We start from the raw sequence: 72,089 nt of genomic DNA, 5'->3' as shown, positions 1-72,089 counted from the left end.
GTTATTACAACTCCACTGTTTTCTCTGATAAATTACATGAATAACATTTGAGACAATGCATTGTTAAATATTTATGTCTAGTACTATGGAACCAAGAAAAGCACAAGAACCCCTAGAAGAATAAATATATTTACCTAAATAAATTACTAAGACAAATATACTCCTATGTGCTCTGTACCAATAAACAGTAGGTATTCACTAAATTGTAGAATATAAATGGTTCATTTCCTCTAAATGTACACTGAAAGATCTATAACATGTTACACATTTCCTGTGCTTTGCATATATATTTCAATATTCATCATGAAAAGCCTTGCTTATGTGTCAATATACATTACTTTGCATACATTAAGAAGGGCTTTTTTTTTTAATTTTAACATTACGGATGCTTTTTATATGGGGGAAAGCTTAGGTCTTATTTCATGATTAACCCTTTCACGGCTCATCCTTTCTTCTCTACATGACATTTGCACAAAATGAATTGCTTGCTTAGACACAGCTAACTAAATAAAAGCAGGCCAGAGCTGATAGTATGAAAAATGGATTTTCATTACTGTTTCATTGATTCTTGTAAATAAGGGCCTGAGGCCTGCTCCGAAAAGGCTGCAAACAGTAATAATTTAATCTGAGGTGACATAGACCAAAATGTATGTGGACAAAAATCATCCTTGAATATTAAACAACAGCCTCAAGACAGAGAAAAGTGTTGCAGGCGAATTTAAATGTATGCAGATCGGTGGGTAACATATTTAAAAACAGAAATTAAAGATTCCTGTCATAAATCACATTTGCTGCCATGGATATGCCTTGTTATGCTGGCGTTTAAGAAAACCTGAAAGGTTAAGGCAGTTGGTGCATTAAATCGTACAAGGATAATTAATACTTTTCTTGTGGCTATTTATAAGAAATGGAAAATATAGTCAGATCAGCTGTGGCACTGTAGTAATTTGAGGGGGAAGCAATGAAAGCATGAGTCAATAGTTTTAACTGGACAAATGTCAAATGCTTAATGATGCAGGATCCCAATTTGGAAGCTGTTTGAAAGTTGTATATTTTTAAAAATGAGATAAAATAGTTCATTCTCATACTACAAATATAATTTGTTTGCCTCTCATCCTCCTCATATTGCCCAAGAAAAAAAAATAAAGCAATTTTTCAAATGGAATTCCTTTTGGTAGCTATTATACTTTAGTCACCTATGCCGTAGATGCTATACGAAAATAAATGCCATTTCTGGCATCAAGTATCATAAATTCAGCCTTTCACCATGTCTCAAAAAATAGCAATGACACCATTTTTTGAATGACTAATTTACTTGTCTCATCAGGAATTAGATTAGTAATAGCAGAAGACCTTCCCACTGCTTTCCCGGAGAAAAATGTACCTTTGTCACTCAATGAACTTGGGTTTATGATCACTCTATTATTTAAAAATCGTCCTATCATTATCTTGTAGGTTCTCTCTACTCTGAACTGAAATCAGTGCTTTCTATTACTATCATGCATTATGGAAAGTCCCCTCACAAAAAGAAGGCACGTAGCACCAAATTCTCAGGATGTGAAAGGGCCATTGATCTTTCAGTGTACTACTACCTGTATAATAGTCCTTGGAGCTAAGAGAAAGTATGGTCTAGCCTTTGGAAACCAAACGATTCTTGTTACGGATAACATAGTCTTACAATTCTACGTGCATTATTTGTACATACGATAATCTAACTTATAGGGTGTTTTGGTTTTTAGTTGGTTTTAAAATAATAGTGGGGTTTGAAATTAGCACAAGGGTAGGCCCACCATATTTTAGTACAAAATTAGTATGAGATAAATAAGGATAATTTATTTAAAAAATACTGATATTAATTGTATTCAGATTCTTTCCTCTCTACAAAATCTATTAGTTTTTTATGATTGAATTCAGTCCAGGCACCTTTAACTGAAAGAGCTCAAATGGGCATTTAATACAGTGGTCTTTTAAATATCTTTTACATAAACAAGTAGCATGAAGTTAGCTCTGGGGTTTTGCCAGACTGTACCTTCATTGAATGTTCTCTGTTGGCCTGAGAAACCAAACAATCTGTCAGGACCTTTATTATTCTTTAAATAGGAGGAGTTAGGAAATCTTGCTCACCCACCATTGATAGTTGACACTGAAGCAAGGTGATAAGACCATTTTCACATTAGCACTTTCACTCAGTTTTGAGGTCACTGGGTAGGCCATCAGTTATGTATGCCATCTTTCAATACACTTAAAAGAGTCAGAACTCACCCATACCTTTATTCTTACTGGTATTCAGCCTCATAACAAAACACTATGATGATTTTGAGTGAATGAGACCTCCTTTGCTAACATCTGAAGGTCAGTAATTCCTTAAGTCTTTCACCCCTCCCGGTGACTCAGTATCCAGAGACATTGCCTCATAGGTAGCGGGTGAACATCAATACATCTGGCCGGACAAATATTCTGTGAGTAATGCCCCCATTGACCAATAGTCTTGATTTGAGCAAAAATGGTGTGGCTCCTGGGGAATGAGACTGGTTTAATATCACGACAGCCTTCCTGACTAAGCATGTGAATTCAGAGCACGTGATCTGGCAAAGTTGAAGGCCTTCCAGCAGAGTGAAACTGACAAAGCCATAAGAAGAAGGGAACTCCTGTCTTCACACACTGGCCTCAGAAATCATGGGTTAAGTACAATTTCTACTTAAAGCATATTGGTCCTGGACCAGAAGCTCGCTGATACAAAGAATGCTATGGATTAAGTTATGATTGAAATAAAAATGATTACCTTTGACTATCTTTTCTGTCTTTCTGGAGACTGGGCCTTAGTCATTAATAATCTTTGTTAATAATTAAAGTCATGATCACCGCTTTGGTGATCAATTTAAAAATTATTTGGCAGATTGCTTTAAACCTAAATGTAAGGCTATTTTCAGTTTTCAAAGTTCTTTTTAGCTATTGGTATTAAACATACATAACACATTTCCCTGGAAGCAGATATATCCCAGCTGTTAGGGATAAGATAGGAAAAACAGACTAAACATGAATTGAAAGTGAGAATTTTTCTTGAAGAGAAAGCTTCTGTAAGTTATGTTGCAAGGTGTTGGATCTAGGGAATAACATTTTATGCCTTGCTATCACTTACTATTGCAGAACAACCAAAACCTTTGCAAGATGTGAAATATTTCCTATGCAAGAGTCAATTATTGTCTAGGCCATTATCAAGAGTGGATTGACAACAATAGGGACACAACTTCAAAGTCAAAGAGCAAGTACTTGCAATTCTAGAAATAGGTTTGATTTGTATGCCAATAAAGTATTTTCTAAAGTCTACAGGTATAATACTAACTTACCATTGCAATCTACCAAAAGAGTTTCAATATGAGGAATTACAAAACAAAAACAAAAAAACCCCAAAAAACAAAAAACAAAGAAAAAAAACTCATCACGGCAACAACAAAAAACAAGCTCACCAGCTAAATAAAGTAAGAAGATAGAATAAAATGGGCGTGATCATAGACACTAATCTCTTAAGAGCTGTAATGGCTCCTGTGGGTCTGTTATTGCCTGCGTAATAAATATATCTACCGTGCATGAGCATTAACCTCTGCAAAAATATCATGAAGATATGTAGCACATGGACTTGTAAACATTAGTGGCAGCTGCCTTGATATATAAGCGTACAATGAAATGACTCCAAAGTAGATATAATGTCCTATCATGGCAGGCTTGGTGAACGCCAATGCATTTACATGATCAAGGAGACAAATGAATTGGCTTTAAATGTATCATTAGTTGTGAGCTTCACAATTCGTCATAATTGACACTGCCTTTCAATGTCATGCAGAATAAAGCACATTAAAGCTATGGAGAAAGCTATGGCTTTAAGGTTTCCACGTCGATCTGAGCTCTGGGTAGGAATAAATACTGCCAGTTTAGAAAATTGCAAACATGCTTTAGATCTGCACTCAAAGCAAACTTTAGGGAAAATGTACCATTTAACCAGCATAAAAATCTCCATCATATCTATCTTAAACAATCATTGGTTATAAGGCACACTTAATAAACAGAAAATGACACTACGAGAGAGGAAGGCAGTAAAAATGTTCCATTTAGCTTAGGTCCTGGAATGTGATTTCCCCACAGTAACCCTAATAAATAACCAAGTGATCTTAAACATCCTTTAAGCATACTTTTTAATCAAGTAATTCCACTTCTAAGAACACATGATTTTTGTATCATGTATAAAGATCATCTGAGTTACATGTAATGAAGATTAGAACCCATATTATCCGTTTAAATACTTTAATATTTAAAGTATTATCAGGGGCGCCTGGGTGGCACAGCGGTTAAGCATCTGCCTTCGGCTCAGGGCGTGATCCTGGCGTTCTGGGATCGAGTCCCACATCAGGCTCTTCCGCTATGAGCCTGCTTCTTCCTCTCCCACTCCCCCTGCTTGTGTTCCCTCTCTCGCTGGCTGTCTCTATCTCTGTCGAATAAATAAATAAAATCTTAAAAAAAAAAAATAAAGTATTATCAGCTCTAATGCTTTGAATTTTCAAAGAATATTTAATGACTTAGGGATTTACTTTAAAATAAATAAATAATAACAATATATAAAACTGTATTGCTAATTTTGTAGAAAAATATGTATCCATATTAAAAGTATTAGATGGAAATATAAAAATACATTAACAATGCCTTCATGTAAGTATAGATTTTTTCCATTAAATTTTCTCTATTTTTCAGTTTTTGTCAAAAGAATTACTTGCATAATCAGAACAAAATTTTAATTTATCATATTTTCTAAATAAAAAAAATTGAAGGATCCATTCAATAAAGTAGTGATAAAAAGCCATTTCAAGGCAACTAGGATCTCTTTTCAATCTATCTTCCAATCAGTTACATTGATTTTCTTTCTTTTAAAGCAGGGTTTCATTAAGGAGTCTTCATGGAGCTTCCTGTTTCTATGCAGTGAAAATGAGAGCTAGGGAGAGATTTTCCAATATAGAATGACCACTAAAATACATTTTAGAATGCAGGAATATTTGCTTTATTAAATCATCCCAGTAAATATTCATTCAAATCCCGGTTATTCCGCATCACTCTGTCAGCTAGATAAACATATAAACATTACATTAGTCACATTTCTTGGCTTTAAATTTGCCTCAAGTCAACTCAGGACTATTGAGTAGACCAAGAACAGGCCCCTTTCTTGCTTTTTATACCACTCTTCCGGGCAAACAGATTCGTAACAAACACAGACTTGACTTCTGAACATCAGTACCTAAGTGCCTATTCATTCTCCACATTTTGAAATCTGCTACATGCTGCAAACTCAAAATCAACAAAACTGTCTTTGGGAGTGCCCTCAAATGCTGCCAGCCACTCAGTAGCCTAATTACAATGCTGAATATTACTTGTGACTCCTCTTTATCCTCATAAATGACAATTTCCCTGTCTTGTAGATTTACCACCTAATATGTCTTTCATACATTCACTGTTCCCCATCATTTCTACTGTTGTCTTAGCTCTGACTACCATTATCTACCACCTAGACTAGTCTACTTAGACTAGTCTACTAGCCTTGTAATAGTTTTCTCACACTCAGGGTGAACAGACTTACTTCTGCCAATTCATTTTCCCAGTGTAGAAAGAGTCACATTTCTAAAACTGTAATCTTTGTCATGTCATCCCCCTACATTAAGCCCACAGCCTTTAAGATAAACCCAACAGTCTTAGCACAGCATTCAAGTGCCATTGTGACCTTTCCCCTGCTCTCTCATCTCATCTCATCTCATCTCATCTCATCTCATCTCATCTCATCTCATCATCTCATCTCACTTTCCCTGAACGCTTGTGTTCCTTCATGCACTCATATTGCTTCTTAATGTATGGAGAAGTTGAGTCACTATGTTGTACACCTGGAACTAATGTAACATAGTGGGTCAACTATCATCAAATAAAAGTGTTTTTTTTAATCTGAAGAAGAAAAGGAAGAAGAAGTAGGAGAAAAAGAAAGAGAAGGAGAAGAGGAAGAAAGAGGAGGAACAAGGGAAAGAGAGGGGAGCAATAGGGGGAGGAGGAAGAGGAGAAAGAGAAAGAAAAGAAGAAGGGTAAGAAGAAGAAGATACTGTCACACTTCCTCTTACCTCCTGGCCTTGGCATATGCTTTTCCTTTTCCAGGAACTCTCTTCTCCCTGTCCAGCCTCCAAATTCATTCCTTCAACTAGATAAGCCCCAGGTAATTCCCACTTGTCACTAAGGCCTTGTCTTAGAGTCATTGATTTCTCCAGATTTTGTTAGGTGTTCTACTTACTTGCTTCTATGTCATCTTTTTCTACCTTAAATATGAGACTTATCCCACATATTGCAATTGTAGAATAATCACTTGTTTTCTCCATTAAACAATATGGTCTGTATAAGGGCTAGAAAAGCATCTTTCATATTCAATGGTATATCTGCAGTTCTTAGTGACACTTCATAAAGAGTAGGTATTTAATATTTTAATGCATGAATAAAAGAAAGAAGTATTAACATTTTTATTTCATAGTTCAAACATAAGAAGTAATTCTTGGTGTTCATTTATGTGATATAAACTTAGTCTTACCAATTAGACATTCTATGTACTGAATCATTGTAACAATGATGATGATGATAATGGCTGAGAAGACCTCATAGTGTTTGTCAATCATAATTTGTTCTAAGAACTCAATATATACTACTTTAGTTCATCCTTCAACAACTCCATAGGGAGGTGTTAATATGGCCATTTCACACATGAGGATGCTGAGGCACTGAAAGTTTAGTTTTTCTCAAGGTCATATAGCTAGTAAGTGCTTATATTAGGGTTCAGTGGCTATGGTAATATGCAAACACAACATTTTGAAAGGATTTTTATAGAAGATATGTATTTCTTTTTTTTTAAAGATTTTATTTTATTTATTCGACAGAGAGAGAGACAGCCAGCAAGAGAGGAAACACAAGCAGGGGGAGTGAGAGAGGAAGAAGCAGGCTCCCAGTGGAGGAACCTGATGTGGGGCTCGATCCCAGAACACCAGGATCACGCCCTGAGCCGAAGGCAGACACTTAACAACTGAGCCACCCAGGCACCCTAGAAGATATGTATTTCTAATTTTGAAATACCCCACTGCAGTCCCAAATCAGTGGTGAGTTGGGGATGGGAAAACTCTTTTTCACATAGTCCTTCATAAAACCAAGTTGATCAAAGTTCTGCTGAGCTTAAATACATGTTTTCCAAGAAGATGTTAAAAGATGACATCCAGACAATGAAAGGATAAGGCTCTTTGGGACAGACCTAGATGTTACATATCACTTCCACTCACATTAGATTGTCTAGAACTCAGGTACATGGTCATCCTAATATCAAAGGATGCTGAGAAATATGCTGAGGAAAACAGCAAAATAGATGTTTTTGGTGAATGGTTTGCAGACTCTATAATAGGCCCTGAAGCCAGATTTGAACCCAGACATCATGACTCCAGAGTCCAATTCTTAACTCTATAAAACCTTTTCTAACAGCAATGTGCCATACACATTTAATTCATATCCTAATTAGATGCATTTATATGTCTTAATGCTATATGTTTCCTGCTAAAATAAATATACAGCGTATTTTTGTTTATGTTTGGACTTTCTTCCTCATATGTTTATACAGAAAGTAGCTAGCGTAATTTGTTCTGAATAGCTAATGGAGAGAGTTGGTAATATCTTTGCCAAAACTTTATCTGCACCCTGGATAACTATTTGTGAGTATATAATAATAATTATATATTGAACTACAGACAAGGCATTTTCCAGTCCTCTGAGGATATTTGACTAAATCCATGAAGAAAACCAGTTGGCCAAATTTAATAACATTATTTAATATCCACAAATGATGGTTTAAGGAACAAATCCATGAGAAAAGTTTGTTAGCTATATAAAAGTTAATCAGTACTAGTTAAATAAAATCTGAGGAAAGTTTTTCCTGGGATACCACAAATGGCAAAGATTGTCAGAAAGAAAGGGGAGGGAAAGCAAAACAACTGACAGATGTTTGACATATAAAGTAGAATATCCTAACAGACACCTGAAAAAATGCTCAACATCACTCATCATTAGGGAGATACAAATCAAAACCACAATGACATACCTACCACCTCACACCAGTCAGAATGGCTAGAAGTAACTACTCAGAAAACAACCGATGTTGGTAAGGATGCAGAGAAAGGGTAACCCTCCTACACTGTTGGTGGGAATGGAAGCTGGTGCAGCCACTCTGGAAAACAGTATGGAGGCTCCTCAAAAAGTTAAAAATAGAACTACCCTACAACCCAGTGATTGCAGTACTAGGTATTTATCCTAAGGATACAAAAATAGTGATTCGAAGGGGCACATGCATCCCAAAGTTTATAGCATAATAATAGCCAAAATATGGAAGAAGTGCAGATGTTTGTCCATTGACTGATGAATGGATTAAGAAAATGTGGTATATATACGCAGTAGAATATTACTCAGCCACTAAAAAATAATGAAATCTTGCCATTTGCAGTGATCTGGATGGAACTAGAGTGTATTATGCTAAGTGAAATAAACCAGAGAAAGACAAATACCATATGATTTCTCTCATTTGTGGAATTTAAGAAACAAAACTTATGAACATAGGGGGAGAGAAGGAAAAAATAAAATGAGATTAAAACAGAGAGGGGGAAACCGTAAGAGACTCTTAACGATAGGGAACAAACCGAGGATTGCTGAGGTAGGTGGGGGGGTATTTGGGCGATGGGCATTAAGAAGGGCACTTGACGTAATGAGCACTGGGTGTTACAACGATTTTAATTTGGGTCATAATTTTGTAGGTGAGGGTCAGACATTTTCGAGGTACTCACTAGGCATTTCTTGCTTGGGTCATTTGTGTAATTGCTGGGAGTGCAATCATCTGAAGCCTCAGCTGAGTTGAACATCCAAGCTGGCTGGCAGTGGTGCTGACTGTTGGCTCAGCTGAGCTATTATTTGGAGCACTTATACATGGGCTCTTTAGTATAGTAGTGTTAGAGTAGTCAGCTTCCTTAAATAGAGGCTGCCTTTCCCTAGATGAAACATCTCAAGATGGAGTCACATAGGATCTATCTGTTGTGTTTTGTCACAAGTAAGTCACTAAGGTGGGTCCTGATTAAAGGGAAGGAGAAACAAAACCTCCCTCTCAATGGGAGGACAGTCAAACAAGTTGTGGACATTGTTTGTAACTACCACAAATTTGGGGGCACCGGGGTGGCTCAGTCAGTTAAGCGTCCGACTCTTGATTTCAACTCAGGTCATGATCTCAGGGTCATGAGATCAAGCCCTGTGTCAGGCTCAGCACTGGGCATGGAGCCTTCCTGAGATTCTCTCTCTTCCTCTCCCCCTGTCCCTCCTCACATCCTCCCCTCTCTAGCTCTCTCTCTTAAAAAAACAAAACAAAACAAAACAAAAATGCCCACAAATTTTTATTCTAATACTAAATTTATTACTACTACTACTACTATAATTTTAGGAGAGTATGGTAGAAGGCTAAGTAGATCGGGATAGATCTTTTGAGAACAGCTTTATAGGCAGGATTTCCTAAATTCTGAGATCCATATGCTTTCAATCTCATGGCAATATTTTTTGATCAAAAATGTTTTCTTTCATATTATATAAATTATAGGTAAGGAAGACACATTGACCAAGTTGTTTAAAGTTTTATTTTTTTCCTTAATGGTAAGCCCCCTTCTTTGTCAAGTTAACTTAAACTCTTTCCACAGAGGCGATTCCCTCTGTATAGATTCAAAGCAAAACTTACACAATTTTCTTTTCTTTTTTTCTTTTCTTTCTTTTCTTTCTTTTTACTGCTTCAAATTTTCCCATAACTTCTTGGTCTTTTGATTTAAACAAAAAGTGTAAGCTGTGACTAGTCATTTGTTCTTGACAAGTTGCAGATTTGGGTCTTTAGGTTCAATATTTTATAGAAGAAACAAGTAAATCTCAGGTTTTACTATTGAATATTATTCATGACATTTACATAAAATGGGCACTTGCAGCTTACCATGGAAAACAGAGATGATTTATTATACACTGGATAACTGATCACATCATTTAATATCAAGAACTTTGAGTAGTTTTGAGATAGTGGCCCTGATGACTTGTAACCAATAAAAAGAAGCAGAGCTTATTATAAACCACAGCAATAACATCCTTTGTCCCTCAAAGTATATTTTGTATGACTGACAGGTTATTTTCAACAGTTATTTGAATGATATAAAATTATTTCATTCAGTTTCTTCATTTTAAAATAGCTTTTATAAATATTAGCTATAAAAGTATACATGAAGATTCTTATAAATGTAGCTAAATCAACGGAAGGTTTGGGTGGGTGCCTGTTAACAGATGGAAGTCTACTAGGAGAAGATGCTGAAACATTAAACAGAAATGTTCTTTAAGAATATTATTGATGGGGCGCCTGGGTGGCACAGCGGTTAAGCGTCTGCCTTTGGCTCAGGGCGTGATCCCGGCATTACGGGATCGAGTCCCACATCAGGCTCTTCTGCTATGAGGCTATGAGCCTGCTTCTTCCTCTCCCACTCCCCCTGCTTGTGTTCCCTCTCTCGCTGGCTGTCTCTATCTCTGTCGAATAAATAAATAAAATCTTTAAAAAAAAAAGAATATTATTGATGGTCTAATCACTTATTAACACCTTCTTGAATAATAGCGTTTAGGTTAAGTGCTATGAAGATCTTCTATAATACTAGGAAGTAGTCTTTCAATAGAAAAATTGATCAGCTCTTGGAGTAGATTTGAAATTCCTTATGAGAACTCCAGCCTTGCGATATTGTCAATGTGTGTACTATAAACCAGAAACTCTTCTAGAATGGAGCTACATCAGTGCACACACATAAACAATTAAGTACGTAATAATTCAGGTGGTCCTATGAAGACACATAAATCAACACAAAGTACAGAGAAGTATACAGAAGGGGTGAGGTATATAGATAGAATGATCAGGGAGTGTGTCTCTGATAGGAGAGCCTTTTAGTAAAGATCAAAAACAGTAAGAGAGACATATGGGTCATCTTGGAGAAGAGAATTCAAGGCCAAGTGTCTTGCCCTGCTGAGGTAGAATTTTTCAGTTTCCCCAAATGCTTGCTAGTTTCAGAGTCCTGCCTGTTCTTGCTCCCTTCTCCCAGAGTCAATGCTCCACACTTCACATGAAGTGTCTATTCTTATCTGCTGTAGGAAAAGATGCTTGGTCATGTGATTGGTATGACCACACAGAATATTCTCAAGACAGCTGCCGTCTTTGGCACAAAAGACCTATTTTAAGGAGTCAGTTTATTTTGTAAAATATCTTAATATTTCAGGCATTTATTTTTTATTGGCAGGTGTCGCCCCCTCTCTCCACCCCAATAACAAATGAACTAGGTGTTTGTTACTGTAGTCAACTTCTCACCAACACTCATGGCTTGATGTCCAAAAAATTAACTCAATTCCATAGTTTTGTACCTGATCAGCTTTTAAAATGTTGATAGACAGGCCTTATTTCAACCATTTATATTAGAATCTGGGGATAAGAGACAGGCATCAGTGTTAAAATGCAATAGAACAAAACAAAACACAACAAAATAAAAATCTGCCACACTGTGCTAGTATTACTCAAGCTTGAGGGTCATGGCTGTAATCCCTAAACCACCTGCAAATTACAAATATAAAGAATATTATCATACCTTGTCCAGTTCCAACTACTGCTTGGGGGAGAAAATTGAAGCCCAAGGATACAGGGACAACAACTACAGCAGACTTTTTTTTTTTTTTTTTTTTTAAGATTTCATTCATTTATTTGACAGAGATAGAGACAGCCAGCAAGAGAGGGAACACAAGCAGGGGGAGTGAGAGAGGAAGAAGCAGTTTCACAGCAGAGGAGCCTGATGTGGGGCTTGATCCCACAATGCCGGGATCACGCCCTGAGCCGAAGGCAGATGCTGTGCCACCCAGGCGCCCCTACAGCAGACTTTTCTGAGAAGAAAAAAGAGCTAAGGAGTACCCATGAGCTCCTTAGAATGGTGGTTGTCTGAAAGAAGGGTACAGAGCAGAGAGTGACTATGTGAGGAGGTTTCAAAGGTTTTGACTGACATCATTGCTGTGAGCCCTTTTCCCTGGCTTCAGACACCCTGCCCTTGAGAGATGGCTGGTGAAGGTGTGAAAGCCTTGCCTTTGGGAATTAGTATGATCTCCATGCAAAAAGGAGCAGTCTATCCTTTTGAATGAGAATATTAAGTTCTTAAATTGCCTCATTTGTCTTATCTCTCCTTCTTGCCCTTAAATTTCTTTGGCATTTTCTTTTCACTTTTCTTTTCTTCTTATAACTTTTTTAATTTGAAGGTTTTTGAAGTATTGTAAAATTTCTAAGAAGCAAATTACCAATAAATCCATTTCAGTACATAATGTCAGTCATGTACATTCAACATTCAATATATAATTGTTGAATGAAAAAATATTGAAATCATCTTGAGTAACAAGAGAAATTCACCATAAATTTTACCTCCCACTCTTGGCTCAAATAATGCCAGTATTTGCTGATAAAATCTGTTTTTTTAATCCAGGTGATAATTATTAAATTATTATCTACAATATTTGTCTCATTTCCTATAACTAAATTGTTGCCTTGTAGTTTATTTATCATCCTGGCTGCTAGGATATTTTTTTTATCATTAGAACGAAGCATTTTCTTCAAAATAAAGTTTCTTCAATTTTCTTGATCTTGATATTTGTTGAGGTATATCAATCTGTAACTCTGGATTTTTTTATCATTTCAATAGAATTTTTTTCTTAAAAAATAATTTGATTATTGCTCCTAATTTTTGTTCTTGTTTAGGCTTTTGTTTCATATTCTATTTCTTCTATCTTTGATTTTTTTCTCATTTTTTCTTTTTTTTTTTTACAGTTTTCATCTGAGTCTTAAATTCCTTGAATTTGACTTCTATAAAACAGTTTTCTGTCATATCTGTGGTTTTTGAAACCCTTTATAGTTTCATTAAAGCTATTGTATTTTTCTTTCTCATGCAGTGTTTTCTGATTTCAAATTGTTCCTATTTCACACTTCCTTCTTCCGTGTAAATAAATAAAATATTCTCTCAAATCTTAATGAGATCATAAATCAGAAAGCTCCTAATGTAGTGTTTTTTAAAAATTCTGTTGTGTGGTTTTTAGGTTGCTTTATTGTGTTTTTACAGTATATCTATTTCATTGAATCAATTCCTCCAAGTATTCAGGAATGTCCTCTTGTTTTGACATAATGCGTCTTTTTATAGAACTGGTAGTATTTTTTTCTCTGATACTCAGTTAGAAACTTTCTGTTTGTTCTGGCTGCTAGAGAAGGAAGAAATCCTGCCATATTGGGTTTCTAAAATGTTCATTGAGACCACATCCTGTCTTTTTCCCTCACAGAGACTGTGATCGGAGTTCTCTCAGCATTTTCTCCACTCAGATCCTGGCCGCATTGCTCCTTCGGGAAAACTTTGTTGGTGGGAGAGGGTCAGGATCTGACCCCAATTCCCTCTTGTGTAACGATGGTGCGGAAGATGGGGCAGATGAGTCCCGCTAAGTAACACTTGTTGATAGCTTGCCATAGATGAAGCACCAGGCTGAGCATTTGCTTGTCATTTAAATCTCACAACTCTATGAGGTAGATATAAATATAACTCCTTCCCAATTTGTCTATGAGAAAAGCAAGGGATAGGGATTTTTAGCATTTCCTCCTAAGATCACGCAGCTATTGAGTGAAGAGTCTGAACTAAGCCGACATTCTTATTCAAGTCATAATTTCTCCCTGTTTATTATTTAATTAAAATCCTTTGAAGTTGAAGGTGTGAGACTATCATCCTTTCTATTTCATCGCCAGTGAAAATTTCCCCCATTTTATTTATATTCTGCTAGCCATTCTCATCGATCTCTTTGAAGTGGAGAAGTAGAGGACCAAGTACACAAAAATCATCTTTCCCAATGTGTGCAAAAGAATGGCCACTCAATTCCCAGCTTATCTGACTTCTAAGTCATAGATCTCTGCCCTTTTTAACAATGTGGGAAACTCGAAATCAAGACATTCTAAAAGGCATGACCTTAAATGGTTTGACATTCAAGTCCTTTCAAAAACCTTGATGAGAAACTAATATTTAAGATATACAACTTAGGGACTGATTATATAAAATCTCAAGGCTTCTTAGGTCTTTATTTCAATGGCTTCAAAAACTTGGCTATGAAGCATTATTTCTGGGATTAACTGTCATTAGGTGACACTAATACCATTTCAAAGGATTTTGAGACTTGCCTATTGACCGCCATGTAACTAATATGGCCTCAATCCATCTCAGGAGAATTGGATCATTGTAAAATTCACAAAGCAGCAGATCATAAAAGCATTTGTTACTCAGCACACTAACATACAGTGGCTTCATCAAGGTTTTTGAAATTATCTTAAAAAATTCTTAGCAAAGTGGAACATACCACCAATATTTAAGAAGCTGGAAATTGCAATAATAGAGAATGTAGTAGGCAAGTATAGAGTGGCTTATTTGAGAAAAGAATGTTTCTTGTATGTTTGAGCCAGAATACGTGTTTTATATGGCCATCAACACCTACCTGAGTGCTTTGCCCATAGGAAATGCTCAGTAAACACTTCCCCAACAGGTGATGAAGTAGTACTATAATCAGTGTCTGGAGGAAGATAATTAAAACAGAATGCTGCATTGATTTTTCAGTACCCATCTGGGGAGATGCAAGTCAGAATGTCACTAAAATTGCATGTTGACATTTGAACTCCCCATGACACGTAAAGTTTTTGCTTAAATAAAACTTAAGCACCCTTTTCACATGTGTTAAAATCATGTCCTTCAAAAAATTAGATTTGAAAGTGTTTCGGGAATAAAAATGGTAAACAAGTATAATGGATTATTATTATTCACAGACATACCCAAATTTGGGGACTAGAGTGGGAATTTTTAGGTGTTTATTTAAAATTCTGCACTTAATGCTTTTAATTTAGCATTGTATTTACAACATTTTACTTTTTATTTTGATTTTTTAAAGATTAATTTATTTATTTTAGAGAAAGAGAGAGAGAGAGTGAGTACACATGGGGGGAAGGAGAGAGAGGGAGACATAGAATCTCAAGCAGATTCCCCACCGAGTGATAAGCCTGACATGGGGCTCGTTCTCATGACTGACCCTGAGATCATGACCTGAATCGAAATCGAGTTGGATGCTTGACTGACTGAGCCACCCAGGGGCCCCAACATTTTACTTTTTAAAGAGTTTCTATCTCTTTCATCCTATAAAGACATGCACATTTCACTCAAGTCACATATTTTCAGCAGTTCATATATAAGAAACACTATCATGGAGCTGAAATCAGGGCTTTTTGATACAAGTCTACTGGAGTATTTCTCATGAAATTAGAAGTATGCATTATAGGAACATAAATCCTTGGACAGAGAGAGGAAATTTTGCACATATGGGTGAGTGGACATAGGTGTGCATGTATTGGTGAGATAACATATTTCCAGTTGACAAATTTTAAATATTTCTGTTTAAACTCCTCGTTTATCTTCACTGCATCTAGCCAACGAGTAACAGTCATTTGTTGTATCAGTCTCACTGTGGCCATGTCTCTGTCATCAGTCATTTCTTTTCGATTTCCATTGCTGATGATCTTGGTAAGCCTTTCTTTCTTTTTTGTGTATGTACACACACACACACACACACACACACACACACACACACACACACATTTACTTAATAATAACCTTCTGGGGATTTTATACTATTAGACTTTCTCCAGCTCACAATAATATCAAAAATATTTTAATAAGACAGAAGTACCAATTTCATTTTTTTACTTTATTCTGTCTACCAATAATTTCTGAACTTCTTTTCCAAAATTCACAGCTTCTTCAAATATGACCTCAGCTCTATTCAATTTCAGCACCATCAAAATGCAAATATAAAGGAATAGGACTCCATCTTTATTTACATCATCACATTATAGAACACAATTCTTCTCCTATGCTTGATCCGACATAGGAAACACTCAATAAATGTTTGTGGGATTGAACCAATCCTTATTTAGAGAACGATTTAATACCCATCTTGTATTATGGTTTCTGGACACTATAGTTGAAAGTCCACTTCAAACAAAGATATAAGGAAAACATATAAAAATGAAAATGTATAGTTTTGAGCTTTAAACTCTTTATTTTCCCTAAAAAATTTATACCTGAAAGTATATAGAAAACCCAATTTGATAATTATATTGAAGCTCCCCATTGAATTTTCCAATTTTTTTAAAGATTTTATTTATTTGACAGAGAGAGAGACAGCCAGCGAGAGAGGGAACACAGACAGGGGGAGTGGGAGAGGAAGAAGCAGGCTCCCAGCAGAAAAGCCTGATGTAGGGCTCGATCCCAGGACTCCAGGATCACGTCCTGCCAAAGGCAGACACTTAACAACTGAGCCACCCAGGCGCCCCTCCCCATTGAATTTTTCATATGCTGTATATCAGTATAGGTTCCATAGATTAAAAGATAGAAGTGAAATTAGTGAATATAATCATTTATTGAACATATACTTCTTGTTACAAAATAATTTCATAGATACAGCACCCCCCCCCCCCGTAACTGTGGGTGATATGTCCCAAGAGCCCCAGTGGATTCCTGAAAGCACAGATAGTACTGAACCCTAAATACACTATGTTTTCCCTACATGTACGTATCTATGATAGAATTTAATTTATAAACTAGGTATAGTTAGAAATTAACAATAATGACTAATAATAAAATAGAAAATTATAACAATAATAAATACAAGTTATGTTAATGTGGTATCTTTTTCTCTCTCAAGATGTTTTACTGTACAGTACTCACCTTCTTCTTGTAATGATGTGAGATGATAAAATGCCTATGTGAGGAGATGAAGTGAGGTGCTGTGATGTAGCCTTAGGCTACATGACCTTCTGACCACATGTTAGAAGGAGGGTCATCTGCTTCTGGACCCCATTGACTGTGGGTAACTGAAACCACAGAGAGCAAAACTGTGGATAAGGGGGACTATTATATATTAATTCCAAAATTGGGCTTTTATCTATTCCAGGGAACAAACATATATTGTATCACCCCCCCCCCCCCCGCCCACGGAATATTCACTTACCACCAGTGGAGTGTCACTGATGCACTAGGAGTGTTCAGTGAGTACATTTTTTTAAAACTATTTTTTAATAACCTTAATGCTTAGTATTGGACAAAGGGTTTTAGAGTTTGATGGCCTGGTTTCAATTCTCTGGCTGCCATCTGGCAGTGTGATCTTAGGGAAGTCATCCAAGTTCTCTAACTCTGAATTTCCTCTTCTCTAATCTGGGAATAATAGTAGTGTCTACCTCACACTTTCATTGTGAGGATCAAATGAAATCATGTATAGAGGAGGCAAACCAGGAAGAGCTACTCAATGTTGATGAGTGTATCTTGTGTATCTTGTGTACACAAGATCATGTGTATCTTGACCAGTTACTTTCAGAACTGTTAGATTTTAATAATCGCTCATCTTCTGTTTGCTCTGACAAAGTACACAAAATTGAATGCGACTGTGGGCCTCTTGTCCATCTCTGTCTCCTCCTGCACCCAAAAGTTCATCTCAGTTCAACATATTCAGTTGTTGAATGCATTTCATATACCAAGCAATGTGATGGATGTTGGAGACAAAAAATGAGCAGTGTTTGTTCCTAATGTATATAGTCTAGTAGAAGAGGGGCACATGAGGAGTTAATCTAAATAAAATAAGTGCTAAAATAGTTTTATGCACAGTGCGATAGATGTGTAGAGCAGGGCAGCATGGCATTTCACTTACCTTATGATTAGAGAAGTTTCCGAAAAATGACAACTGTATTGAATTGCTGACTGATAATTAGAGTTATGGTGGAGATTAGTAGGAAGGGTTTCCCAGGCAGCAGGTGAACAAGAAGACAGGCATAGAAGTGTGGCTAAGTATGGCGTGTAAGTGAATCTACAAACAATTCTTTATTGTGTGACAACAAATGAGAAACAGACACTAGCCAACAGTGGGTCTGCAAAAGAAGAGGGGTACTAAGTCATGGAGGTCCTTTGAGCTTATCTTTTGTCATCTGCAACTAAGAGCATAACCTACTGGGACCAGTGGCAGCTAGATCCCAGAGGTAGCTGGTGAGAAATACATCAAAATGAATAGAGCTTAAAATGAAGCATTGGATTGTCATGACTAAAAGTGTGGTGTCTGTGTTGATCACCTGGGTTCAACTTAACTCTCACTCTTTCTAGCCAGGAAATTTAAGAGGCAATTTACTTAATTCCTAAGAGCATTAGTTTTATTATTCAAAAACTACAAATAATAGTTAATATTATCTATCTCTGATTGGGTTCCTGTGAAGAGTAAATAAGCTAATATACTAAATCATCCCAGAGTAATCACTCAGTAAATGCTATTATTGTTGATATTGTCTGTAAGCCAAAAGAGTTCACTTAGGAGATGATCTTACAGGTTCAGATGAGAGATGAAGCCTTAAATTAGTGCAAGGATGGAAAGAAATTGGCATTTGGGTTCTGGCAAACTGTAGGATTTCAGAGTATATTAAATAATACAAAATAGATATAATATTAGATAAGTGGTAATCATATAACATAATTACAAACATATAATTAAAGTGTTTCTTTTTCATTAAAAGTAGCTACACAATTGTCCCATAGCTAGACAAAAAGGAAGAAAAAAGATCAATTTGAGTTTTGTTTTCTTCACTGGATTAACTGTAATGTTAGCATCTGAAAGCTTTGACCCAACTATGTTTATTGCAATTAGTCCAAGAGGTGCAGAAAATCAAGATTAAGAAAAACATTTAAACTTTACCCAATACATTTAAGGTATGCAGCGAATTAATAGGAGTAGAGAATTTATAATTACTTGGTCAAATCCTTTCATCTTAGCTCTAAGCAACAAAGTAACTCTGGATAGGAAGGTGCTATAAGAACTATTGCTGAAACACTGACAATGTGAGGGAGAAGTTCCTCAAAGACACCAGCCGGGCATTTTCCTCTGTAAACTTACCATACTTTTCGTTGTGAAGCAGATAATCGTGCATTTATTTATTTATTTATTTATTTATTTATTTATTTATTTAAAAAGATTCATTCATTTATTTGACAGAGAGAGAGAGAGCACAAGCAGGAGGAGCAACAGGCAGAGGGAGAGGGAGAAGCAGACACCCTGTTGAGCAGGGAGTCAGATGTGGGGCTCCATCCCAGGACCCTGGGATCATGACTTGAGCCGAAGGCAGATGCTTAACTGACTGAGCCACCCAAGCACCCCGATAATTGTGCTTTTAAAAACTACATTGATATGAATAATTCTCATATTCTGGGTTCTTTATGCCATAAATCAAATTTGAAACAAATTGGCTCTGTGTATTCCTCCTACAGTGAAGCGTTGTAGTTTATTGTAAGAACTTGCCATTTTAAAGTGATACTAATTGATAAAGAGATAGTCTGCCCCTCAAGTTGCCTATATAGCTGGACTGGGACAATGTGCCTCATGGTGAACTCTTAAAAGTCAAGAACTATGTTTAATAACCTTTGTATTTATTAGATGTTGTCAATAATAGGGACTCAATAAAAATTTGACAAATGAATGATTATGATTTAATGGGAAAAGAAGTATCACTGAGGTAGAGATACAGAGATAGAAAAGAGTTCCAAATAGGGAAATTGTGAAAGTTTAAAAAAAAAAAAAAAACATATTAACTGCCTTGACTGATGAGGAATTCAGCAGGGAAACTGCATGAGGAGAGAATATGCCAGACAAGCACAAGTACAGACATCCAAGTGGGATTAAACATGTTATAATGTTCAGGAATTGGTACCACAAAAGATAGATGAAAGAAAGATAGGAAAGAGGGACTTGATAATGTAGTCAGAGATTAAATTGTGCTTGGTATTTATTTATTTATTTATTTATTTATTTATTTATTCGTTGTTCTGTTACTTTATTTATTTTTAATAATTTTTTATTATGTTATGTTAATCACCATACAATACACCCCTAGTTTTTGATGTACTGTTCCATGATTCATTACTTGCGTGTAACACCCAGTGCACCATGCAATACGTGCCCTCCTTAATACCCATCACCGGCCTACCCCAATCCCCCACCCCCCTCCCCTCTGAAGCCCTCAGTGCTTGGTCTTTAAAAAACAAGCAGAGAGATAGGAACTTTTTTTTTTTCTGTGAAAGAAAAGCTATGTTTTGAAGAAAAGCAGGACCTGATCTGTTCTGTACTTTCAGATGACTTCCCTCAGAATAACTTATAGATCCTATACAGAAACCAGGAGTAAATCAGACGGATATACAACGGAAAGTTCTCTATCATGCAACACACACGCACGCGCGCGCGCGCACACACACACACACACACACACACACACCCCCAACACATAACTGCCTTACTGGATAAAATAAAATGATTCATAATAAATCAACTGAATAACATAGAATAGGATTTGTAAGTTTGAAAACTCAAACCAGCATTGATTAAATGACCTGCCTTCTCCCCATCACATACAGGCAGTGCTCAATATTTCTTTTGTTTTGGTTTGCTTTTGTTTTGTTTTAACCACAGGACAAAAAGCTGTGAATGAAGTTATAAGAAAAATTCTCTCGTGAGTGGGTTATGCACAATTTTCAATGTACTTATTGTAATAATGCTCCCACCGTCATTCCCATTCCATAAAATATATTAGAAGGCAAGTAAATTAGAGGAGATTAGTATAGGGATAGCCTTTCACCGTCTCTATTTTTTGCTGTTGTTTGTTTTTAATGTAAACAAATGTTTATATAAGTATTATTAAAAAAATATTCTCTGTGCTTCATAGCTGATTGGAAAACACCATTGTCCCTTGCCTTATAGTACTAAATGAAAAAAAAATCTTTTAGGGGAAACCCAACTTCTGTTTTTATTTGATTACTGAGAAAATATTTTATTTCCTGAAAGCACTAGACAACATTTTAGGAACAATTCCTCTGATCAGAATGGAATTGGGAATTCCATTAACATTAACTGGTCACAATAACAATTAAGTTTCATTTTCAGGGTTCCTGCACAAACTCATGGATCTTGAATCAAGTATAGTCATGTTGAACTAATATTTTTCATTTAGGTAGGTATCAAAATTAAATACCTAGAATAATCATGATATTATTAGAAATTTTGCCTCATGCATTTTTCTGGTTTTCTGAAAATAAGGAGAGTGATTTTTTCCAACTGGGGGGGGGGGAGACAAAAAATGTGTTTTGGAGCCAAAAGCCTTATTTGCTGTGAAAATTGCAAATGTTTGCCTGGAGCAAATATGTGAAAATTTGCAATTTGTTGTAGGTGTGGAATTTTGCTATTTTTCACAGTGGAAGAACTGTTCTGTGTAGTTTGCTTTTTTCTTCCTAGATGTGTGAATTCTTGGAGAAATTCTGAGATCTATGCATTTTGATGCCAAGGATGGCAAGGTGAACAATTCCTCTCAACAATAACTCAAAATTCTGATATGTAATTCAATGAAATAATTTTTTTTCAAAGTTGAATGGTAGCACTTGTTAGGAGAATGAGCAGTCTCAATTATGTATTGAGTTTCCATCTAGCACAAAAATTCTCTACTAATGCATTATAATACTTTTACATAGGAGTATATTAATATGTAAAATAAGAGATGGAGTGTAGGTGGATTAAAACTCAGCCAATCTTTTATGACTTATAAATAAGGGACCTAAAATTCTAATGTCAATCTTATGTACACAAAATTAGATTCAGACACCATGTAGATTTGAATCAATTTACTAAACATAGATATTTAACAATTCCAAATTTATGTAATAATAAAATTCCTAGTTATGTAAATATATAATGTATGTTTCACTTAGAATTATATATATATATATATATATATATATATGCAGATACATATATATATTCTTGCACCTAGATAAGATTTATTAATTATTAAAAAGGAAATAGGGAATACTATATTTCTTTCCAGCTAATGTGATACTATGACTTCTATGTTCCTTCAGTCTATGACTTAGAAAAAGTGGTGAAATAATTACATTGTCTTTGCAGCCAGTTCCTAGATGTTGCCTGCCCAGACTAGCCACTGGGAACAAAGGTGGAAGTCCCCATTCTTCCCTTCCTTCATACATGAAATGTTCTGTCCCATTTCTCACGCCATCAGGGATAACTTCCTTTTAAATTCTAAAATTATAATCAGCTTCTTTCATTATGTAACCTGTGTTTTAACAGATTTCCCAGAGCTCTCTTTTCCTTCCTAGGTAACACATGCCTTTTAGAGTTCTTCCAAAGGAAATGTAGGACATTATATTTCTCTGGGTTAATGGAATTCTCTAATATGCAGAAAGCAAGACTAGATGGTTTGTTTTACAGTTACTTGATTAATCTACTCAATCAAAGTATTTTTAATTAACAAAATTGTATGTGTATGTATTGTAAGTCTAGCTTACCATTTGAATTAGTACTTCGGTTGCTTTTCACTTTTCAAGTATCAAAATCACCAGGAGCTAAGAAACCTTTGCAGACTATTTTTGCCTCTCCCTAATCTTCCTTGGAATGCTGCATGAAGTTATTTTTGCTTTGTTTGTTTGCTTTAGTTTGAGTAAGATTCAGTACCTTCAAAGCTTTCCTTAATATCATATAACCTTAACACAGGCACCTTATTTTCTTCATGAATTTCTGAAAACTGCAATATGTATTTCTATTTCCATGGGACTAAAGAGAAAACTCGCCACAAAATAATTCTCAGCATATGTGCATAGGGTAAAAATGGTGGAGAAGTAGACAGGAGGAATCATCTATTTAGAGATATGCTATAGTTTTCTTTCCTTTAAAATAGTAGCCTAATTGAACATAATACTTAAAAATAAATTCAGTCAAGCTGAATTTATAAAAAGAAACATCAATTACAATGTAAGTTAATGCTAATAAAAATAAAAGAATTTAAAATTGACATATACTAAAAATAATCTTCCCATTAAAATGAAACAAAAATAAAATTGCGATCAATTTATTGCCATGTATTTCACTGTGGAGAATGCTTCTTGAAGCTTAATTCTTTAGTGAATTTCATTTATAGATCAGCCTTCCAGCGAAGTTTTCTACTTGCCAATAAACACCAAGGAATGTCTCCTTTCTATGTCCAGACCAGATTGCTACCCCCTTTCTTATCTGCCCAATTAGCTTTATAGGCCTCAGCTATCACCAGCCTAACTACCTTGGAGCTCCTAGATGAAAGTTTCTTATCCTAGGCTGTTCTATTCATCAGGAATCTAGCAAAATGTAGGTTTGAATAGTTTCCTATGAAACACCTCCCACTCAACTGATTTGTGGTCCCTAATGAACCATAAGCTGATGGACAATTATTCATTTGGCTGAGGCCCATGGAACATTTAAAGGGTACTCGGGATCTCATAAGGCTGCATATGTGACTTCCATTTAAGTTTAGATACAAGATTTCTGACACGAGCAAGAAATATAACAAGACTTTAACTGGAATCACTGTGAAAGAACAACCATGACTTGAAATCCAACTTCTCTGTGATTGGTGTGCAGATAAACCAAAAAATAATAAGGGTAAAAATTTCCTACATTTAGAAAAGCAACACCAAGTTACATTAAATAGAAACTTTGCAGCTTTAAACCATAATCACAATGTAGTATAACTAAACAGGCACTGCATTTTTGAAGACCTTAACGTATTATTTTAACGTTGGCAAAAGTTTAAACTATTATTATACATCATTTAAGATCAAAATATCTAGAAATAAAGGATGACTGAAAATTTCTTTCTCAAAACAAAATAGAGTAAGAATATAGGTCACGAAATTTTGTGATTAAAAAAATGCTATTTAGGTTTCATAAGGTCATCGGAGCACCTCTTAAGGATCTCTAGCACAATTCATTTGCAGGTACCTAGATGATCAGAAATCTTCCTAAGATGGGAGGATGCATGCTTAGTAATTGAAGACATCACTTAATTTTTTTTTGCCTGGGGTTACCTTTCGTTTCATCTAATGCAGCATCCCTGGTTAGAGTCTGAAGCACAAAAATGAGTACAGAGCAAAATGAGAAGCAGCATACCTAAAATATTTAGCAGATTCCCTCCAAAGCATCCCTTCTATCCGGGGTAGGCCATGGACATGGAGAATTTCTGGGCACAGCTATATACTAAGGTCTAAACACAGACACTTGATCTCATCAGTTGAGAACAAGGATTGTTTTTTGTTTTGTTTTGCTTTGTTTGTTTTTTGTTGTCATTGTTGTTATTTTTGTTGTTTTATTTTGTGTAGTTTGGGAGTGAGGACACTATATTTTAAGGCTATGTGGTCAGGTCACTATTGTAAATTCAGGCTTGCTGCCAGTGAAACATACTAAAATAACATTTGTTATTGATTGATAAATTGAAAAATCTAAGGCTTACTTCAGTAAAATCTCCCTCTCCCTCACCCCACTGTCTGCCACCATTAAATAACAAAAATTATAATGGGTGTCCCAGGGAGCCTCAATTTTATAAGATGCAGAAGAACAGGAGAAAGAAAGTGAGAAGCTAGACAATGAAAAGAGCCTATAATTTTTAATTCCTATTCAGATATTTATTTTGACATGCTCTGGGGCTTAATCTGTGAAATAAAATCTACCTTTACATGGAAATATCATATGACAAAGATATTCTGCTTTAGGATGATTCACGAGGTGAAACAGTTTGACTAGTTAGGAGAAACTTTAAAGAATGAAAATATCTGGGCTTGTCTCGAACATCTAAAATCTTGACTATCCCTTTCCCCCATCCCATTTTTGAATTGCTAATAGATAGGATGGACTGCTTTAGTGAAGGATTGTAACATCTGTAATTGTAATACATTTTAGCAGCATATCGAACATGCTCTGCTTGATTTTTTACACTGTAACTCACTTCTAGGAAGCTGTGCTACTTTTTGCAAATCTAAATATTAGCCTTTATTTTAAAATTTCAGATCTTGGAAATATTCTCCTGGAATCATCTCAATATCCCATATCTGGAAACATTTTGGTAATGGTGGATATGATCAAAAGATCATGTTGATGTTACTGATAATTAAAATAGGTCTATTTTTGTTGGAGCTTGTGTGATATTCATTCAAGTCCTTCTTAAAAATTTATTTCTCAGTGAATAGACAAGCTTCAGGGTCCTGTAATATTTGTATAATAAGCATTAGTGCTATGCATTGTAAACAGGTTTCAGAAGACCCCATACCATCAAAAGTGGTGCCCACACTATTTTAATGGGGCAATCAGAAGAAGCCATTGCAGTACATTGGAAATTGGAGGACGTTATTAGAATAAAGCTCATTCTCATTAACATCCTACAAAACAAAAGATGGTCTGTAGTTTTATTAAATTGAGAAAACTATTTGAACTACAAGGAATACATTTACTTATCTATAAATTTGCCTGTTCTTTGGGATTCTTCTCTTTTGTTTTTTGAAGAGGATGTGCTTTTTGCTAGACTTGGTAATATTAACTGGACTATCTGCTGTTACATAACTGACTTAATATTTAATGAAACCATAAGATTACCATTTTTTACAGAAGAAACATGATTGGGTATTGGCAATTTCATATAGATCTACATGTTTCTGGGTTGTGTGGTTTTCTGTCAAGAGGGAAACCCTGGATAATGAGCAAAAAGGAATCTGGCTGGTAATTTTCTTCAGTTGTTATAATACCTTCTAATATGGTTTTCAAGGTTCTTTCAAAGGTAATTGTCAAAATGGTTCAGTTAAAGGTAATTCTTTTATTTTCCTTTAACATACATATTTTGTATAACATAGTAGAAACCCATAAAAAGTGAAATAAAATTTAAGTTATAAAACTCATTTTCTTTGGCTTATATTATAATGGCAAAGTTGTGATATCAACAAGTCTGTTTAGATACAACTTAAAATTGTTTCTGCCATTGGAGAAAATAGAGAAATTAATTTTTGTTTAAAAATATTATGGTTATTTAGGTTTTTCATTTATTTGAAAACAATTGCACTTCAATGAATTCTTATAATATTAAAGAAACAGAGATTTTGCACTTGGAAATTGGAAAATCTTTAATATGCAAGTAGAAAAATATCTTCTAAAATAGATCAATGGATGTGAGTCATCATAAGTTAGCCATTTAATGTGATATAAATGATTTCAGGTTTCTAGATTAAGTCAAGTCAACAGGCCCAGAAAATCAACCAATCAAAACGAAAACAAGAATCTAGTTCTTATATTTCATTATACCCATTCAATGAATAAATTACTAGTCAATTTAAAAAAACCCTATTTGTATACTCAAATATTATTTTGAATTACTCACTTTTTATTTTTTTTACATTTTTTAATAATAATTTTTATTTTGTTATGTTAGTCACCATACAGTATATCCTTAGTTTTTGTTGTAATGTTCCATGATTCTTTATTTGCATATAACACCCAGTGCACCATGCAATATGTGCCCTCCTTAATACCCATCACTGGCCTATCCCAGTCCCCCAACCCCTCCCCTCTGAAGCCCTCAGTTTGTTTCCCAGTGTTCACAGTCTCTCATGGTTCATTCCCCCTTCTGATTACCCCCCCTTCATTCTTCCCTTCCTTCTCCTACCGATATTCCTATTTCTTATGAATTACTCACTTTTTAGAAAAGATTTAGAGAGAGAGAGTGTGCACAAGCAAGGAGTAGGGGAGGGGCAGAGGGAGAAGGAAAGAATCTCAAGCAGACTCCCCAGTGAGCACAGAGCAGGCTGGATCCCATTACCTTGAGATCATGACCTGAGCCAAAATCAAGAGTTGGATGCTTAACCGACTGAGCCACCCAGACACCCCTGAATTATTCACATTTGAGACATTTCTAGTATTAAAAAGAATTTGCCTTAAGACATTCTTATGACCATTCTCTAAATATTTGAAATAGTTCATATGAACGCCTTTCTTTATCAAACTCACATTCTGCAGTTAATATACCCAAATATCAGGTATAACCAAGAGTGTAGATGCACCATTGAGCCTGGTCTGATCTGCTTTGCAGACTCAGCCTTATTTTAAGGGGCACCAACTGGCAATGGGAAATGCTCAAACAAGCTGAATCTGATCCAGAATCTGTCATGAAGAGAAAACACCTGTAACTAAAGCATTTCTCCAGTCCTGTTCTGAGGCAAATCAACCAGAGAATTCCAAATATGGAAAAGGCAAAGGAGAAAACCCAGGAGGTTCCTGTTCCTAGCTTTGCCTCTTTCCCCTTTGTATCAGCGTGTCTCCCCCCACATGGAACCGGTTAGTGTCTTAACACTTCCACGTGCCACCATGAATGGAATTGTGCTCTTGAGAAAGAACATGAAGCAAGTATACAGCATGCAAATAGCTCTCTGTATCCACTGGATATTTTAATAATAGTAACAGTGTTTTGAGGAAGGTTAGTATCCCCAGCACCAAATGAGGAGGTCGAAGTCAGAGTGATGGTTTACTTCATCCGGGTCTCACAGAGAGGAATTGGTGAGGCTGAGATCCCAGCTCAAAGCCTGTGGCTCCAAGTGGGTCATTTTTCTATTCCATAGTCATGTCTCTCTAAGGAATCCATTTACACTGAGAGGGGAAAGACTGATAAAGATTTAAACAGTGATTACTGAAAGTACCTAGGGAACTTTAAAAAAAAATGTAATAAAGATTCCTGAACTTGGGCCTTACATGCTGTGTTTTAAAAGGGCTAGGGGTTTGTAAGGTGTTTGGTTTTGTCTTTGTTTTTAAGTTTTCTCTAAGTTCTTCTGCTCAGTCAGATCCGGAAATGCGTTGAAAGTATTGAGACATCTTTAAAGTACATGCAAGAATATTTATAATTTTCAAGGGAGAAAATAAATCTTTTAAAGCAAAGTGTTGCTATTCAGAATTTTTGTATTATCTAGTTGTCTTGAGAAGGTATTTTGAGGAGGGGGAGCTTCCTGGAATCTCTGAAATTATGACATGAAGGGAGGCACTCACTCTGCTTTCTAAAATGTGTGCTTGCTTTCACAGAGCATGCCTGGACCCTTATTAAATCTTGGATTCAAAAAATAAGTCAGTAGGCTGCTTATCATCCCTAGTAGAGCACAGGCTACAAGAAAAACAAAGCTGTTTCAAATGTTAGCTGCAACTCCTCTGTTAGCTGCGTGAACTGGGGAAAAATATTACACCTCTCTGGATCTTTGTTTAGCCACTAAATGTAGATATTCATATGCATCTCATGATATTGTCCCAAGAATAAAGCAAGCTGTTGTAGAATGCTTGGGCTAGGAAGTGTACCAAAAATGTAACTAACATTCATTTTCAAAGCATGTATTCTTTGAGCAGTAATCTTTTGAACCAAAGCACCTTCCTCTTTGTTAGGGTTCCCCATCTTGTGTTATATTACCCTTCAAAAATGCTGTGAAAAATAAGGCTCTATGGACAAATTTGTTCGGTAAATACTGAAGAACTCATTCTCATTCAAAGACTCACAATAAACAGATTAAAAATCTTGAGGGGTGCCTGGGTGGCTCAGTCAGTTAAGTGTCTGCCTTCTGTTCAGGTCATGATCCCAGAGTCCTAGGATTGAGCCCCATTTTAGGCTTCCAAGCAAGGAGCCTATTTCTCTCTTTCCCTCTGCTGCTCCTCCTGCTTGAGCTCTCTTGCTCTCTCTCTGTCAAATAAATAAACAAAATCTTTTAAAAAAATTTTGAGAAGATGTTTTCATGAAGAAAGACTTTATTTAACCCATCATTTCTTAAACATACATAATGAGGGGACTGTTATCCACATGGGGCACCTTTTAATATTCTGGAAATAATTTCCCCCAAAATACACTTAGGGAAAAAATCTTCCTTTTATTAGTAATGTCTCAACAACACCTATGATTTTGCTTTAAGGTTAATTGAAACAGGGTAAAATGAAACTTCAGGATATAAAATGTAATTTTATGGAGGTATTATTTATAATCACATTGTGATCCCTCTAGTATACAGATCACATGTAAGGCTATGGTGCAGCCACTTTTTTTTTTCTGTTTATATGTAGGGGTGAATATATATGTGTACATGCTTGCATGCGAACGTGTTTGTATGTCTGTGTGAGTTTGTACGTGTGTGAGTATAGAATTAGGAATTTCTTTACATATCATCAAGTCGTGAATGATATATGAAGTGTAATTCCCTGTTCAATATAGAAGGTATTGTAATTACTGCTATGCTGTTTTAATCTTTATCGCATGTGATAAATATAGACCTAGTCAATCTTAGGGAGCCTATTAATTTAAACATCCGATCAGAGTACACATTTAAAATACCGTCTTGAATTCTATTCTTTTAAATTCATTTTCCCACATTCTCTTATGCTCCTCAGAGTTTACCTCCACTGGCTGGTATTTTCTCAGATAACCAGTTTATTTATAAAACCCAAAGAACTGAAAATTATGTTGCACACAAAGCAATATTTAGGTTCTTTCAACATTTGAGGCAAAGCAACAAGAGGTTTGACTTCCTCCAAGACCAACTTAGGGTCACTGCTTGTTTGTTTTCCTTTACATGGGCACTCTAGCCTTCCTTAACGTCCAATTTGCCTTCAATCAGTAGGTATTTAAACTACAGGAGGAGTCCAGCCAAAATAAGCCATCTTTCTGCCAGTTCCAAAGTCTCCTTTCCTCCCACTCTCTCTGGGTTTCCTCTTATAACTTTACCCTTCGCTTAGTCCATGGAACTTGCCTGGGCCCTCTAAGGGACATTTAACTTTAGCGAGTTATTACTCATTTTAAACAAAGTGGCAGCATCACTGTTCCTAGAGAAGGCAATTGTTGGCAGAAAAGCAAGAAAAGAAAAGAAGAACAAGCCTTCTTCTTACTTTGTCCTTGTTCATAATGGCTTCCTACTGATTCTGAAAATCTGGATTGCTAGGGGAAGGATAATCCCTTTCCCACTTTCCTTTTAATATAAAGATGATAGGTAGGTAGATAGATTGATTGATAAAGTCTGTGTGGGTATGTGTGCATGTGTGTTTTATAGTATGAATACATACAGTACAGAGAAGGTCAAATTCATAACCTAAAAAAATCATTTGGCATGGTTGTTTCTGTCTGAAGCCGCAGAAAGTGCATCTCCCATTTAAGGAAGCTCTGCTCCAGGCCCTTGCCTTCCATTCCCTTTGCTAAGCAATATGTCCAGATTTATCCACGCTCCAATCTGTCTCCAAAACTCAAGTCCTGCACATTCTCTTGCCCGAAAACAAACTTTAATAGAAAGGACTGTTAAACACACTATCTATTAAGTCACACCAAAGACACTTTAACTCACTTGAATTTAAGCATCTAACTAAAGGTACGTTGGTTTTCCTTTCTGATTTCTGCCCCTCGGCACCCCTTTCGTTTCTCAACTCACCCATGGCAATCATGAACTACAGCATTTAGGAGTGAGAAACTTCCCTAAAGACACATCCAAAAATGATTTTTTCTCATATCAAGAGCCCTTTAAAATTCTTTTTTAAAATAACACTTTGAAAAAAATAACATCTGTTTAAATCCTTTTATCATGATTTAAACACATTTTCAGTTATCACATTTTTTTTCTTTTTTTTTTCCTTTTTTTTTTTAAAGTTCTTTTTATACCTGTTACCATGGACACAATGTTGCTTGCCTCAGAGTCTAATTAAAATGGTTACTTGTTCAGCCAGGGAATTAGAGAATAATCACGTGTTGGGGGAGTGGTTTCAATCTGAGGAAACTATTGTTCAGCTTCTCTTGATAGAAATGTTTCTCCTCTATCAAAATCCTCTTTCTATTTTACTAGGAGTGTTTTGACTAATAAATCCCTGAACAGATCCAACATATACTATTTAGAGCTGTAGGTCAGATTTTAATCTTATGCCTCTGACCTTTGGACAGGTTTCCATGGGGTATAAAACAAGGATCTGGTATTTGTGTATATGAGTGCATGGGGGGCAGGGGGAGAAGGAACCTTGTCTTGCTAAGTTATTGAATCCATAATATCTCACCTACTGTAAAATTTAGAAAAAATTGTGATGGAGAAATTTCCTAGGTTTCAATCCATCTTCTCATGAAACCACTCTTCTCCTTTTATATAGTTGATTTCCTCATATTGGACTGTATGTCTTTATTGTTTTTGTTTTTTGTTTTTCTTGAGAGAGAAATCAAATACTTTAAAATAGCTAAACCTTCGTTTAAATTCAATTATGATAATAGGTTTGTCTAATACATCATCAGGCAAACACGTGTTTAAAACTAAATAAGTGAGAAAGAATTTCTTTCTTTTTTAATGTTTTTTTTTATAATATTATGTTAGTCACCATACAGTACATCCCTGGTTTCTGATGTAAAGTTCGATGATTCATTAGTTGCGTATAACACCCAGTGCACCATGCAATACGTTCCCTCCTTAATACCCATCACCAGCCTATCCCATTCCCCCACCCCCCTCTCCTCTGAAGCCCTCAGTTTGTTTCTTAGAGTCCATAGTCTCTCATGCTTCACTCCCCCTTCTGATTACCCCCCCCCTTTCTTTAGCCCTTTCTTCCCCTACCGATCTTCCTAGTTCTTCTTGCTCAATAATAGAACTTCTAAGAGCACAGCTTTGACAATGTTGACTACCAGGGTATTTACAATAGACAATAATAAGTCAGAAAGTTACTATGGTTTTCCAACAAGGATGTAAATCCAGTGTTGAAAATTTCCAAAGGTGGAGAGATTTTGCTATTTTTATTTATTTTCCACAGTCCACTCACTTTCACAACTTCCATCATGCACCATCTTAGTGCAGTCTCTATGTTCTCTAGCATCTTACTAGAGACAGCTGAAAGGTATTCAGAAGAATATTTAGTATGAGCTCCCATCTCTTAAAATCAATCATGAACTTGACCTGATAAAATGTTTTGATTATTTTATATATTATGATATTAAATGAAGTATATAAAAATACGAGATTCTAGGGGCGCCTGGATGGCCCAGTCAGTTAAGCTTCTGCCTTCGGCTCAGATCATGACATTAGAGTACTCAGATTGAGCCTCGCATCAGGCTCTCTGCTCAGCAGCGAGTCTGCTTCTCCCTCTCCCTCTGCCTATATGATCTCTCTCTCTCTCTGTCTCAAACAAATAAATAAAATCTTTTAAAAAAATGAGATTCTATTGAACCACAATGCAGTAGGAGTAGTGGCAAAACAGTGTAGGGCTAATGAGAAGCTGACCAGATGGTGTGACAGGAAGTTAGATTCAAGGGTGACCTCTGGTTCCAGTAAACCATCAGGCCCTGTGCTGACCCATCATTTACCCTCCTTGAAAGAAAAGGGTTGGGTCCATCATCTCTAAGTCTCCTTCCCCCTCCAAGCACCCGTGATAGTTCAAGTTTTCCACCAACATTTAAATCATACCTCTTCAACTGCCAATGATTTAGACTGGCAATTAGGTATCACATTTTCCTGAACCATAGTCTTATTCCCAGATTTGAAATCAGCTATTGAGAATCCAGAAGGGAATTTTCTGGTTGACAAAGCAGAATCTCCTTTAATTTTTATGATAAACCATGAGATTTCAGAAGACTTGTTTGATTATGGTAGGTGGTTTTGGGTTTTAACCCCCTAATCTCTGAATACCTAATTCCTTTGTCATTAAGGTAACAGGCAGAAAATGTATAAGACTTTTTGGAAGGAAGACTGCTTCTTAAGAAAAAAAAAGAAAAGAAATTTTGGTAGTCGTTGGTTTTCAGTTGTATCTATAAAATTTTGGTTGGTAAATATTATGTAAGTTGTTTAACTCATTTATATTTCCCACCAAAATTAGTGGCTTTTCATCAAAACTCAGTGCCTATGTTTTTAGACAGATTCTTAAAGCTGCCCAAAACAATAAGCTTATTAATTTATTATGTTTTCCTCAAGCAGTCAAAACCACAGTTTTTGCATTGAGTCTATAGGAAGAAAAAGGGAACTAAAAAACGAAATTTACCTGTCGTTTAGCCCCTAAGTTGTTTCTTTTTTGACCATTTTGCTAATCATTTCATTAAACAATATGACAATGCCTGAATGAGAAGTTCCTGGTCTCCTCCACCACAGACTTTAGAACCCACAGCCAGGAAAGCTCTTTGTAAGATGCTAAATGACTCTTGCTTGATCAAGGGATGAAAAAGGCAAAGATTTACAGAAAATCAAGTTTGACCTGAGCTTTGGTACTTTGAGAATCAATTTAAAAATGTGAGTAGAGGGGCACCTGGGTGGCTTAGTCGTTAAGCCTCTGCCTTCGGCCCAGGGCCTGATCCCAGGGTCCTGGGATCGAGCCCTGCCTCGGGCTCCCTGCTCCGCTGGAAGCCTGCTTCTTCCTCTCCCACTCCCCCTGCTTGTGTCCCCTCTCTCACTGGCTGTCTCTCTCTCTCTGTCAAATAAATAAATAAAATCTTAAAAAAATATGAATAGAAATTCAATGCACATTTAAAAAAATCTATTCCTAAGATGTCTCCACTCATGTCTGAGTGACTCAGTCAGTTAAGCATCTGCCTTTGGCTCAGGTCATGATCGCGGGGTCCTAGGATTGAGTCCTGCATTGGGCTGCTTACTCAGCAAAGAGACTGCTTCTCCCTCTGCCTGCCCCTCCCCTGCTTGTACTCACACTCTCCCTCTCTCTCTCTCTGACAAATAAAAAAATAATAATAAAATTTTAAAAATCTATTCTTTTATGATTGGGAGGAACACAAGAATAGGAAAAGTAACACATGGCCTATGTCACCAAGTAATACATGGCCTATGCACTCTGCTTACTTAGTTAATATTTTGGAATGTTCAAGCTTCAAATTTAAATTAAGATGAATTTGAAGTCTTGAAAATTAAATTTGGTATAATTCCAAAGCAAAGACCACACCAAACCTAAAAGTTACTATAATGCATATATGGATTCATTGTTCATTCTTTGAAGGAATATTTAGTAAACTCTTTCTATGTGCTGGCCCTTGTTATAGGGCCAGTGAGGCCAAAAGAAATGATTATATTCTCTCATGGAGTTTATATTCTTTTGAGAGATGCAGATGATAAACAACAACAATAAAAGTAACTTCAGAAAACAATATTTGTAAAAACAAATTAAAATAAGTTGGAAGAAGCTCTTTTATTTACATTTTAAGTTTGTGATGGTGATATTTAAGCTGATAATGGAATGGCACAGGGAAATAAAGCATGAAAATGCGAGAGGGAGGATTTCCAGAAAAAGGCCTTGAAGGCCATGGTCAGAAGTTTGGATTCCTGTATGTGAGGTGAGAAGCTGCTGAGGATTTTAGGCAGAAGAGTGACATGCATAATCAGATATACTAATTCCTCCTCATCCGTCAGATCTTCATTCCAAATCTCACCTCTTCTCAGGAGCCTTCCTAGGTCAACTAGGACCCTCTGTTAAACTTCTTCATAGCATTGTGATTATTTCCTTGATTGCATTTGGCATGTCATAGCATTTGATTTATTTATCGGCTTATTTGATTAAATCCCTCTTCTCTACTAGACTCCGAGTTTCATGAAGCTAGAAACTTTCTTCTTGTTCATCTTGTATAATGCTCTTTCTATCACAATGCTCTCAATAAGGATCTATTCAGTATACGCATGAATAATTGAACTATAAATTAATACATGAATAAAAGTTCAAATGAAAGAATTATATAATTTAGAATTCTAGGAATTACAAATATTAAATATTTCATATTATTGAAAGAGACAAGAAATTTAGGTAAATTCATTCCTTCTTCCCTAATCCACCTGAGTTATCATAAGGAAGGATAGTCATCTTGGAGGTAAAAAAAAAAAAAAAAAAAAAAAAATCAGCACTTGTTTGGAGTCAAGGATACAGATAGAGATGGCACTAATCTGATTTTTCTCCCTTTGCTTAATGACCAAATTCATCAGGCAGTGATTTTCATAGAACATACATTTTACTACAAATTCAGTGTGTCCATGTTTGCCTGGAGTGATTCTGCTCTTTGTTTGGATTACAAATACTCCTGATATTTCTCAGTAGATCTGGGAAAAATGGGACAACATATAACACTCGTTTTTGTTTTTTTCATAGTTGATGAGTCCATATCTTCTAAGAGCCGGTCCACTCACTTAGTGGACAAAGAATCTCTTCTCAGTTCCATTCTTATAACTAGAAAAAAAGATTTTAAAAGATTTTAGCCAGACTTATACAGAAGAAAATAACCCCAGGGTAATGGGGACTATTATAAGAACCAGAATGCATGGCTGAAGTCCAAAGAGGGAAATAGAGGATAGTTTTAGATGACACAGATTTTAAACCATGGAGAGCCTTGTAGGTGACTTAAGAGACTTGGTCTATATCCTAAGAACAACAGATTTTCTTCCAGAGGAAGAGAATCAGAAAGGTAATGGCACTGTCAAGTTTGTATTCTGAAAATACAACTCCATCTTCCTGATGACAATGATCCAGTGGCCGAGGTAAGAGATGGTGGTACTGTGGGCTAGGAAAGTGACAGTGATGAAAGAGAAAGAAAAATATATTAAAGAAATATTTAGAATATAAAACCTTCTGGTCTTAGGAATATGTTGGGTGGGAATGATGGTAGTGATAACAAGGACTCCTAGATTTCTTCTGAAACATACAGGATGGTGGTGTTATTTACTATGATGAGGACACTGGGAGAAAAACAAGTTTGATGAGGAGGATCATGGTTTGGCTTTTGAAATGATGAAATTGAGTTCCCCTTGGAACTCAATTGAGAAATTCAAATATACAATTCAATATAAAGGTCTAAAAATCAGAAGAAAGTTCTAGACATACACATCTGAAAGACATTGACTTATGGGTAATAATTGAAAAACCTTGTTCTAAATGATATTTCCCAGGAAGAAAGCATATAGTGAAAAGAGGATCTGATATTGAATCTTGAGAGACCCCAGAAAGAATGAGATAAGCTGCAAAGGAGATCAAGGAAAGTGTAGTATAAGACAGATAAGAGGAGAAAATGAGCCAGTTTGGGTACAGTTTGCAAATTTTATTCATCTATGCAATAAATAAATATATATAAAATACTGTACTATAATATAATATTACTATAGGTCCTAGAGATTCAAAGAAAAGTAAATCACAGTCTGTGACAACACAACTTTAATAAAAATCTAAGCAGTTCTCTTAAGAGAATCAAGTTCGAAAACAAGAAAGTTGACATCAACTTAATCAAATGAAAATAATCATAATATGTCTTATTCTTAGATGTATTTTACTTCACAGGATTTCTCTATTTTTATGAGAATGCATTATTTGACCAGTAAAGAGAAGACTGTAGTTTAAGAAAACATTATACTACTTTGACCTTTTCGATATTCTATATTTTGATTGGCTGGATTGGAATATCTCATCATGTCCATCCAAGTAAGGGCAAGACTGTAAACACTGTGAACTTGACTAGTCAGCCAATCAAATTATAGAGTGTTGTAAAGGTCAAAGCAATACAATATGCTACTATAATTTACATAACATATGTGCAGCATTACAAGTCCAATATTTCATCCTTCAGACAAGGATTGAACAAGAACATAAAAAGGCATAACATAAATGCCTTTTCCTGACAATACAACGAGAAAAACATTCTTGAGATTTCCAAGATAGCTACTGAAGTTAGGAAGAAAGAGAGAGAGAAAGAAAGAAAGAAAGAAAGAAAGAAAGAAAGAAAGAAAGAAAGAAAGATTAAAAGATATCCATTAGTTAAAATTGATTCAAGCCAATTGGTAGGATATAGGAAGTTCTCAGAGAAGTTCCAAGAAAGTGGGAGGGAAGCAAGAGATGCATTGGTCTGAAAGTCAAGAGACCTGGATTCTATGCTCTGTTTTGCTACTGACTAGTTATAAGACTTGGAAAGGTTATTGAATTCTTTGGCACTTTTTTTTTTTTTATCTTTTGAAGGAAGAGGTACACTCATAATTATTGATTTCAATAACACTAGGTGACAGGATTTTTAAAGAATGCAGGAGTAAATATAAAGCTATCCCTCCCTTCAAAGTGAACACGATCTTGTGGGACATAAGACAAATAAATAAGCAATGAGTTAGATTACTTTAGGTAGTGATAGAAGAAACATCTTAGCATAGGCCTGCCCATAGTCTGTTATTGTTCTACAATGCCTCTGTCAGTGTGGAAAAATCTTCATTTATATATAAGATGTAGAGTACGAGTAGAGTCAATTCCCATAGACCTTGTGGTTGTAGACCCTTAAATTCTAGGCCAAAGATATAGTTCAGGATTCAACAATGAGGCAATCGGAAGCATAGTGATGCTAAAAATGACATGATTCACATTATAAACTTCTGAAATCAGTTCATAAAACCTGTCTATCATTATAAGGGGAAAAAAAAGCAGGTGCTACTATTCCATTCCTCTTTTGTTAACATTTTCTGGGTAGAATGTGATCTGTTGTGATTTTTTTCCTCTGTAAATGCTATTATAGATGTTGAAATAAGCATTCATCAAAATGTTAGAAGGTAGGGAACAGCAAAGAACCCAGTAAGATTTTTAAAAACCTGCACTTTCTAGGTCAATCATAGAAATATTAAAGACTAACAAATCAAAAATAATTTGTTACAAATAACAAATCAAATAAGTTATGAGAATGTTAAGTGAATGTTCAGAAGAATAATACATTTTCTTTTAAAAGTAACTTAATTTTGTGAATTTATAATTTCACAAGCCCAATCAAGAGCAAAAGTACTGAGCAATAAATGAAAGAATCCACTTAGCTAACTTTGATCAATCAAAATTATGGAAAAAGGACATTTAAAATTAAACAACCATTTCCAATTGCTGAAAATGACAATCTGGTGGATAATAAATATACTACACGTGTTCAATACACAGAATGGGTTTGCAAAAGTATTCTCAGAACCTTTTTGTCTTTTTACCTTGCATTAATCACTTTAAATGTGTATTAAAAGTGGGTAAGTAAACACGATCCATTTTATTCCCCCTGTAGTTAGTTTGTGATTATTTATTGCTCACCCAAATCATATCTGTACTTAGGGAATATTCTTGGTATTTCCATCTTCACAACTTCAAAAATTCCTTTCTTTAAAAAATTCTAGCAAGTATCCAGAATTTCTAAAATATGAAAGCTAAAATCATTGAAACAAATGTTTACCTATAATGATATACATGTGTGTGTATATATATATATTATGTATATATACAGAATATATGTATATATATATACACATATATAGAAATCCATTTAAAAGGATATAGAAAATGATCTCCAGGGAATGAAATTTTAACAATTGTTTAAGATGAAGGACTTTTTAGTGATGTGAGCAAAGGTAGTCTCCTGGACCCAGATCCTTAACTCACCCAGTTAATAAAGAATCAGATTAACCAGTGTAAAGATGACTATACATTAAATACTTTTCAAAATATAAAGGACCTTTGAAGTGGTTCAATAGAGCAATTATCTTATTTTACAGATGAATACATTGAAGTGAGGAGAGGCCATGTGACTTGTTCAAAGTCACACATCTAATTAGTTGCAGAGCTCAAAATATTCCAAAAGCTTTCCATCTCAATATTCCCCTGGGTAAAACCAAATGCCTTACAACGGCCTCCAAGACAGTGTTAGTCAAGGTCCTTGCAGAAGTTGATGATACACACAAGGATTTAACTGAAGAGAGTATAATAAAGGGAACACTTATAGAGGCATTGAGTAGGGTTAAGGAAACCAATGGTGGAAGTAAAGCATCCAGGAAATAACAATAATGAGAAGCCATTATTGCTCTTAGATTTAAAGGGGAAATGGGAATAAAACATCGTTGCCAGAGTCCAGAGAGAACTTGGGGCCATGGATGAAGGACTGTGTCTGATAGAAGATGTAACTGGAATTCAGCCACTAACAAAATCAAGCCACTGCAAGGAAGGAGTGGGGGGTGGGTGGGGATATTCTATCCTGTCTTTTCCTTCAATCTCCTGGTAATGCTTCTATCTGACAAGTTTGAGTCAAGGCTGCTCTGAACCTGGAAAAGGCAGTTCTTGGAGTCAGCCTCTGGGGGCCGACAGCATTGCAGAGAAAGCTGAAAAGGGACCGGGAATGGGTAAATGGCACTGGGTCATCAATTTAATAACTCTTATGCCAAATATTATATTTTATCACTGTATAATCTAGTAAACGTGTAGAAAAACCCCAACACTTTCTCAACCCAATTGATCAATTACTCAGTACTTAGGCAGATGTTAGCCATCAATGTTTGAGATAAACTCACAAGTGGGCATGTTGGTGTCTTTATAAAATCGTGATCTCCGATCCCACTTGGGTATTCAATGATCTCTGGAACTCTAGTCAACACTCTGTCTCATACTCCTCAGGGACTATTTTCGTTCTTCCTCACTCTCATCAGATCTCTGACAAAAGAACTCCCTGTCTTGCCAACCAATAATTTTACTGCCTTGTTTATAGAGAAAATAGAAGCTATCGGATGGGATGGGTGATTTCTAGATATTATATCACCATAACTGTAAAACTTACCATCATTCACATTTTACATTCTTTGCTTCCTTCCCCCTGCCACCAAGTCTCGTCTCATCACTTGTATTTTAAATACTGCTTCCTTGACTTCTTTCTCTCTCTCTCTCCACTTCTCTATTCCTTTCTTGAAGGTCACCATGCCACTCGCTGCTTCTCGTGAGCACTGAAATACATTCAATCTCAACAATCATTTAGAAAGAAAACTAACAACAAATCTGTTGTCAGAAAAATGATGATACTTATTATAAAAATGATCTCCAAAATTTCACTATATGGGTGCTTTACCCAACAAAAGTTGATTTCTTATGACAGAGTTCAGTACCATGAAGTTCCACATAAGGACTTTCCATTCTGTGTTTATCCCACTCTATAGGACTAGGAAGAACCCCACTCCATCCTGTGCGATTGGACAGCAGGGAAGAAAATGACTGTGAAGGATCCATGAGAGTATTTAGGAGACAAGCGTGAGATACCAACATTATTTTCATATACATCCCACTGGCTAGACTGTAGTCACACGGACTGTAGTCACTTAAACACAGAGGAGGCTGTGAGCCAAGACCACTTTTGCACTAATTTTCTATGGTGGCCACAACGAATTGCCACAAACTTTGTTCCTTAAAACAGCATAGATTTATTATCTTACCACTCTGTTAGAAGTCCAACATGGGTTTCATTCATCTGAAATCACAATGCCATCAGGGCTGTGTTCCTTTCTGAAGGCTCTAGGGCATGAATCTATTACCTTGCACTTTCCGAGTTTTTTTTTCTTTATAGATTTTATTTATTTATATTAGAGAGAGTGTGTGTGTGCAAGAGATAGCATGAGCAGGTGGAGAGACAGAGGAAGAGGGAGAAGCAGACTCCCCACTAAGCAGCAAGCCTGACAGGGACTCCATCCCAGGACCCTAGGATCGTACCTGAGACGAAGGCAGCACTTAACAGACTGAGCCACCCAGCCACCCAGCCTTTCCTGGTTTCCAGAAGTGATGAAAACCTTGGCTTATGACCCCCTTTCTCCATTTTCAAAATGAGAAATTGCATCTCTCTGACCTTTTTCTCACTAACCACAGCCAGGAAAGTTGTCTGCTTTTAAGGACTCACGTAATTAGACTGGACCCATCCAGAAAATCCAGGATAATCTCCAATTTCAAGATTTGTACTCTTAATTATGTTTGCTAGCTTGCTCTGTGGACCACTACTATGCTGTCTACCACACATTTAGAGAACACATTCCATTGCAATTGTCACAGTTTGTTTCAAATTTCTCTCTAAACATTTCCTATCTTTCTTATTTCCTTTATAACCAAACTTCTGAAGTCTTTTCTATATTCCCAATCTTCAATTAATTCTCTCCTATTCACTTATTTTTTTTGAAGATTTTATTTATTTATTTATTTGGGAGAGAGAGGTAGAGGGAGAGTGCATGAGCAGTGGGGAGGGGCAGAGGGAGAGGGACAAGCAGACTCCCTGCTAAGTGCGGAGCCCTATGCAGGGCTGGATCCCAGGACCCTGAGATATGACCTGAGCCAAAAACAGACATTCAACCAACTGAGTTACCCAGGCAACCCTCTCCTAGTCACTTACAAAACTTAACTGGTGCAGACTATCACCTCCACACTCCACTGCTGTAGTTTCTCTCAGTGTTACCGAGGTCTGCTTGCTGATTAATCACAGGGGCATCTTTTCATTCTTACACAATAACATTGGGTGTTAATCCACCTTGCCTGCTGTGCCCTTTTCTCTTGACTTTTCTATTACCTTTCTTTGAGCTGCATCTCAGTCTCCATTAATGATGTTTTTCCCTCTATTTATGTTTTAAATATTGTTTACTTCCCTGATACTCTCTTAGGCTCCCATATATGACATGGCATATTTCCCAAACTTGGCATATAAATAATGCACGTTTTAATTTTCTACTTGAGACCCATCCACCCAACTCAGCAAACCGTGTGAGGTCACCCCAGTGGGGTCTTCCTGCACTCCCCCTGCATGCTCAATCCAGACTTGTCTAGGGACTAATATCCATCGAATACTTCTAGGGTATAAGCTTTCATCACAAACAATCTCATTTAATATTCTTAACAATATGAGGTAGGAACTTTTACTATCCTTATTTTAGAGCTGAATAAATTGAGATCTGGCAGGATTAATTAATTTGCTTAAGGTCAGATAGCTAAAGAATGATTTGGTAAAGAGGAAATAAATAATGTTCCTAAAGAGGGGGGAGATAATTTATTCTTTGTCAAACCACATTATACATTTTAAAACAGGTCTTTTAATTAATTATTAATTTTTTGGAGGGAGAGAGGGAAGAGAAAAGAAATCAAAATGAGATTTCAGGTAAAATCTTAACCATCCCCACCTTTGTGCTTCAGTTGACAGTCTGTCTCTAGAAACAAGGTAGACGTGTAGAGGTAAATATAGTAACTAATTCTAGCCCCTTCCTTCAGTTTAGTCAGTAACTCAAAACTGTGTGTTGAATCCACCCTCTATGAAAAACATCGTGACTTTAACCTGCCCTCAAGAATGGCTTTGGTGGTAAAAGTCCCCAACCTAAGTTCTAAATAAACACAAAAGAATTTTTTGTTTCCGCTTTGCGTGGAGTATGGTGATCGAAGTAGAGAGTAAGGTCCTGAAACCTTTGGGCAACCATGTGGAGAGGAAGCACCTGCCAGCCCACCGTGGGCAGTAGCCCGGCACAGCAGGTGTCTGTCTACCTTCTAGGCTCCGCACGACCTGCTCTCTCTCATTTGCACACACTCTCTCTCTTTTGTCTCATTTAATTTTCCTCCTTTCCCCTCTCTTCTGCTTCTACTTTTTGTCTTTCTCCTTTCTCTCTCTTTCTCCCTCTCCTCTCCTCTTTCTCTCTCCTTTCCTGCGAGAAGTGTCAGTTTCGGTTAGCATTCAGAATGAATCTTCCTTGCTCTGATCTGGTTAATCCATTCTGACTGTGAGGTTCATTCGGCAGTAGTATAACTCTTCAGAAAGATTGTAGGATAATGAGGACCAAGTGACCCTGAAAGCTGCACTGTCAGGGGCTGATGAGCCAACTTGATAACCGAACTTAAATTTAACGTTTTAAAAATATGTGCTCCTCATCTGGAAAACATATTAAATTTCTAGTAGGGAGTTTTAATATTTTGGGGTTATATGTTAGAAGATTTAATACTTCTTACATATTCTGCTTGGATAGCATGAAAACCCAAACCAAATAAAAAGAACTGAAAACCCCCATTGAATTGTTGAAATGCATGTCTATGACTCTGGTCTTTCAACAGAGGCATTTGAAGAAGATATTTCCAAACTGCACTTGTTATTTGACCCTGACCATTATAATTAAGGAAGCTATCACCAAAGCAATAATCCCCTATTTTTTATCATATTTTAATCTCTTCTTAACATCTTTCACTCTTAGAAAGCATCTTCTTTGTTACTAACTTGTTTAATTTCTGTCTCCTCCATGTTTCTAAGAAGCTCCATAAAAGCAGAGAAACTGTTACTTTTCTTCCTACATCCTGGCACATAGCACAGGACCTAACCTGTACAGTTAAGTGATCCTCCAATACTCAATCTGACAGCTTCTTTCAAGAAACTAAATTGGGTGCATGTCTGATATCACTCTGTTGAGGTCTACGTGCATGAATACAGTGAATGGGAATGAGTGAATGGGAACAACTTATTGAGAGCTTGAAGAGTTTATCAGGAAAACATGATCAGTTCAACAGAAGTCATGACCAAAAATTCTGATTATCTATTTCCTAATATACAACATTTCAAGATTTAAGAAACTTTGCAAATGGCAAATGTTTCTTTTATACTCCTGAAAGCCACTGAGCTTGCCATAGAGAGAAAAGAAAAATAAGAAAGTTCTCCATTTGTACATGTTCCGCAACTTTATAATTTTCTTTCTTTATTCATATGTGTATATATATATATTTCTTAGGTGCAAGGTAAAATAGTAGATGGGAAGATACTAATAACTTCACTCTTCAAAGAGTGTGGTGTTTTGGAAACCCTATCCTATGTATGATGCCTCTGCTTCTAGAATCCCAAAGACATAATATGGTCCTGAAGACCTTTCCTAGGCCACTATCCACCTCTTTATCTCATTTCACTTGTGTCATTTTCTCAAACTCCAAGTGCTCTTCATCTTCATAGAACACATGCTGGTGCCCCAAACAGAATATTCTTTCTTCTAAGCTCTGCCAGTTAACTCCTGCTGTTTCTTCATATCTTAAATAAATTCTAAAGAAATGCTGGAGGAACACTTTACTTGTCCTTCCACTTCATGTCAAATATGTTATGATATGCTCTCACTTTACCACACAAATTCTTATTCTAAACACAATAGCTCTTTACATTTCCTTCAGTGATTATTTGATCAATGTCTGTTTCCACCACTAGTGTGAAAGCTCTATACGCGCAATGAGAGTACTTAAAACAAGTATCGAAAGAATATGGAAGTGCAAAGCCAACAGGTGATACCTCCTAACTGTACATCTTACTGGGTTTTAAAATGTAGATTTAGTCTATTTAACAGCAACAATTTAAAGTCAAACAAACAAAAACTGTGAGCAAATGGATCGTTCAGGATAAATGCTTCACATTAGGTCAACATGCAGAGTGGATTGTGTTTTTTATTTATTCATGAATGTTTGGTACCATACAAAATGGACAATGATCTATCTCATATGTCTATTATTCAGCTTATCTCCTTTTTAAAACTTTGTTTCTAAGTTTGTCCCATTCTTTCCCTTAACCCTATGCTAACACCTAAAGATTAGAACTAGTAGAAATCAATAAGGCATAATTCAGTTATAATATCATTTGAAATTTTGAATTCATTCATTTATGCTTATATTAACACACTCAAAAATCAAATATTTAGCACCTACGATACCAGATACCATATGGATAACAAGAATGTCTTGATATACTAAGCACATAAAAGTTCTTATTCTCCAGCACTCCTTGATTTAACTTAGAACTTAATCACATAAATAGTTGCAACAAAGCCAATGTGATGAATCATGGTAGCTGCTTAAACTAAGTATGAGAATTTCAGAAGAAGGGATCATTGCTTGTAGGACTTCGTGAAAAGAGATGTCAGGAAGGCAGAATTTGCATTGTTCATTAAGGAACTGGAAAGATTTTGTTGGATTAAAAAAAAATTGGAGCAGAGAGAATGACATTAATAAAAGTGAGGAGGCCAGAGGTCTCAATGGGCAGCATGAGGAATCCAGTTGAACTGATGAGTAAGAATCCAGAGCAATGGAATTAAAGCTGGAGAGGAAGATTGAGCTCGTTTGTCAAAGGTCTTGCATTAAGGTGACTAGACATTCTGTGTGCCCATGCCTGTCCCATTTTATACCTCATACATTCTATCTGGTTTAGTTTTTGAAAATGTTATTTTCTAAATAGAACTTCTTTATAAGTTTACCAAATATTAGAACCAATTTATTAATCAATCAATTAATACTTTAAAACTTATGTACTTTTATAGCTTTAGTACCTCATTTGGCTCATAGGTTGGTCTCTGCTTAGAAAATAAATCATAAAACTCTGCTAGCAAAGGTGTTTCTATCATCGCTTATTAGGAGTGAGACAATAGGGACACCCTAGTGGAACAGTTGGTTAAGCGTCTGCCTTCAACTTAGGTCATGATCTCGGGTCCTGGGATTGAGTTCCACTTCAGGCTCCTTGCTCAGTGGGGAGCCTGCTTCTCCCTCTGCCTGCCTCTCCCCCTGCTTGTGTGCTCTCTCTCTCCCTCAAATAAATAAATAAAATCTTTATTAAAAAAAGTAAAAAAAAAAAGAAAGAAAAGGAGTGAGACAATGAAAAAAAAAATAACCTCTTTAAGCCTGTTCCTCATGGGTTAATTAATAGCCTATACCATGTCTTAGAAATTAAATATAAAATGTGAAGAACATTGTTGTACTCAACATGCATTAGTTTTCTGGCTTCTTTTTATTAAAAAAAAAGAAAAAACCTCTAAGTTCCTATTACCAAATATTTTTCAAATTCAGAAATACAGTCAGTTAATACAAAGAATATTTTTCTAAATAACTATATTTGTAGCTGCATTTATAGAAATGAAATTCTGTATTTATAAAAATGGAATTCCGTGCTCAAATAGATTCAGTTAAAAGTATATTTTATCATGTGTTTTGTTATGGCCTGAATGTTTATGCCCACCCCCCCAATTCATATGTTGAAGCCCTAACAGTGAATGTGGTAGTATTTGGAGGTGAGGCCTTTGAGAAGTAATTAAGTTTAGATTATGTCTCAAGGGTGGGATCCTCATAATGGAGTTAATGCACTTATAGGCAGGGAAAGAGAGAGATCTATGAGAAAAGGCCATATGAGCACACAAAGAGGAGACAGCAATCTTCAAGCCAGGAATCTGCCCACACCTTGATCTTGCACTTCCAAGCCTCCAGAGCTGTGAGAAATAAATGTATGTTGTTTAACCCACACAGTACAGTCTATGGTATTTTTGTCATAGCAGCTAGAGCTGACTAAGACAATCTTGGATAAAATCTTGGATAAACTTACTAAAGATTCACAATGAACATTACCCTATTACAGGCTTTGAAGTGTTCTGAAACAAATTTATTTAAACTTTGGTAACTCCATCTGCCAAATCTATTAGATCATGGAACTCTTTTGCCAAGTAAAATAAAAAGACATCATGTAGGGAAAAAAAATGTATCCCAAATTATTGTGGGAACTATTGTGAGACTTATTCCAATGTTGATTTCTATTAGTATAAATAACCAGTTAATTGGAGATATTAGTAGTCATGAATGCAAATGATTAGTACTTTATTTGTCTATATTCTATGTTTCTGAGTGGTTTTTGCGGGGTAGGATAGATGGGATAATTCATCTCTAGACTTTAACAATCATAACACAATGAACCTGAACTGAAGTGCATTCAAAGTATAGTTTATCACATCCCTTGCTGTCACGGAAGTGAATCTATAAAAATCCTCCAGAACTGATAGCTCTTTTCATTTCTCCCAGCTATTTAAAGAAATAAAATTTCCAATTGCCCATTGCAGTCTATTCTGGTGGTATCCCTTTCCAGAGCAGTCCTCAATTGAGATGTTTTTGCTAAAGGTTCCACTCAACTCTACTGCTTTTATTCGAGTGCATTCCTTTGTGTTTGGTCTGTCGCAGACACCCAGAACAACTGCTGAGCCTCCTTCTCATAAATGTTTCATATACTTGACGACAGTATTTATCCCTTAGTTTCCGCATGTTTGGATTTTATTCAATATCTTTTTGGTTGATGTGGAGGAAAGGGAGATGGCACTTATGTTTCATACTCCACATTGCTGCCAGCTCTATCGAAAACACAAATTGATAATGTCAGTCCCTGCTTAAAATCCTCTAGTGATTTCCCACTGACTCCAAAGTTAAACCCAACCTTCATAACATAGGCCAAGAGACCTTTCATCTTGCCTCTGCCTGACATTCTGCCTGAATTCTTAATAATAATCTACTTCCACTCCAATCCCAGCCACACCAGAATAATTTGTGTAATAAGCCATGCTGTTTACATCTTTATCCTTTTGTGTGGTGCTGTTTTCTCTACCTAGAATGTCCGTCCCAGCCTTCTTTAGTTTAATTACCACACATGCTGTAAGACTTGGCTTAAATTACAGTTAAAAGAAATGTTTCTTGTGCCCACTAGGCAGAGGTGTTCACTCCCTCTAGACTGCTCCATGTCTGTGCTGATTTCTTTTGTTGATCTTATAACCTTGAAGTATAATTATGCATTCACCTGCATTTTTCCTCTACTGCACAGTGACAATGTTGACAACAGTGTATGCTTAACCCACACTTTCAGAATGACAGCTGATGAAGGTGACAGGATTGTTTTTCTCTTGAAACCAGAATTCCAGGGATAGGTAGTCCAAAGTGAGTACTGCAGCTCAATGACACCAACAGGGAGGGGACCTATCTCACCAGCCTTCAGGTCTCCATCATTATCCTAATTGCCTAGTAGCACAAGATGGCTTCTTCACCCCCAGATATCACATCCATAGAGTTGGGAAGAAAAAGGAAGGAAAGAAGAGAGAAGGTCCTGGAGTTGGCAACACATTTTCCTAAAAAACCTACAAGACTTCCACTTACATCTCATTGCCATAATTGCATCACATATCTATTCCCTTGTTACAAGAGAATTGGGGATGTTGTGTATTTTGGACTGGATGTATTTTTTCCCTTAAGAAAGTAAAGCTTTGGGTAGCAAGGAGGAAAGGCAGTTGATATAGGTCTCTAGCAGGGTTTGCTACAGAGATTTCTTCTTCAGTGCCTTGAATTATACTTACTACATCCTAGGTACTCAATAATTATTAGATAAATGGGAATAAAAAATAACCCAAATCTAGTTTTTTTTTTAAGATTTTATTTATTTGACAGAGATAGAGACAGCCAGCGAGAGAGGGAACACAAGCAAGGGGAGTGGGAGAGGAAGAAGCAGGCTTCCAGAGGAGGAGCCTAATGTGGGGCTTGATCCCAGAACACGGGATCACGCCCTGAGCCGAAGGCAGATGCTTAACGACTGAGCCACCCAGGAGCCCCCCAAATCTAGTTTTTTTTTTTAATTATATACTTACTAATTTAATAGTCCCTAAAACATATGTCTGCTTTCTACCAGGGCTCATAGTTTTGAAGTGATAGTTTCTGGCTTTGCTTTTTCCTTTCTATAGAATTTTAGTAAGGTAAAAGGCATTTTCTTTGCTTTAGACTTCCCTTGTCTTAACCTTGCAGAGTGAAGGCTTTGAATAAAAAAGTTGCCTGTGCAACCACAAATTTTAAACTTGTTATTGAAGGAATACATTTCTGTCACTTAACAAAAGGGCACTGACATCATATGCAAAAAAAAATTCTCAAAAATTTTGTGTAGTAATATTAATTTCTGTGATTCTAAGCTGTTTTATAGAACATATTCTTTTTTTGTTTAATATCACTTTTTGTAATTAAAATGAAAAGGGAGAGAATAAATGTACTTTAAAATACATCCATTTAGTTAGAGTCAATACTTGGATAGGCCAGAGAACACAGGTGAAGTTCATTTTACTCTGTTCCCCATCTCCTTTTTGTCTTAACAACTCTCCCAAATCCCATTTATTTATTCATTTTTTCCACAAAATGTTTGCTGAACATCTACTACATGCTGTCACTATTCTGAGTGCTTGAAATACATTAGAATATTTATGAATAAAGTATATAACGGATAACTGTTTTTTAGATCGTCTTTGTGTAAACAAACTCTTGTCTAGATCACTTGGACTTTCCTTATTACATAACCCAATGATCAATTGGGTCATTTGAACTGTCAGGAATATTTTGACACATGTCTGATCACCACTCCCATCTTAAAACACCCTCTATATGTGGCTTCCAGGATGCTACTTTCCCTTTAAGTCATCCTGCCTCACTGTTTATATCTTCTCAGTTTCTTTTTTCAGTTAGTTTTCATCTCCCCACACCCAAAAATAAATATTAGAGGCATACAAGACTCAAACCTAAGACCTTATTTTTTTTATTTTTATTTTTTGCTAATCTACTCAGGTTTTTCAGATGATTTTATCTAATGTTATGGCTTTAAGTAATCTCTACATGCCAACAATTTCACAAATTATATTTTATCTCTATTCTGGTTTTATATATCCAAATCTCTACCTAACATGTCTACTTGGTGCTGATGGGACATTAGATCTAACAGGTAAAATCAGAGTCCTGTTCACTGTTCACTTACCCAAATCTACTTTGTCCATAGTGGTTCTCATCTCAGTAAAAGGCAATTTGGTGTTTCTGGTTGTGTAGGCCTAAATTCATAAACTCTTCCTTAGTCCTTTATTTCTGTCATACTAACCATCCACCAGCAAATCCTATTGGCTTAAACTTTAAATGTTCAAACCCAACCATTTCTCAATATGCTTATTACTACTCACCCTGGTCTAAACCATCAGTATCATTTGCCTGCATGGTTATATATTTGCCTGTACAATATATTTGCATAGGCTTTCTAATTGGTGTCCCTAATGCAAACATTGCCCACCATAGTCTCATCTCAACATGGCAGTCAGAGTACTACTAATACAAATGCCTCAGATGTCACTCATTGTTTTAAAACTCTTCAATAACTTTCCTCTCACTTATAGGAAAAGCCAAAGCCCTTTTAATGCCCTATATGTTATACTTATTTTTCTTTTTTATGAAGTATTTATTCATTTATTTTTGGTGGGGGGGGAGGCAAAGGGAGAGGGAGAGAGAGTCTTAAACAGGCTCCATGCTGAGTGTAGAGCCCGACATGGGGCCTTGATCTCATGACCCAAAGATCATGACCTGAGCCAAAACCTACAGTTGGAAACTTAACTGACTGTGCCACCCAGGCATCCCTATCCTGTTGTATTTCTAACTTCACCTGCTATGATGACGCTCATCTTGCTGCAGGGACACTGTCCTCTTTCTTGTGTCCTGGCCCTTGGGATTCCTAAACTCCTCACTTCAAAGCTCTCTTACTTTCTGTTCCTTCTTCTGGAATGTGTAAATATCTAGCTGGTTCCCTTCTTCACTTTCTACAGTTCTTTGCTCAAATGTCACCTTCTCATTGATAACACTTATAATATTACCAATGACCACCCCACCCTGAACTTGGCCCTCTTCCTACTTATTTTGGTTTATTTTTTCCTATTACATTCATTAAAACCCAACCAACAAACCAAACATATATTTATGGTTGCTCTTACTTATTGTCTGTCTAGCCATTCTAAATGTCAACTTCATGATGGCAGTAACTGTGTCTGTTTTGTTCATTGCTATATCCTATAGCATATAGGTGCTCTGCATATAGTAGAAAGTCAGTAAATATTTTCATTTAATAAGAGTAGATGAATAAATCAAAGCAAAATGCATAGATAACATTATAATATCTTCTTAACAAAAACAACAAGCAGTCTTCTACATTATGAGTATTATGTTTTTGCCCATAAATGATTCAAATCAAAAGACATCAGGAAGTATTCAAATTCGATGTTTCATAAAGCTATAGTCTACCTTTCCCTTTTATTAGATGGCTAGGACTCAGGTATACAACAGTGTACAAAAATAGAAACTGTATCTATCAATAATCAAAAGAGGACAATCAAAGAAACATGTGCTGACTAAATATGTCTTTTCTCCTTATAGTGTCTATCACAGCTTAAATACTACTTTAGTTTCTATGGTCTCATAGGTTATAATTTTCTTTTTATCAGAATAAGAATGTTTTAAATGGCTCCTTTTATGTGATGAGAAGGTATTTGCTGATCATTTAAAATAGCTTACAAAGATAAATATATGTTAAATGGTTTTCTATTTAAAGCTTACATAGAAATAACCCTCAAAGACCAGACAGTAATTACTCTTAATAACAAATTAAACTATTACCTGCTTATATTTTTCATTTTTTAGCTCGAAGATGGTCAGAATGAAAAACAAAACAAAACAAAACAAAAACCTCAGGAAAAGCAGTATCTTCAAAACTGCCAATTTGCATGTTTTGGTAAAGAAATTTCTTTTTTAACATTTAAGGAACAAAATTGCATTAGATGAAATGGAATGAAAGCCGCTTATGTTTCTAGTCATTCTATTTAAAATGTAATGATGGTGGACACATGCCAGTGGTTCCATATTTCACACAGAAAACTTAAATAGAAGAATTATATGTGAGGGACCTCACAATGACCTTTTTTTTTTCTTCTCAAATGTGCTCCCCCTCAAACAATTCAACCTACACAGAATTGAGAAAATATGCTTCCAATCCTTCCACTTTGTTGATTTTTGTAAATTATAATAATTTTGGTAAATTTCTTTCTCTTTGTCTTACTTTTAAATTCCCTTAAGGTTGTTATCATTCCATTTATTAACCAGTAACACTCACAAGTAGTGGAACAAATGTGACAAGGAAAAAACAATTGGTCAGTGCACCCTCACAACTTCCATTTGTGAATGGAGCCTCATATGCGGGTGATGGGGGATTACAACATGCTCTCTGAACTCTCCTGAAATTTTTTCTCTCCACTGAAACTAGCAATCATATTGATAGACAGATAGAGAAAGAGGAGATCCCAAAAGTTAGTTTACTCTGGATGCAAAGTTCAGACATTTCAAAAAGTGTTTTCTTTTTATTGTTTTTAACTCTTTCTGAATATCTTAAGCTTATACATCTATATGTTAAAAAGAAAGAATGATCAACTTCAATGTAACATGAAATAATTGTAGGACATCTAACATCTGGCCAAAAGATTATTTTACACAAAAATATGGAGAGTCTCATTGTGATCAGTGAATTCCTTGATATAGGGCCCCAGTGGGTGAAAGTTGAGAAGAGGAGCAGAGAGGTTTATTGACCTGGTGAGCAAGGAATAAATTTAGACCAATAAAGCAAAAGGTTTCAACCACTAAAGTCCAAGGAGCCTGACCAGCTGGCTGTCATGTGATTTCATAACTGAATTATCAAAAGATACACAGACATGCCCAGGTAGAAATGACCTCCCCTTTTTAATGTCAGAAACAAATAAAACCCTTCCAGCTTTGAGATTTTCAGCAGAATCAAGCAGCAAAAAGGGCAATTATCTATTGCATCCAGGAATTTAGAAGAAATGAGGAAATTGTAATGTTATGTACTTCTGAATATCTGTGTTTGGGGTATAGGTAAAATAAATAGATAACAGTCCAAATTACTTTCTTTTTTTTTTCTAGTTTTTTTTAAATAATATTTTTTTATTATGCTATGTTAGTCACCATACAGTACATCCTTAGTTTTTGATGTAGTGTTCCATGATTCATTATTGCATATAACACCCAGTGCTCCATGCAACATGTGCTCTCCTTAATACCCATCACTGGCCTATCCCAATCCCCCACACCCCTACCCTCTGAAGCCCTCAGTTTGTTTCTCAGAGTCCATAGTCTCTCATGGTTCATTCCCCCTTCAGTTTACCCCCCCCTTCATTCTTCCCTTCCTTCTCCTACCAATCTTCCTACTACAAATTATGTTCTCTGAAGATGTTACTCATCATCAAACTGGTCCACACTGTCAGGATCCTCGATGGATCCCTTAGTTCCTTGTAGAAGGTATAAAGCCAGCTCTTCTCCTGACACCATTTTAAGGTCCTTTCTTCTGTAAAGTAGGTACTTTTTTACAGTCTTTCTTTATAGCTTTGTCCTCCTTACAAACAACATCTCATTTTAAAATAACGTGTTAATTTAGTTAAAACAAAATTTGCTCATTGAGGCACCTAAAGTCCTAGGAAGTCTGACCTTTCCCCAGGTCATAAACAGGCCCCCAAAACAATTAAACTGTCAGCTTTCTGAGAGTGAAGACTATGTCTTCTGGCCTATAATCTGCTCACAACATATACAATGTGACACACACACACACACATTCTTGAAAATTGTGGTTGAGAGTTAATTGATTCCAGGATAGCCACATAAAATAAACTTCTAGGACATCAAGATTACAGGGTTTGATTTAGAACATACTGAAAACTCTGGCACAAACAGAATAAAGCAGAATCTCTTTGTTTTCCAGTAAGATCAACACCTGCAGAGTTAGACTCAAAGTTTGCAAGATGTTGGAATAGATGTAGGGAGGTCTTTCTCTTGCTCAAATCTCTTGAATTTGTATTTCCAGGCTGCCTACAGAATTGCTGTTGGACTTCCTATGGTTTCAGGAAGTCAAGAAGACCTCCCCAATATTCTTTCTCTTCCAGACCTCCCCTTGACCATTCTCTCACACCTAAAGTTATTTAATAAGGCAATACTTTGAGCCATTAGTGGTGAGGCTTAAATGAAAATGCAACTGGAAGAGTCTATTGACATAAAACCACCTTACTCCATAAAAGATATATTGGGCATTTCCTAGGAAAACATTCTAATGGGAGACAGGAAAAGCCAGCATGTAGATTTCTTACAGAACACATGGCACAAGATGTGTGGTGTTTTACATTTTCTCTTCGACTCAACTCTTCCTGCTTTCTTGAATCCCCACTGTAGCCTAGCAGTCTACTTGAAATCAGTTTGAATAACCTACCACAAGAAGAGAGTCCCAGTCTTTAAGTAATCTTAACTCTGAATGGGAATACAAATTTCAAAAAAGGAACAATTTAAATCACAGAATAAGCATAACCTCAATTGTATTTAATTCAATTTTATCTATTTACATGGAAAATATGGAAATGTGGAAACGTGGAAATGTGGAAACCAAGGCTTAGTAAGTTAAGTGACTTCCTCAAGAAGATATGTAAAGATAAACCTAGGTTTTATCCTCAGGCGGACAAGGAAGAAAAATACACAATAATGAATAGAGAATTATTTTATTTATTCTCAGTTTTCAAAATATATTTACACACACACACACATTTTCCCCTTTATGGTAGTGTTTTGGTGTAATTGTTACTTGGCCACTAAAACATAATTAATATCTTATAAAATATTGTTCACATTCTATGTGCCCTAAAAATATCTGTGCTGAATTAATTAGTGAATGAGTAAGTTAACGAACTTGGGGAATAAAATAATTTTTTTCTAAATAACTGATCAAATAATTGTTTTAAACTTCAAGCTGTGTAAAATGTATTTTGATGGCTAACAATATTGGACAACAGGACTTTCATTATCATTGTATACAATTTGTTTTGCACATATAATTAAGTTTTTCTGGCCTCAATTATAAAATCTGTGTGAACCACATATCTGTACCTTGTTTTATTGTATGTGTTTATGTTAAGAATGGAGAGAGATAAGATATATAATGTCCCTTGGCAAGTGACAAAACGTTGCAAAATAAAATAAAGAGGATGAGGTATTTTCCTCTTTCTAGAACTATCTATATGTGACTCTGAAATGCATGCCAGGTTAACTCATTCTGTTTTGTACTTTCTCTTCTTTAGCTTTGACCATCCACCTTGTTGCTCATAAGTTTGTTTTTGGGTGGAAAAAGAAGAGCTCTCTTCCTAATTTTGAGAGGAAAATAGATGGGAAATAACAGAAGGGCATTTTTCTTCGGTGACTAGACATTCAGTGAACAAGCAGGTTGTTTTGACAGATGAGCTAAAGGTCTGTCCATCATAGACGTGGGAGGTCCTCACTCCTCTGACTGCTGAAGGAAAAATGCTGAAAAACAGCCAGTGTGTAGATTGATCAAAAGAAAACATAGGCAAACCTGTTAAAGAAAATAAGACCGAGCGTAGAGACCGCTCATGATAAAATAAATGATGTTCTATGTGAATAAATGTGTGCTTACATAATTCTATTATTTATGATCCTTCTTTGGAGAATACTTACTATGTTTCAGTCCGCTTGTTCTCACATAAAACATGCACCTGGTTGTAAACTTGGCCGGAGTCATAATGATATCCCAGACCCTTGGGGTTGTTCTGACCCTTCCTCTCACCATGCCTTTGGCTTTGGCCATATCCTATTTGTTTCTCCTGATCTCCCTTCTCTCACATCCTCTTTGCTCGACTTCCTCAATACACTATTGAATAGAACTCCTTAGCCATTTGATTTTGGGAAAATAGTCAAACACCTTTTGTCTGTGTGTGTAAAATGAATCTAGCAAAAACTTCTCTACTGACTTTGGAGGCTATCTTTTTTTATTACCCAGCTTTACTGAGATATTTTTACCAAAAAAAAAAAATGTAGGATAGTTCAAGTGTACAGTGTTATGATTTGATATATATACACAAGAATATAAAAGGATGTGAAAAATTTCCTCTCATTGAGTTAAATAACAGATCTGTCACCTCACATTTTCACCATTTTGTGTGTGAGAACATTTAAGTTATACTGTCATAGCTAATTTTGATTATATGATACAGTGTTAACTATAGCTACTACTACGTTATACATTAGAGCCTCAGAACCTACCTTACAATTGAAAGTATGCACCCTTTTACTAGCTTTTCCTTATTTTCCCCACCACTTAATCCCTATCTGTTTCTATGAGTTTGACCTTTTTTTTTTTAATTCCACGTATGATACCATGGAGTATTTGTCTTTCTCTATCTGACTTATCTTGCTTAGCATAATGTCCTCCAGGTTCATCCATGTTTTTGTAAATGACAGGATTTCCTTCTTGTTAAAGGCTGAATAATCCATTTTTTTTATACACATCACATTTTCTTGGGCTATTCATCTGTTGACAGACACTTAGGTTGTTTCCATATCTTGGCTATTGTGAATAATGCTACTGTGAACATGAGAGTGCAGATTTCTTTTTGAGATAACGATTTCATTTCCTTTGAATATATACCCAGAAGTAGGGTTGCTAGATAATATGGTAGTTCTATTTTTAATTTCTTGAGGAACCTACATACTGTTATTCCCACCAACAGTGTATATGGGCTCCCTTTCCTTCATATCCCTGCCAGTATTTGTTTTTTCTTGTCTTTTTGATAATAAACATCCTAGCAGGTGTGTTTCTATAGACAAATGGAACATCAGAAAGTGAAACTAAGAAAAAAATTCTATTTACAATTGCATCAAAAAGAATAAAATACTTAGGAATAAACATAACCAAAGAAGTAAAAGATCTCTACACTGAAAACTGTAAGACATTGATGAAAGAAATTGAAGAAGACACAAGTAAGTGGAAAGATATTCTGTGTTCATGGGTCGCAATAATTAATATTGTTAAAATGTCCATCCTACCTAAAGCAATCCAGAGAGCCAGTACAATCTCAATCAAAATTCCAATGTCATTTTTCATAAAAATAGAACAAACAATCCTAAAATTTGCGTGGAACCACAAAAGAGTTCAAATAGCCAAAGCAATTTTGAGAAAGAACAAAGCTGGAGGCATCACACTTGCTGATTTCAAAATATATTACAAAGCTGTAGTAATCAAGAGTATGATAGCGGCATAAAAACAGACACATGAATCAATAGACCAGAATAGAGAGCTCAGAAATAAACTGAAACATATATGGTCAATTAATTTATGACAAAGGAGAAAAGAATATGCAATGGGGAATAAGGACAGGCTCCTCAATAAATGGTGCTGGGAAAACCAGACAGCTACACACAAAAGAATGAAACTGGATCACTAACTTACACCCTACACAAAAGTCAACTCAAAATGGATGAAAGACTTAAGACCTGAAACCATAAAACTACTAGAGAAAAACATAAGTGGTAAGCTCTTTGACATCAGTCTTAGGAATAATTTTTTTGGATTTGATAACAAAAGCAAAGGCAACAAAAACAAAAATAAACTGGTGGGACTACATCAAAATAAAAAGTTTTTGCACAGCAAAGGAAACCATCAACAGGATGAAATGGCAACCTTTGGAATGGGAAAAAATTATTTGCAAGCTTCATATCCAATAAGGGGTTCATATCCAAAATACAGAAGGAATGCATGCACCTCAAGAGTAGCAACAGCAAAAAACAAATTTAAAAATGGGCAAAGGTCCTGAATGGACATTTTTCCAAAGAAGATATGCAGATGGCAACAGACACTTGCGAGGGTTCTCAGCACTGCTAATTATCAGGGAAATGCAAACCAAAACCACTATGAGATGACATCACCTCTCACCTAAGATATCCTTTATCAAAGTGATGAAAGGCTATTGTAAGAAATATTTCAGAGGACTAGAGATGCCTTATAAGAGAGTAAAATATTGCATTATAAGAAATACTTATTCTTTTAGTTTGTTATCTGATAATAGGAAACATTGTACTGAATCACCAAGGCAGATATTTCCAGGCTTGTTAAAAGTGAGTGCCTCTGCCTGCTGCTCCCCCAGTTTGTGCTCTCTCATTCTCTCTCTCTCTGACAAATAAAATCTTTAATAATTAAAAAAAAAATGAGTTAGTTCTTCTGAGTGGTGCTAAAGTGATTTCACTGTTAAGCATAGCTGGATCCAGGGCCCAAATTAATCTTTGCAATATAAGGATTTACTCTTAGGTAGGTTTTACCTAGGTCACTGTTCAAGATTTAGGTTTTGTTACGGGTAACAAAACCTACAAGAAAGTTTAAGAAGTATGGGCGCCTGGGTAGCACAGTCGTTAAAGCGTCTGCCTTCAGCTCAGGGCGTGATCCCGGCGTTCCGGGATCGAGTCCCACATCGGGCTCCTCCGCTGGGAGCCTGCTTCTTCCTCTCCCACTCCCCCTGCTGTGTTCCCTCTCTCTCTCGCTGGCTGTCTCTCTGTCACATAAATAAATAAAAATCTTTAATAAAAAAAAAAAAGAAAGTTTAAGAAGTATGACTTTTCCCAGATAATTTAGACTTACTTCTCAGTAATGACTCTACTGGTTTGTTTGGGTTATGTGCCCATTCGTGAGCAAATTATGGTGACCAAGTCATTTGTATACCCTGATTGGCTGAGCCAGATTCAAATGCCTATTACTGTTGCCAGACAATGAAGGATCCCACAGCAAATAAGAACACCAAGAAAGGAAGACTGATGGTTCCCAGAAATCTTCCTGTCCCTTGTTAATTGCAGAACTGATGATTTCCCCGAACTAACTACCACCAGCATCCCTAAGTTCAGGGGATACTTAAGTGGAATTTTCATCTTAAGGGGAGGAAAAGAATATTTGACTTGATGGATTTCTACCTTGCACAACAATATATTCTTTTGATATTCCTTAGGGAGGTCAACTGTAGATGAATAATTAACCCTAAAAAACTGCATAATTGATTGCAGTTCTTTAAATGTAAGTTTAAATTTTTTAAATGCAAGGAATGTTGTTACCTACAGTTTTTGAGTTAGTCTTTAGTGATCCTTAAAACACCCATCCTAGGTTTATACCCATAGTAGTTACTCAGTCAATGGATGGTAAATTTGATGGAGTCATTTTCTTCAGCCACATATATTCTGGGAATTGTTAAAGAAATAGCTATGTGTCTGTATGTAACTCAAAAGAAGGAAAAGAAAAGAAAAAAGAAAAGAAAAGAAAAGAAAAGAAAAAAGAAAAGAAAAGAAAAGAAAGGAAAAGAGAAAAAAAGAAAGGAAAGGAAAGATAAGACAAGAAAAAGGAAAAAAAAAAAAAAAAGAACGCTATCCCCCACCCCAAAATACCTTTAAGAAATGAAAGCAAGTCCTAAATGATGAGAGGTTTCTACCATCCTGATGGGTATACTTAGAATGATTGCCATGACTCATTAACAGATCACATAAATTCCATGTTCATAACAATAGCTTAACAATATTAAAACTATGAAATACAATATAACAGAATAAAATAGAATAAAACCGGTCATTCAGAGTGGGGTGACGCATTGTTTCATGGGATTTTATTTCATGTGTTGTTTGTATGTCTGTGTATATACTAGGCCACACTGCAAAATGTCTCTTTCATTTCATTTCAAAAAAGTTTGAAAAACGCCACCCTCAGAGTGATGGTATGTGTTTGCTTTGTCAGTGTCCGTGGTTTATGTTGTCAGCTGGTAGCACAATCAGAGAGCAACATTGACACCTAACATATAACCATATTTGGCAGATGAAGACCTTGGAGACCATGTGCCACATACGAATCCAGCCTAGGCAGGTTTTCAATTTGTCCATAATGTGCTCATTGGTTTGGAACTCTGTGTATGTACGTGTCCTTTGGTATGGACGGATTTGTGTGATTTCTTGTCAAATCAGTGTTTATTGACTAAAATCTATTTTGTTGTTTTGTCCCAGAAATCTATATTGGCACCGCTCCCTGTGGATATTTGGCTAGTCAGTGGCAACCAGACATGCCAGCTAGAGTTTTTACTGTTTTTATGGTGCCAGCTGCTTTCTTGGCTTGGGTTTCTTTTGTTCAGATTGTAAATGAGGGCAAGACACCCAAATCCACCCCAGTGTGCTCAGTGGGAAATGACAGGAGCCCAGTAGCTCAAGGCTAAGCAGCAGGAGCTTTCATGAATGAGGGGTCAGATATAGTGGTGGCTGTAAACGTGGAACTGTGCTCATGGATGTTACTCATAAACGTACTAGAGAAGTATGTGTTTGAATGTGTGTGTGTGTGTGTGTGTGTGTGTGTGTGTGTGTGTGTTTGGGAGAGATTTTTTTTAAAAATTTTATTGGAAAGTCACTATTTTTAACTAAATAAGATGATTGATTTTGTGAAATGTATAATAGTCATATTACAGAGAAAAAAATCTCTTCTCACGGTTTGGGTTTTAAGTATGTGATTAAAAAAAAATTTTTTTAAAGTATTCACAAACAAGTTACTCATTAACAAGTTATCCAAGATTCTGTTCTTTTTCTTCTGTTCCTAGTGTATGCACTTTGGCCATTCTAAGATTCTTTGGGGCTCCTGCCACATGTGCAATGAGGGAAACAGAAAAACATGAAATTTAAATCCCTCAGATGATATGATTTGTTTGCAGCTCTTATGAAATTTGGGGGATGGCGAATGAATATTGCGCCTATCATGAAGAGTTTGAATTATCTGTGTGCTTAATGATCTGGGCTTTCAGATTCAGATTATCACAAGTAATTGAGATAGAGATGAAGTGCACAAGAGGTCCCTTACCTTGCAGTGTACAGGAAGGCTTTGGGCCAGGGCTACGGATGGCACCAGAGAAAAGAAGCTGCAGTGTGCCAGAGTGGAGGGCTCCGGAGAGCCTGCATCCTCTCGAAGGACCATCTTTGATTTGGGGAGGTCAGTGTTCCTGTTCCACTCACTAGGATGCATTGAAAAGAAAGTAGGCTCAGGTTGAGGGGCCATCACAGAAGTCTGTTTAAGACCAGACCTGGCAATGGGTTGGATTCAATTGTGCCACCTTTGGGGGAGAAAATGAAACGAAATAATAAAACCAAAGAAAAAAACAAAAACGATACAAAACTAAAAACCCAGAAGGAGACCACAATGGTAGTAATTAAATAAGGCCAGTATCTCCTTTTGAACTTATTAAGGTATGACTCCCAAATGAAGTTTTGATCCCTGGTATAGAAAAGTTTTCAATTTCACAATTTTTGATAGTGTTGTAATTTTTATACGTGTGTGAATGGTTCTAAATTCATTGCAAAAAATAAAAAAATAATAATTACAAAATAATCGAATAAAGTTCTGTCGGTGTATTCTTCTACAGGAGTAAACTGTGGAAATGTGAGAAATGATGCATTATTTCTGCAAGTTATGTGCTGGTGATGAGGGATTAAAAACAGAAGGTAGCAGTTTATGTCCTGATTTCTAAGCCACATTTCTTCTGTCAATGACTAACTAATATCTTGACCCCAACACCAGAATTTCCACATTGATTTATTTTTCAAGCCCCAATTATGTTGGCTCTTGCTCTTCTGGCCACCCAGGTAGTCTCTGCAAGAAATAGGCTGAAAGGTTAATGGAATCTAATGGGGGTCCCCTGAAGCCACAGTTCTAAGTGCAGACACAGCTGTTAATCCACCAGCAGCAAGACTCCTACCAACTCACCACCACCAACCTCCAGAACCCTACCATCTATTACCTTCACTGTTAATTTTGTACAAGTTTTGAAAATTGCTTATTTCCTGACTCCTACTCTAGATTAAAGCTGAATGTATGATTGCCCTCTGAAAAGTTGACGATACACAAATAATCTTCCGGGTACTCTTCTCCTTGTCTGTATCTAACAAATGGACTTCCTCTGAAAAAATTAACTCCACCAAAAACCAGAAGAGACAGAAGAGACACACCCTGAGCTCCACCCGTCTTCAGATCAGATGAGAACTTTCTATTTTTTTTTAAAGAAATACCACAATAATTGCTTTTCTGCTGCCTTGCATGAAATCATGAGACATGGAACATCTGCCAAATAATTCTAAGCCTCTTAACGTGATCAACTACATGTGAGTAATGAAAAGGGATTCAGGAGGATTCTTTCAGTATTGAGATCACAAATTAAAAAAAAAAAAAAGCAAAACTAAAAAATCAGCCCATACCTTTAAAGAAAACATTTCTAAGAAAAATGGTGAAGAGTAACAGCATGAATTATACTCACTTAAATATTTAGGAAAACGTACTTTTATGACCACAGAAACACATGTAAAAGTATGAGTGATATAATATTTAGTCACTAGGACAGGGACACTTGTACATTTTTTTTTAAACCTAGCAAATGTCCTGTTTAGTTCACATACAAATTAAGTGAACCATTCAGAAAAATCTCAAAATATAGTCACGAAGGAATCTGTACTCAAAGTCCCAGTGAAGAGAAGAAAAACCCAGCAGTCACATTACTTAACCTGGATGTGGGCCTCAATCTTTTGTAAAAGGATTGCTGTCGTCATTTAAGGGTACAATATCCTTTCAATTTATTTCCAGGCCAAAGCGAAAGCAATGCTGGGGTGTATATAAACATCCACTCACTTTCATGTAAGGGTCTAAGAACAGAGAAAGTGGACCTAATGCTAGTTCACACTTAACTCTTCAATCCTGACACGATGAGGGTGTTGTGAAAACAGAGACGGGCTCATGTCACCATGAGATCATCTAATGCAATCTGTGGCCTCCGGCTTCTGGGTATAGGCCCCGTAACATGTGAAGTCCCAAAGTATTATCACGTAGAGGGCAAAACTCTGGCCGTGTTACTCTATTATGGCAAGCAAGCCTGTAGCTGTTCCCAGGGGGCCTCCTCGTCTCTTGTAAGACAAGAAGTCTGCATAACCTTTCTGGGTCATTCAAATGAGCCAGACGATCGTGGGGGTCTCAGCTCTCTGGAGTGCTCAATGCTTCTGCTTGTTTATTTGGAAAATGTGCTTCTTGAAGCTAGGGCTAAGGATCTCTGATTTATCCTTGTTTAGGGTCATTAATAGAGAGAAAAAGCATGCCGATATGGAAGGAAGAGTTGGCCCGCAAGCATTGAACCAATGCATTGCAATGCTGTTTTCTAGCAAGTCTGAGGACTCTCTAGTAAACCCCCAAATCAGAGCAGAGCTTGTTGGCTATAAATATCCTGAAGAAAAGACCTGGGAGATTTGAGCACATTTCGCCTTTTGTGAGTGTGAATTTAATATTAATGGAGACAACGGAGCTCAGTTCAGGAAATAGTGCCATTGAGTTTGTCTAAGAAGAAACAGAACTACCAGGGTTACATAAATATACATAGATCCCAGTGATACAGCATTTGTAAGAGGGAATTTCCTCCAGCAAGGGGATGTGAGTAATGTAATATAAGAAAATGACTGGACAAGCAATTCAGAATGTGTAAAAAAAATACTTCCCTGGAAACCGTGTTTAAGGCAACCACAATTTTCTGGAAGGAAAAAAAAAAAAAAACTGAACTCAGAGGTGGTATTGGCATGTTTAAATTGTTTCTAATCATAAAACATTCAGGTCAGGTGCCTGATTTCCTTGTTCTTCCTGATAAAAAGAAGAACTAAAAACAGTATCTTATTTTTACTGCGTACTAGCAGAAATGCACACGGTTTGCCTAGGCTTCCGGCCTAATCTAGCTCTAATTTACCCAATCAATTTATGTTGTTGCCCTCTAGACTTGCATTGAGAGATTATTACTCTATTGTTAAATATTAACATTTCCCTACTTTTTCTTCTTCAAGAACCTGGCACTGTATTAAATCCAAGTGCTTTTGTATTCTACTATCCTCTTTGAGTTGAGGGTGATTGCATAATTAAACCTGGCCTAAAATCAACCATATAAGAGTTGAATGAATACCAAGTCCAACTGGGGAGGATTTACCATATGAATGTTCCTTTCCTAAGACTAAAACACAGGTTAGATTTCCAAGTTTCAGAATGTTGCTCAATGAAAGAAATATGTTGCCCATGAGAAAAAAATAAATCAAATGGTGGTGTAATCTATAATCAAAGGCACTAATGGTCACAAAGCATTCAGAACAAAGGTTTGCTGAGCTAGCAAAGACATGAAAAAAAGTTTAATACATAATTCATTCTAAGTAAAAGGTCTTTATTACCTAAAAGAATAGGAATGCTTGGTGGTTTAAAGTAATATTTTTGTTGTTATTTTTGTTTCATTTTTAAATATCCCTAAGACTAGCATGACTAGATTAATTCTGTCTGTAAAGGGAAAAACCTTTAAAAATATGAACTCTGAGATAGAATAACATCCAGTACTCTTTTATTCACTCTAATTTCACAACTTGAAATACATTTTTAAAAGACTAAATTTTCTTTTCTTTCTTTATCTGTTTTTGAGACCATTGCAAATTTTTGCCTGCTGGGGTACCCTTGTATGAAAAAGAAGGGCTTCATCTCTGCTTTCTTGGTACATGGAATTGCTTTACAAAAAATATATGATAGACAACACCAGTGTTGTGAAGGAATGCAGTGCCAGTATATGCTTATCTGGGACTTTCTACAGTAGGAAACAACAGTGTCTGTGTGGAGGAAGAAGAAAGCTGTGTTTTATTTGTCCTTTTATTCACAGGTAGGAGACACAGGATATTTATGTGAAAGAAGCTACCCTGGTTTTCATTTCATTGCAAAAACCTTATTCGTTACTCAGCCCTAACACATTAAAAAAAAAAAAAAAAGTGTATGCGCATGTGGCCTGCATACCAGCATTTGAGTGGGTGGTGAACAGTAAATCTGTGGTATGAGCAGACGGAAGAAAATGGCTAGCATGCAGATTTAAGGAGGCATCTAAGAAAAGGACAGATAAATTACTAATTGTTTTTGACCATGACAAGATAATACGTGTCATTTGTAAAAATTCCATTCTCCAAGCAGCAGAAATAATTAAGTTCCTTCAGAAGGAAAGCAACAATATGTTAATATTATAAACATTCTAATATTACAACCCAAATGAACCATACTTTTCCTTCTACATTGAGTACTTCAACAACAATCACACATTCGTTCATTCTGGTCTGCAAATCTTGTTCCTGCCCACATGTTCGGCCATGACAGATAGAGCCTAATACTCTTGAGGGTAAGGCATGCTTTGCTATTTTTATATAAAAGTTTGCCACTCCCTAAATGTGATTCATTCCAAGATGATGATGAATTGCAATATTCAGAGAATAAGAGGAGTCTAGATTACTTGTATTTCTGATGTTAATCCTGAGACCATTTTTCTTTCAATTCTTCTTGAAAATTTTCCCAAGAGCATCTTTCACTTTCCAATTAGGTAGGGATCTGTATTCTAGTTCATGCGAGTTTCTAGCTGGCATAGTAATGTAAGCTTCTTGGGTAAAATATAGGGCGATGATCCCTTGAGCTTTTATTTTGATCAGCTTTCAGAACAATCCATGATGTGCTTCATTATGGAAAGTCTTATGGAGAAAATGGAACTCTTCTCTGGCAAGTTTGAACATTGACAGTTGTAATGTGCCATTATCATGATCATCCATTTCCTTGTGGTGCTAGTATGATAGTAGAGGGTAGGACTCTGGTGCATTTTCAGTAGAGACATATCTATAGTAAATGAGGGGGCACTTTGCTGCTGGAAACACAATTACTCCAAGTGGAACAAATATAAGTTATGGGAACACCAACTGGAATTTTAGAAAACTGAAATAATGGCATGAGAATTATTTTTACAATATAAAGTAAAAATGTCAAATATGACCAACATATAAGCAGAAGTGGGAAGGGTTGGGAAAAATCTTAATTTTGGTCAATTTAGTTCTATTTACACAATTCAAGCAAAAACCTTAAGTCTCTGTCCAGAGGCCCATTTACCATTGCTTGATCAGGCATCGGTAAGGCCTGCCAAGAATGGTGCCTTGGAGCCAGAAGGCTCACTTCAAAACAGTATCCGTGCTGTGCAAGGATTTTTTTTTTTTTTTTTAATTAGTATTAGAAGAACTGAGCAGGGCAGATAGTATAGAAGAACACTGTCTTAAGACTCAAGAGATCAAAGTCTAATCCTGGTCCAGTTTGTAAATTGCTTTATGGTCTTGTATGATTTAATTTTACCTTTGGGAGTTTCAGTATCATTGTTTAGAAAGAAGAATTCATGATATCTATGATCCTATGTCAATGGCCAATATTGGTACATATCAAAGGTTCATTCATCAAACATTATGATCCTTAATAATATTAGATTGTCCTCTTGGCATTTGCCTCTTCTACCAACCAGACTGCAGTCTGGTAAGGGAATGGCTTGATTGATTGTTCAAGGGTCCTGGCACAGTGATTTCCAGGTATTGGGGGTTTCGCTTTCTGGGGGATGCTCTACACATGAGGCTGAGTCATTCTTGAAGGTGAGAAGAAGCAAACTGTGAATGAAGGGTGAAGATAGTAGATGGGGAAAGCAGGGACCAGGCTCTCTTGTGCCTATAGCAATAAGACTCAATGCAATAAAACCAGGCATCAGAATAGGGGCAGATAACAGGCCTGGTGGCCAGAGCCTGGTGGGTTAAACCCAGGAACCGAAGTAAGGCAGAAAGGAGCCAGGACTTGCCTCAAGTCACAACAAAGAAAGTGAAAGAGATATAATGGGCCAGTCAGAACATAGCTTTAACTAGATACTAAGCTGAACTTGTCTCAGATCCCAGATTTTAATGTATTTTCTGTTAACCACCAAAGTTTGAACTAAATGCTGTTAAATCTCTTCTACCAGTAATTTAAATGAGTGAGTGAGGTTGAAGACAGTGCATACAGGGAGAAGGAGTAGCTTTTACCCGGCTGGCCCTGACAAATCAATGATTTGTACTGGATGGTCTCAGCCTTGCTTGGATCGAAGCAGGCCTTATACTAGGCAGAGAAGGTGGCAGATTACATGCATACAGGTTGTTGCAAAGACCCATATACACTGATAATTTTATCCTAAAATTACATCAAATGCCTTCATTTGCAATCATTTCTTTTGGCTCTGCAATCATTCTTTAGGGTCTAGCCCTTTTTAAAAGGAATATATGGATATACATGAGATGAGCAGTACACACCATGGACACCTTAATATAAATGATTTGATTCAATTGCTCTCCTGGAGAAAAGCAGTATGAGAGCATTTGATATTTGGGGGGAAAGTATGATAAACGAGAAGAAATGAAGCAGAAATGGGGTGTGAGGGAATACATTTCCAAAGGCAAAAATCTTCTCACTTCATACTTCCCCCCCTAAGAATAAAATAATAATAACAATAATACTCAGGAGTGATTTGAACTTTCTAAAATGGAAAAATGAACACCTAGAGGCTTAAGATTTAATTTGATTCCCTGTTATATACATAGCCTGCCTGTGTGGCCTTAAACTCTAGAGGGCCTAGTAGTTCCTTTTACTAGTCTAGAAGGAAACTCAAACACATCCTTCCCTTAGTCTAATTCCTTTGTGCTGGAGCAGCTCTCTGGGATCCTTGGAAGAAAGGTGCTATGTAAACCATGAGGGTGTGGACTTGGAGCGCCGGGGTGGGGAGCCTGTGCGGTCTTGGATGGAGACTTGGTTTCTCCATGTGCATTCAATTTATAATTTTTTTTTCATTTCTGGAACTCACTCAGGAGGCTGATGGTGTATGTTACGAGTCTGGAAAAGCACATGCACGAAACAAATAAATAAATAAATAGCTGCCCTCTGCCATAGAAATGTGCTGTTTCCTCTGAGATGAGTCAGGGCAAGGCAGGCCAGTGCAGAGAGCTGATGTGCCCCCACCTTTCTCACATGATTCATCTCCCTCGGATTTGCTGGCAGAGGGGCAAGCAGGAGAGTCTAAGGGAAGGAAATAAAAGAACAGTTCACTCTTTTGGGTGGGGCTTGTCGTGTGTTGAAAGGTCGCCTAGCAGGAGAGGGACCAGCAGGTCCTTCTTCACTTCACATCAGGCTCATTGACCCCACGATCGGACAGTTCGGGGTCACCCTCTTATTTACTTGGGATTCTCTTGAACCAAATATGCTCAAATCCTGGCTGGAGATTCTGATCTAGACCTGAAAATACTTACTCAGTTGTCCTGTGCCGTGCAATTGTTTCTGTGATTTGGGTAAAAAGAAAATGAATTAGTGTGGTTTTTTACTATGATGGTCATTAAAAAGCTCACTGAATGATAAAAACTGAAAAAACAGAATGATACAAATCAGATACATGATGTATACAGACCTTTATTTATTTTTTTTAAAGATTTTATTTATTTATTCAACAGAGAGAGAGAGACAGCCAGCGAGAGAGGGAACACAAGCAGGGGGAGTGGGAGAGGAAGAAGCAGGCTCATAGCAGAAGAGCCTGATGTGGGGCTGGATCCCATAATGCCGGGATCACGCCCTGAGCCGAAGGCAGATGCTTAACCACTGTGCCACCCAGGCGCCCCTATACAGACCTTTAATAGCAGCCTTTCTACTAAAAGGTATCTTGAAAAGTTTGAGTCATATTGCTAATATTTGTAGAAAGGTAAATATAATTAGAAATATAGAGAAGTGAGAAAAGATACGTGTTTTAAGGCCTATACTTTTTTAGGTTCATATTTCTTTAATTTGCAATTTTCACTCTTCATATGAAAGGCCTCAGGCAGAAAGTACGCAAAAAGTCCCTGTTCTACCAAATTTAGAGAAATGAGGTATAAAATAGAGAGAAGGGAGTCAATAGTGAGAAGAGAGCAATGTATGGTCCACTGAATAGACTCTGGTCAAATCGTAGGTAATACAAATAAGGTGGCTGGTTTCTTTCTTCCACAAAGAACCTTAAATGAATTAAGAAATGAAGTATTAAGGGGCGCCTGGGTGGCTCAATCCTTAAGCGCCTGCCTTTGGCTCAGGGCATGATCGTAGAGTCCTGGGATCGAGCCCCACATCAGGCTCCTCCGCTGGGAGCCTGCTTCTTCCTCTCCCACTCCCCCTGCTTGTGTTCCCTCTCTCGCTGGCTGTCTCTCTCTCTGTCAAATAAATAAATAAAATCTTAAAAAAAATGAAGTATTAAAAATGGCTACATTACAAAAACATCTTAGGTAACTAAGATATAATTAGAATAAAGAGATAAACCGGGCTTCTTTTGGACTTGAGGAAGATACCCCCAGCTAGAGTCGCTTCAGATTCCTGAAAATCTAGGCTGCTTTGGATCACCTTGTACTCCAATTAATTTTTTACATATTTGCAGTTTCAGAAAAGTTTTCTCCCTTTTACTCACTTTCTAACCCTAAATCCCATGCCTCAGCCTGAAAGCCAGTTTATCTCTGTTCAGTGGCAATGGGGAACTCTTACAGAATTCAATTATTTTCGATGTTTCTCAAAAGTATGTTTTTCAGATTACCAGAGTCTGAATCACCGGGATGCTTGTGAATTCTGGGTACCTGACCCAGAATTCTTGTTTCAGGCCTTCTGGAATTTTCCTCAAGAATCTCCACTTTTGTCAAGCTCGGTAAGGCAATTTTATGCACAGCAGAGTTTGAGAACTTCTACTAAGCCAGCAGTAAGATATTTCCAGAAAATGTCTCCAACTATGCTTCGAATCTTAGCCAAGTGACTATAATGATTACATCTAAGGTAGAGAAATCCCTTTGTTATGACATTTTCCTCGCTGGGAACAACCTTGATGAGCTTGCCTCTGGGGGATAAAAGGAGTCTGACAGAGGAAATGCCATTGGATTTCCAGACCTGTGGAATGAGCCATCCGAAGTAGAAGAGGCCAAAAGGAAAAGTAAATTTTTAGTGCTTATCACCAATAAATATAGTTGTTCCTAGGAAGCTTAGGACCTAGAGCTTATGACCAGATAGTAAATATTTTAGGCTTTGTGTGCCATTCACTCATGGCCACAATTACTCAGTTCTGTAAAAGCAGCAATTAACAATATGCGGAGAACACATAGGTGTAGCTGGGCTCTAATAAAACTTTGTTTATTGACACTGGAATTTGACTTTCATATAATTTTCATGTGATGTTAAAAAAAAATCATTTAAAAATGCAAAAAGCATTCTTAGCTCCCTGGGCTGTACCAAAATAAACAGTGGACAGGATTTAGCCCAAAGGCTGTGGTTTGCCAATCCCTGCCCTAAAACAGTTCTCAAAATTCAAAATCACCTGGAGGGCATGTTTAAACACAGATTACTGGACCTCATTTGCAAAATTTCTGATACTGGAGGTCTAGGGCAGGACCTGATAATTTGCATCTCTAAGAGAAGCTCCTAGGTGGATTCCATCTGTTCCAAGTGCCAGGCAAAATAACGTGGTAGCTTCAAACATCCATCCCATTCTATCAGGAGCATTTTATTCTTTAAAAATCCTATATTTGTAAAGAACAAGGATAAATCAAATAAAGTTTTAAGAGAATATTTTTGCTCAAAGTTACCGGGAGGCTGGTTTAGACTTATCTGCGGCAGAGGCAGAGGTGGAGATGTGGAAGATTTCTTGGCAAAAGAGACGGGGGAGCAGAAGCAAGTAACAGGGAGACAGGGTGGAGAGTCCTAGTTAGCCTTACATTAAGAACAGGTTCGGCTGATTCAGGCTGACCTTCAAGTAATCTAATAGAGAGGCTGAAACTGTTCCATGTGAATCATTTTTCCTGAATTCCAGGCCATTATTGTTATTTTTATTATTGAGGAAACAAAAATTATTGTGTGGTCAAGTCATTGGTTGACAGTTCAAAGCAACTACACAAAATTAAAAGGCCAGGCTCTTGTTTTCGGCTTACTTGCTTCACTGTGCTGGATGGAAAGAAGGAGCTTTACTTTGGGGGCTTCAGTCTGTGTCTAGAGGTCAAAGAATGAGAATGAGGAAGTAAAAAGAGGTCTCTCCACCCCTTTATGTTTTGGGGGATTCCTATCCCCATTTCTCTCTCTATTTCCTTTGGTATTAATCCTGTCAAGTGTTTTCTCTCTCTCCCTATCTCTCACTTTCTCCCTCTGTCCCTGTCCACAGTACCTTCCATCTTTTTTTCCCACTGACTTCTAGCATTTTTCCTCCCCAACATGGATAGTCTTAACATTTAACCCTTTACCCAAATACGCTCATTCCTTGGGTTTACACACTAATTAATTTATGTCTTTCAGTAAGAGCCAGCATTTACAAATGTGGGAAGAAATGAATGCCCACCAAATGAGAAAAGCAAAGAAAGGCTACTTAGTCTGAGCTCACAATAGCAAGGGACTCAGCCCCATCACTTGTGTTTTGACAGAGATTTAAAAGCAGACAGAAAAGTGGGAAAGCTTTCTGCTAGAAAAAAAAGGGAAAGCTTTAGGGATACCCTGACTGGAGGCTGTTGGTACAAGAAAGCTCTAGGTTAGCTAAGCAGAAGCAGCACATCCTGTATGATTAAGGGTGCGATTTGACTTTCTGTAGTTGGTCCTAAGTTGGAAGTGGGGACAAAAATTAGGGAGGCTGTCCATCAGAAAGAACGATTACACAACATTTGCAGCAACATGGACGGGACTGGAGGAGATAACGCTAAGTGAAATAAGTCAAGCACAGAAAGACAATTATCATATGGTTTCACTCATTTATGGAACATAAGAAATAGGAAGATCGGTAGGAGAAGGAAGGGAAGAATGAAGGGGGAGTAAACAGAAGGGGGAATGTACCATGAGAGACTGTGGACTCTGGGAAGCAAACTGAGGGCTTCAGAGGGGAGGGGTTGGGGGACTGGGATAGGCCAGTGATGGGTATTAAGGAGGGCACATATTGCATGGTGCGCTGGGTGTTATATGCAAATAATGAATCATGGAACATTACATCAAAAACTAAGGATATACTGTATGGTGACTAACATAACATAATAAAAAATTATTTAAAAAAAATTAGGGAGGCTGTCGATTGTTAATCAAGTTCTAGCCATTTGGGGCTGATTGTTATGGAAGTCATTGTTCAGCTTTGAGGACTGTCACCAGAGATAATAATCAGCCTAACTGCAAGTCTGACCTTACCAGTCTGGCTTCGTAGGCTGTTTATTGTAGATAAAGGGGTTAGTTTCCTGGGCAAGTTGACCATTGTCTCTTCTGTGTATTCAATCTCTCATAAATAAATAGTTTACACAATAACCTCCACTTCTTCACCTCTTCTAGCTTACCCCCTTTTAACTTTCCATAATCTGGTTTCTGCATTAAATATGCTAATTAGGCAATTCCCAAAGTGTGTTCCTCAACACTTTGGCCCCACAAGACTCTCAATATAAAAAGGCTAGTGGCAAACAAGTAATGGAAAACAGAAATCTATTTCGGCTCTATGCTCTGCACTGCAAGCTCCAGAACCTAATTGGCATACTAACAGCTCTGAGAAGAAATTGAGGGAGGAAACACTTTCAGTTTCCCAAAAATACTTGATCAAGGAGTCCCACTCTTGTTTTATATATTTAAAATAACATCGATTATACAGTTATATTTAATATAGACATGAAATAGTTTCACAGTATTTATCATCCAGCTACATTTGTACTTAATACTTTTTAAGAAATGCTACCTCCAAGAAAAGTGCCAGTCAAGTCACCATCACTTCAAGACTGTCACGAAGATCGGAAGGTGGTTCCCTAGACCTCTTTTTCCTTTACCTCTGCATCACGTGACACTGTCGGCATAAACCTGTTGAAGTACTAAACTTCCCTTAGCGTGCTAGGTCTTTGCCCAATTGTTGATC

Source organism: Ursus arctos, unplaced genomic scaffold, assembly GCF_023065955.2.
Source record: "Ursus arctos isolate Adak ecotype North America unplaced genomic scaffold, UrsArc2.0 scaffold_1, whole genome shotgun sequence".
Lineage (NCBI taxonomy): Eukaryota > Metazoa > Chordata > Mammalia > Carnivora > Ursidae > Ursus > Ursus arctos.
Note: the sequence above shows the minus strand (reverse complement) of the source record.